Raw genomic sequence first — 72,089 nt, 5'->3', positions numbered from 1 at the left:
TCTGAATGTGTATGTGGAATATGTTTGTGTATATGCGTGTATGTGGCTGTGTATGTGGCTGTGCATGTGTATGAGTAAGAAAATTTGTATATGTACAGTTATGTATTTCATGCACCCGACGTTTTTCGTTTTTCAAATTTTTATTTTTTAATTATTATTCTCCACTACAAAAACGTGGTTTTTAAAAATATTTTTTATTTTGATTTTTTTTAATCACTTCCAAAGTCTCTTTTCACTCACTGTACACAAAACTTTTCAACTGACATGTGACACTCATTTGAAATAATCGAATCGACAACAAAAGACAATCACGAAAATATTAATTTTTCTTTAATTTTATTTTACTTTGTATGCCTTTTTTCTATTCATTTTCATGCATTGTCATCCAAATTTGAAGTCTGTAGCTAGTCGGGAAGTTAGTTTAAAATCTATTACAAAATTTCATCCGAACAGACATGCACGAAGGCAAGTTAATGTAAACGTGGTAAAAACTATAGAAAATTGACTAAAAATAATCAGTAAACGACGTCGAATTATTATTGAGTGCCTCAAATTAAATATGTCAGAATGATAATTCGAAGTTCAAGCGTCGCAATCTCATATAAAATATTATTGGAATTTCAAAATCCGTGAGGAAATGATCAGTAAACGACATGGGTTAGTCGCTATTCAGCGTGTTAGATCAAAAATTTCTAGACAAAAGGTCTCGGCATGGATCAATTTAGTTCTCAGACATAAAGAACATAAACTGCGCAGTGGATGAAAAGTAGGAACGATGTCACTACGTTCGGGTTACTAACAAGGGAGACTAGGGAGGTGTGACTCGACAATTTTGTAATAAACTAGTGGGATGTATGCCTTGGTCTGGACAGACATATCGACCTTCATATGTTCGATGGAAGTACAGGTCAACGATGCATGGACGCTATCCTTGCCCCCCCCCCCCATATGAGACTTTTCCGCACAGTATATGAACCAAATTTCAACTTTATCTACGATAACGATCCTACACATAGGGCTCAGTTCGGAGCGAATACCTCTAACCGGATGACATACCACGATTGACGTGGCCTGCGATGTCCCCCGATCTGGATCCCATCGAACACATATGCGACGCAAATCAAAGTTCAATTGCTATGAGCTCAAGGCTGCCTTGGTGCATGAGTGGGTGTGGTTGCCACAGTGATTAATAAGGACCCAGGTAAGAAGTATGCAAAACCGATGAGAGAGTGGTGTAACTGTTAAAGGTGATCATGCACGCTATTAGACATGTATTTCTCTAACAGGGTGTCGGTCTGCTTCTTTTCTGTACAAATGACCAGTTTCGTTATTTAGGGTGCAGATTTTGCTCATTTTTTCTCGTCTATTGATCTAATGTCGAATGATATTTTGGCCAGGTTTGGTTTCATTCCACTTTTCAGTTTTTTTTTATTGTTAAAAGAAACTAGGACACTATGTCTCATCAAGTCACCAGTTTATATCACAAAAATTAAAGTTCGAACAAAATGGGTCTAATACTTTCTGACAAATAGAATTCCAAGTAAGATTTTTTTCTTAAAATTCTATCTAGAGAAGAAGGCTAGCTTCCATAGACATAATCTAAATCACTTTCCCAAGGGTTGGGTGACGGGATCTGTGTATAAAGGAAAAGACAACATTTAGGGGCACAGGCGATGAAGATCTTCTTAAAACTGGTTTGCGCTCACCTCTCCCATCCGCAGCTGAGATCGGGATCAGGAGGAATGTTTTCGATTCACTTAAAAAATTCCCAAGATACAACGAAATACGCAAAAAGTTAAATTAACATAAAGGAATCCAAACTTTCGATTGCAAAGAATCCAAATTCGACGAAAAAAAATGTACGTTTTTGTGACTGATTTCGTAACTTAAATGGTTCTCTCGTAACTTAAAATATTGTCTAAACTAATTCTTCGAGGGATAATAATGAATCTAAAGGTGAAAGAAGCTAAACGTTTTTGAAATGTTCATCAGTCGGCTATGAACGATACGTGTTTTTAATACCGTTGATTAGCAATAGTCAAGCAACAAATATTCATAAACAAAAATTATGTAGGAAAAATTCATTACAAACGTTAAATAAAATTTTCTCCTTTCTTGACATTATTCAACGCTGTGCTGGAAAACAAGTATAAAGTCGAGCTGAATGTCACCGAAACACCGCTGTTATAGCTGAATATACAAATTTATTTTCTGCTCGCAAATATAGCGTCTAATTGCTTAACATGACAAGTTTATTCCATATGGATGGTTAACTGGATATAAACAATGAAAAGCTTCTTAAAACTTCCGGTGTATCCCTCCGCTTATGTTACGCTTACGAGGCGACGTGTGAGCAGGCTTAATATTCTAGGAAGCTTTATTGTTTCGATTTGTGTTTAAATTTACGCGTAAATTTTACCTCTCATAAGAGTTTTCTTTAATTTATAAATTCAAACAGGTCTTGAGCCAAAAATAAATTTTTAAAAATATGGTAGCATAAATAAAGGGCAAGGTTACTTTTATTTTATTTTATAACCGTCGCTGAGCAGCCGACCCAATTTTCCGGTTTTCGACTACTAATGTTCAACTCCGTAGCCTTGTAATTTTGAACCCAATCCAGAAGACAAGGGAACTTTCAAGTATTTAGGGAAATTTGCCTTCGTGGAGGACTTTTTGATGAAACTAACTAGCATTTGTTTTACATCACGAGAACCTCCTTTCTATTAATTTTGTATTATATTTATTATATCATGAGAACCTCCCACGGTTAGCCTGGTGGCAAAGTGACTCAAACCCATTATCGGTCTACCACTGAGGATATTTCACGTCAGTTCTGTGGTCGGTGCAAGCCGGATGCGGATTCGTATCGACCAGCCGTCGCTGGGGTTCGAACCCGGTTCACCTCATTGAAAGGCGAACGCTCTATCCCCAGAGCCATCACGGCTGTAAGTGTGAGGTTAGCCGTGCTGTGAATGTTATCCCTTATTTGGCTATATTTGTGTAAAATAGCACCGTTTGTTATTTTTTAGATAGTATTATAGCAGGCTTGAGTAGTTTCCCAAATTTGTCATTTGTTTCATTGACACTTAAGTTGAAAGAACGCGTTATACTTGAAAACACTACAAGTATGATAATAAGGGATGGTGCTTTTTTTTCAAGCTTGGACTTAAAAGGCGGAAGTTGTAAACCGGAAGTCTTACGATGAATTTTAACCCCCTAGCGCCCATCGCTCTTGCGAAATTGGCATAGTCATTGAAAAACAATTTGGAAAAAAGTTTTAGGTTTTAAAGGAATGAGTGAATCTCAAAAAATCAGAATATTATGCGGCTACAGTAAATAGCTATCTCAGGAATCCTGAAAGCTGTGGCAGTAAATAGTGTATTGAAGGGGGTTAAAATCAGCAAAGCAAGAAATTTGAATCTAGAAGCTTGCTAGTCTCGGTCGTCTGCACAAATTAAATGCAAATACCATGCAGAAGCCGCTCGGTTTAAGTAATAATCCAAACATTTAATTTAAAAATATCAAGGAAAACTCAGATTGCTAAATGACACGAAAATGCTCGTTTAGCATATTGCAAAGAAATACCTTTTGGAGTGAAGTGGTCATTTCTGATGAAAAAAAAAGTTTAGATATATCAGATGGCTGTCAATATTTTTGGCTAATGCGGTACTCTATACTCAACTTACTCTTACTTACTCTTACTTACTCGAGTAATGTGTAATGCAATTCACTTCATTCTGTTATATTGTTCTTATTATGTCATAACCTATGACTCCGCGTAGAAAGAACAGAATTTACGGTTGGCGTAGAATAGGTCTGTTAATAAACATCCAAAATACACAAAGCATGGTATAACTGCCTTTTCCACTTGACACTCAGGAATTTATATACAGTGTAATCAGGAGACAGAAATGACGTAAGAATGAGAATATTCTAAAGCATTCCATAAGTAATAACTAATAAATAATAACATGGAGAAACGAACTCGGGACCTCCGTGTTTCCAGGGTAGTGTTTTTAGACACATTCCGTGACAGTATTATAAAAAAATTATATAAGTCCTTTAGTCTTAAGTAGTATTACTTTCTGAGACTTTATACTTATTTTCCATCACTGTATCACGCAGAGGAATTCCTCTGCGTGATATTTGTCTCGCGTATTGTCCTTCGATGCGTTAATCCTTCAAGATTGAGTCCCGCAGTGAGCTGATCGTGAAGACACGGTTCCCAGTAGAACACCGAAGTCAGGCGTCACTGGCTAATGTCAGTGTGCGGGTGGGTGACCACTTGGATCAGTCTTCGTAGGGACAGAGGGTGTGCGGTATGGGTCCTCGTTAAACTGTTCTACCGTAAAGTGCTCGACTTCGTGTGCAGATCGTCGGGCTACCGATGCAAGGGTGCCATCTCCTCTGCAGAGGATCAAAATTGTGATGGCATGTCTTCGGATCATCCTCAGGGATGTTTCTCAGACAGTCGGCAATAGCCCATTGTACAGCTCTAGTGCGATGTAAAGGAACTACAACTACAAATCTACCGTAAAATGATCCACTTCGCGCGCAGGTCGTCGGGGGATCAAATCGGTGGAGCCATCCCCTATGCAGAGGATCAAAATTACGATGACATGTCTTAATCCTCAGGGATGTTTCTCAAACCGTCGCCAATAGCCCATTGTGCGGCTCTACTTCGACTTAAGTAAAGTGCCTACCTATTTATTTATTTTTGGTCTATACGGGAATGAGATCGCTGACTCGCTGGCAAAACTTGGCACAAATGAACCTCTGCCGGAAAGTTTGGCACTCACATCCTCGGAAATTCACTCCATTAGAAAGAAAGGTGTCCAGCTAGTCTGGAAGACTCCCCCGGTGCATATCTGGTACTCTGGGGATTAGATGGATTGTGTTTTGACCTTCAGAGGTAATAGAGGCGATCAGACCGCGCTCACTAGATTCATCAGTGGTCACATAAAGTGCATGAGGTATGAACAGCAGCGAAAGGTCTATCCCACCTGAAACAAATGTTTTTCCAGTGCAGCCAGCCCGGCCCACCTCCTTAGCTGTGTGGATTTTGAAAAGGAGGATTTTCTGCCCGACCCGGTCTTGTTTTTGATTTCTTGGGGGTGAATGGACTCATGGACCAGTGGGGATGAGAAATAGCAACAACACCTACCTATTTAGCAATTTTTTTTATAACATAATAAAATTTTATAGGGATTGACTTATTTTTGGGAGAGTTGTTGCTGTTTTTGTAATTTTTAATTAATTTATGATAGCCAGTATTATTGTGGAATAATATAATTATGAAGAAAGATACTTTTGAAGAAATTTTACTCAGCGTTAATTCTTTCACTTACGTTATCACGAGGGAGGGGCGTTAATTCTTTCACCTTTCACTAACGTTACTGGTAACAGTGCAGGAATTGTTAATATATATCATGTTATTAGAGAAATATGAGTATTTGAAAATGCACCACTTTACTGGATTCTGTTATGGTGTTGTAGCTTTTTTTTCCCATAAAAATCCTATGTTAGAAAAGTTTTCAAGATTTAACTACCATATGAATAAACAAAAGTTTAAATTATCTTGGTACCAAGGACTTTTTTTTTCATGTTCTGGTATTTATGAAATAAATGAATAAATAAGAAAGAAGTTATAACTCAAACCAAATTTAGAGAATTTATAACCAAAAAAAAACAGATATTTGAATTCCGTCTCCATTTATTAAATCGTTCTGGGAAATCATTCACCCATCAAAAAATTGTGTTAGCTACCCCGCTTAAAAAATTCGTGGTTTGGAGAAATTTTAGCTAATTTCTGAGCTACAAACCAAAATCCTTAATTTTTTCACAAGCATTAATCCATATTACGACACCATTAGCCTAATGAGCAACGTTGAATTTTTTTCTAATCACAACAAGTTTGAATTTTACTTTAAAATGTATGTTTTCTTCTCAACCAAAAGCTTTTAACTTCAACAGCAAATAAAAAGTAATGGATGAAACAAGCTATAAATAATTTTTGACTATAAATGCACAAGTTTTAAATTAGCCTTCAAATGGTATAGAAAATCGTTGGAACAGCATAGTCGGTTTTTTGCTTATTTTCAAACATTAGAGTGAGTAATTTGGAAAAAAGTCATAACTTTTTTTGATAATAGTTTTGATTTAAATAGCTGTAGTAATATTTTAAGAAAAGTTATTCAAAATATACTTTTTGTTACAGGGTCTGTCACAAAGGGAGTTAAATCTGTGGAGAAGTTTGATACGTTGCCAACACAAATTAAAATTTAATAAGAAGTGATCGGAAGAAATTGTAGTATCTAATGCGAAATTGATGGATTTGAGGTGAAAGTTGACATCTTCGATAACATCTTCCTCAACATGGGTGACCCACACGTGATATGATCAAGCCTACTTCGATGAACGGTCCGCATTGAAAAGTTGACTTGCTATTTGCGACTGCGTCATCGTCCTCCTCACGCTGTTGCTTATTGGTCTCATGTACACACAACGGGATTCTACAGACACTCGACTGCTTACAGCAATACAGAAGTGACCACTCGCAACCAAAAACTTAATACAGCTCTCACGACAAACGCACTAAGCTTGGTGAACTTAATACCGCTCTCCCCATAAGTACTAAAAATTCTGTGAACTTAAACACAGCTTTCCCGGTCTTTCGCAAATACTGCAACTAGTTGTATGTGTTCATCGAATTCTATCCCTGAAATAATTCTGGTGGGGGACTATTCTGGCCTAACTGCCACTACAATTATTCAATATCAATTCACTAGTATATAAGACGTGTTAACTCGATTCTATCTAGGGTACCTTTTGATAGATTAAGTTGCCATCGTCGATAACATTTCCCTCCGCAGATTAATGCATGATATCACTAATTTTTACCTATGCAATCAGAAAATAACTTAGTGTTTCCTGATTTTTATTCACGTACATCCCTGGTAAAGGAATGCCTAAGTCAGGTCCAGGACATCGCATCGCTCTAACAGCTCCACTAGTGCACAGCAGCCTGACCGAGGCACCCATACAATTCGTGATATTGGCAGAAGAAGCAAGACAGGCTGAAGAACAAAGTGAAAGGGCTTTTCCCCTGTTGACAAAATTCAAACATTTAATGTGGCATCATAACCTGGCAGTTCGGGAAAGTGATCATATTGGTTTCATGTTCGCTAAAATTTAGTTTGTATGGCTCGGCCCAGGCTGAAAGTTCATTGAGAATGAGCGTCATCAATTGATCAAAGTGATATAAAATCGTGCTTAATTAAAAGATCCTTCCGCGATGAATAAAACTCTGAGAAGCGATGAATAAAACTCTGAGCATTAAAATCACTCGAAGTAAAGTTGATGGATAAAAGGTGATGAAAAACTGTGTTTACCATGTCCAACCAGAGTATTGGCTCAAGCGACGAACCTTGCGGCATTCCCCATATTAAAATTCTTATAGGTGATGCAATAATTTTTGTTTCCATAGCGTCTCTCAGTCTTCCACAAAGTTAAAAACAACAAAGGCAAATTGTGTGGAGGTTCAATCTTATTCAGTTCGTTTCTAAGAGTTGCCCAGTCAGAGCGTAGTTAAGGACATTCTTAATATCCACCCCAATTGTGTGCTTATTTTCCTGTTCAGCTGCTGTAACGAAAGTCTACTAAAACATCCGTCCTCTACCGAATCAATTAATTTGAAGATACTAGATAATAGACTAGTCTCTTGGTAATCATCTAGAATCTTGCCCCAGACCAAGACAAGGGAGATGAGCCTATAGGATTCAGGCAATCTTAGATATCTCTTTAGTTTACCAATAAGGGCGACCATGTTATATAATTTTCCATTATTTTTGGAAAAGTTTCCGTTTTCAGACATTTATTGAAGAACTCCAGTAGCCAATGACGATTGATACAGAAGATATCTCCGAAAATTTCCGCCCTGCGCCTGATTTTAGAGTTAATCCATTGTGAATGGAGGACCATTATTTGCCAAGTTACCTCACTGGTGCATGTTCAAAATCAACCTCCGGAAAATGATGTGACGTAATATTTTCAACAGTGCCCACTAAACCTATTAGTAGTTGAATCATCCTGCTTAGTTTGGACTTGGTATCAAGCACTCGCATTTGGTAATAGAGAAGATTAGTCGATTGTAAACCATGTTTAAAGACATCTTCTGAACCATACTTTTAGGAAATTTTCTTTTACTGTCTTATACTCTATATGTTTGTAATACGATGCACACAAAAAATAAGCTGCTTCAATGTATAATAGTAATCTTATTATTGACAAAAGGCTCAACGGTAAATCAACATGCCTCTTTAGGTTAAGTCTCCTGATTACTATAACAGATCTTATACTTTATTACTATGAATATGCTAAGCCACTGATGTAATTAAAAAATTATTTTGTGTGTGTTTCATTTTTACAACAGAAGAAAAACATTTTAGCTGAATAGGGAAGTAATTGGGTTCTTTTTAGACATATTTATTGAAGTTAGACTCTACTGTAAAATTTAATTCATAAAAAATTGGTAAAGGGGACAGCTTATTGTGGAAATATATCTTCGCTAAAAAGAGGTGAGTGCTTAGGAGTAAGATATGTAATGTCAGCAAGCTAATGCTGAAAACAACAGTTAAAATTAGAAATGGTGAATCTATTAACTAAATTAAAAGGAAAAATGCGATCTAAAATAAGTTATCGCAGACTAAATTTGCTTTAATTCAAAATATTGGAAGAATAAGCTGAGACATCAGTGTTTTGCAAACTGGAGTCTATATAGCCTGGTTATATTCTGTTAAAAAAAGTTAGATTAATTTTAAATCGCCGTTTTTAGTAAATTTTAGAAACAGATTAGTACTAAAATTTATTATTACAAATTCTGTAACAATTCTAATGCTTAAAACAACTGAGGTAAAGGTCTTAGGTAGGTACAAAACATAATTAATTTCACCAATGTCTCATTTATTTTAATGTGAACAATATTGTATTATACACTGTTACCATTCTCAAAGACTAATTAGTTCCTCCCTGGTAACAAATATTAAATGAATTCCAGCAATAATAATGAAATTAATAAAAGATGATAAAAACCGTGATGTAGACTGAAAAACCCTGAGTGAGGAATCCGGTATGAATATAAAGTATTAATGAAATCAAGTACTAATACTAATTGTGCCTTCGAGTACTTATAATTCGATCCTGGTGCGTAGCGTTTTTATTGGTGCTTTTTATTGGGTGGCATTATAAAGTGCTTATTTTTCCCTTTTCGAAAATGAGAATTTTTCTTTACCATGTCTACTTTCGCGAGGTAATTTGCAAAAGCGTGGTTTTCATATTTTTTCTATTCAATTTTTTTGTACATTTCACACAACCAAAATTCATTCCGGCGTACCGTGGGTCCATAGCTTATGAAAGAGCCAATCATTTTACACGTTTGATGAAATACTTGCGTGTGCGTCTACTGAGCTGAGATCGGTGAAATTTTTGCACTTTCATGTGCAACTCTTTTGCATTTCGCATGATAATCTCCATTTCAGGCTTCATTTCCACCCTCTGATTTGAACCGAAAAACCTCTTGATCTTTCTATAATGGCTAATAGTATAATCAAGAAAAGAGTTCTTTGTTAGAAACTAATTATTTTTGTCATGAACATGTAAAGTCTTTGAAAACTATTTGGATAATGCATATAGTCCTTGAAATATTCTTTTAGTGCTTAAAATTTACTCTAAAGGTGCTTATTTTTTGTTGAAAGTTTTGGCTACGCACCCTGATGGTCGTAGGTTAGATAACTATTAGAATTATTTTGGTTTCATTAATTGTGGGATATAATACTAATCAAATAACACTAGCTGCAAGAATTTATTAAATGTTTGTACAGATCAAATATATAGTGTATTAATCATCTTCGAGTAAGACTAATAGTAAACGATCTACCCCTGAAGGAGTTGTGGATAAGGGTTTCAAACTTCACGTGAACTAAGCACAACAAAACTACAAAAAAGTAAAATCAAAACTGAAAATAGATTGATACACATAGGAAAAATCCTAAAATCGAAAAGATGATAAAAGAAAACAATTATAATTTAAAGTGATTAAAACATCTAAGTGAATAAAATTAACCAACAGTAAAAGTGTCAAAAATATATAAAATAAGTAAAGTTAGGTAAAACATCAAATAGCAAAAATATGAAAAATCACATTAAATGCAAATAAGAATAGAATAATTAAAATAGTCGACTAAAAGTTAAAGTGTCCCCCATTCAAGGCTAAGTGCCTCTAAGATTAAAAATGTTCTAAGGTAAACCAAAGTATCTCTTAACAGGATAAACAGTCAAAGATGACACCAAGTAAGACAGAGGGTGTTCACCAAGATCAAAATTTCATTTCGAATGTCCTACGTGTAAAAATAGGTCAAGGGGAGAACATAGTCAAGGAAACGGTAAGTGACGAGGTAAAATACCAAAAGCAAATATTGAAATTAAAACCAGTAAACCAAAAGTTTAAAAAATAAAACCAGATAAAATTAGTCAGGTGTACTCTCAGGGACAAGCAAATCATCCAGGTTATATTTAAAAATTTCAATGATTTTCTCCCTGCAGTCAATATCAGCATAAAGTTAATGTTAAGTATATTGGTCCCATTTTCTACAACGGATCGTCCGGAATTTGGGGCAAAATTTTATGATATCGTCAATGTCTTGTACTCTCCTACATAATTTAGAAGTTGCTAGTTTATTGAAGAATTTCTGTTGATATATTCCGAAAATCCCGTGGCCAGTTAAGAATTGATTTAAATAGAAGTTTGACTGCAGGCGCGTTAGTGTGGGATCATTAAAGAAATTATATGTCTGCCTGCCTTTGCTGATTCACTCCAATCTACTTTCCATTTATTCATTGTGGCTTGCTTTATATATCTAATAATGAAAGTTCTTTCCATTGGGAGAACCGTTCCCACCCGGCTGAAGCTCGTGGCCTTTTTGGCTTGCTGATCCGCCTCCTCGTTACCTTCAATCCCAATGTTGTGCATCTTCGAGTAAGACTAGAAAATATTAGGTTCGAGTCGAGATTGGATTCAAAAACTATTCAAATTAAAGGAAGGTCAGGTATCTATTAAAACAATAGTAAATTCCATTTTTAAAAAGTCTGGCTGTTGAAAATTAATCAAGTTACAACAGGCTCTAGTGCCGATATATATGTGATTAATACTAGTGAATTTAAATCGTCACAAAGGTGGGCAAAGTTATAAAAATTATAGCAGATTGATTATCGATAGAAAGATAAATGATTTAATTTTTAGAAAAAGGTTCAAAAACTGTTTTAATATTAGTGGATTAACCAACAGACAAAAAGATAGTTCCAGTATTGGTCAAGCCAGATTGATTTTTAGTAATTTATCAAATTATAGCAAACTGGTATATCGAGAGAAAAATATTGGTTAATCATAAGAGTAATTTTTATCTTTTATTTTAATCAATTCTCGAACAAGAGAATTGTTTTCGTGCCCGCTATCTTTCTATAGTAGCCTAATTCTGCTATAATTTAATCTATTCCATTTCGAATGCCTGAACCTGCAACCGATATTTCAAAACCGGTTTCTTTAGTCCAATGCTCGAACCTATTAACTTTTCGTCGGTACCAAATCCCTCCACTATTTGACCAAATTTTGAACCTTTTTTTTTAAAAATCTCCAACCTATTCTCTAGGACCCCCTGTAATTTGATCAGTTTTTAAAACTAGTTTCTGAACCAATGCTCAAACTCGTTATCTTTTTTCGGTACTCGAATCCATTCTCGTTTGATTGAAACTTGTAGCTGCCAACTTTCTGCGGATCCTCGAACTTGCAATTATTTGATCAGTCTCTAATTCAGTACTCGAACTATCGGTATTCGAGACTTTCAAATCCAATATCTTTTTATCGGTTTGCGAAACTACTATAATAATTTCATCAATTTCAAAATAAATAATTTTCTAACCCACTTTTTATTGTCACTCAAACCCCCTAGCGTTAGACGATTTTTGATTCTATTTTTTTTAACCCGATATTTGTAGAGTTTTCGTACCTATTTCTTTTTATCCCGACATGCTTGCTATTCGATGAGTTTTTATAACAGGTTCTCCTTTTATACTAGTTTCTTTTTAAATCGGTATTCGACCTATTTATTGGAACAGTACTCAGAACAACTCTATTTTGATGAATACTTGCGCCCACTTCCTTTTGGAACGCAAAACTTCAGTAATTTATCAGCATTCAAAAAATCAATCTCTTTTGATCAACTCGAACTCAATTTTTATCGATACTGAAAACCGCTAGCATTTGAGCCCATTGTTATTTGATCAAGACTCGTACCTACTACCTTTCTCTTGGTGCTTTAAACTGCTATATTTTTTTGTCAAATTGCAGAACCAATCTTTTTTTTACAAATACTTGGACGAACAAAATTTTTATCGGTACTCGAATTGACTATCATTAAAAAGTTTCGAACACACTCCCAATCATCAATTCTCGAACCTACTTCTTTTGATTGATACCTGTTGAACCCTCTAGCATTTGAATAGTTTCCGAACCCATTTTTTAATTGAATTCGCTGTCTGTAGAATTGTTTTCGAACCTTTATTTTGATCAAGTGAACCCTTCTGCTTCATCGGTACTCTAATCTGCTATAATTTGATAAGTTTTATAACCCGTCTTTTTTGATCAGTGTGCGAATCCTCAATTTTTTTTAAAATCTATACTCAAACCTGCTATTATTGGACCAGCTCATATAACCAGCCTTTTAATAAACCATTCGAACTCACTATGTTTCTATCGGCATTCGAAGATGCTATTATTTTTATCAGTTTCCAAAAACAGGGTTTTTCAATCAACATTCACACCCAATTTTCATATTATTACACGAAACCGCTACCTATCTGGTAAGAATTTGCTATAATTCGAACAGTATTTTTACGCACTCACTTTTTTTTGTAAAAAATCAATTACTCGAACCCACTACCTTTCTCTCGGTACTTGATCCTGCTAAAAATAATATGGTCGTTTTTCAAAGCAACTTTCTTGAATCAAAACCCGAACCTGCGATAATTTAAGAAACAACACAAAATAAGCAATGTGAACGAAAACTGTTCCAATGCTAGCAAATTCCCATATCAAATTTTGAAAAAATGGTAGGTTCTAGTATATCGATTAAAAGGGGCAGTGGTGGACTGCCTTCAGTAATTGCCCCAATTGTACCCCCTCCCCTCCTCACAGTATGCAGATTGAGCTTCTAGGTAGGTCTCTCTTCTCATTGCAATTAGAAACATCAAGCACTATATTGACGATAATCTACCTGACCGAAAAATCAGTGCCAGATTAAGCAGGGCCCTAGAGCATTTAAATTTTTGGGGCCCTTAGATTCAATTTTTTTTTCTCGTATATTTTTTATGTATTCAAATATTAAAGTATTTATATTTCATTTAAGAAAGCATATTTAAAATAAATTAAATTTTTTCTTTATTTTGTTAAATTAAAACTAAAAAATAATCATAACATTTTGAATTTCATTAACACTTTACAAAATCAACGCTACTATAAAATTGGAATTCAAAAATATTTTCTTTTTCTGCTCTTGCGATCAATAAACTCATCTATACTGTTATCAAAATTAATTTCACAGAGAACATCTGATTCGATCAACATCAAACTTACCATGTCTAATCGTTTTTGAAACATGACGCTTCTTTGCTCACTCTTGATTCGTTTCATTTTTGAAAACGAGCACTCCGTAGAGCAATTTGTTATCATAAGAGTTAGAAAAATACGAAGAACAGTCAAAATTTGAAATTAAAAAGCATTTATAAATCTTATAATACATTAACTATAATAATACTTATAAATAATAACTAAAATAAGTAATAAATAAATATGATTAACAATAGGTAAAAAAATTATCGTATCCTTTTAATATTTATTTGAAATTTTTTATTTTTTTTTTTAAATCATTGTTTTTCGTAACTTTTTAAAATTTATTTTCAAAAAATCCATTTTAAGGGGGCCATTGCCTAATGGGTGATCGGGCACTGCGAAAAATTTATCGAAATGTAATATGCCAGGACTAAATTTGAGTTTGCAGTCAAGATTAGATTTAAAACTAGAAAATAATGCATTTTGAATATAATCATGATTTAAATCATTTGATTTTTTAAAAGAAATGACTGATTTAAATCGGCTGCGATTTTTTTTTAAAAAAAACATTAACTTAAACAAACTTAATTTTCTTTTCTTAACATTTAATATGAACATACTTAGTAAAAAAAAATTCATTTAAGTTTAAAATATTTTCATTTAATGTAATTAATAAATACATTCTTAAAGGTGTGATTTTTTGAAAAGTCTGATTTCATTGATTATGAATATTCGTTGATTATTGATAATCATTGATTTTTAAGGAGCTAATTTTTACTACGAAATGATGAAAGGCATATGCATTGAAATTAAAAAATGTACTGATTTAAATCATTATTTTAAAACAAATAAATCAATAATTTAAGCAAATTAAAAAAGATATCGATTGAAAAAAAATTTAATCATAAAATATTTTTTTCTTCTATAAAATTAATAAATACATTATTAAGGGAGCGATTCTTTTAAACCTGATTTTAATGATAATGAGGATTTTTAACAAAGAAATATCAAAATGGATATGCCTGTAAATTATGATTACAGTGAATGCGAATAAGAGGGATATCAAACTTTTAAATTGTAATTCTCCATTTAATGTATTTAAAATAACTTTCTGACTAGAAACATATTTCAATTATACCCATTTAGTTTTTTGTTATTTAAAATGCAGTGCTTTTATAGCTTATTAAATCTGAAGTTAGCGTGTATTAGGACTTGCTCAATCCAAAGTGACAATTTTTTTCCAGTTATGTTTTCTGATCTAAACTAATTTACTCTTCATTTGGGTATCTAGTTGACGAATTGTCTTCCAATTTTTAGCAGTCGTCAGCAAGTTGAGCTTGAAAAATACAACTGCGATTTTTCTCAACTCGGTGATTAGTATATAATAATAACTTCCTCCATTTTTGCAAGAAATAATAACTATTTTAGTTACATTATTTTTAAACAATATTAAGTCTCATTAAAATCTTTTGTCAGATGCTATAGATGGTAACTTTAAAAAAAATCTGATTTAAATCAAATAGGTATGATTTTGTGATTAAAACATAATCATGATTTTTGCAAACCGCAGCTTCTGGTGAGCGTTGTAATTATTAACTTTTCAGTAGAAGAACGGTGAAAGTTCAAGCATTTTCTGCGCATATGTTTTTGTAAAAATAATATGCAGAAGTTCGGTTCATATAGATTGGTTTAAAATTCCTTTAAATGTTACCACTTTAAAGTAAGGTTCTTGCAATTTAATGAAAATTTAATATTGCACCCAGAACTTGCACTTTCAAACAAACTTAAGGCGACAAGAGATGCAAAGATGTTTTTTTTTATTCGTTTTTTAACTTTTTATCCAAAAAGAGACAAGAGGGCATCAAATGCTTTTTTTTTTTTTTTGCTTTTTTTAAACCAATATTCTCGAAAAAAATCGCATTGTGCTAATTGAAATTTAGACCTTTTTTCAAAACTTCAAAAATCCCTTGTCAACTTAAAATTGACAAAAAGTTTTTTTCAGTGTTGAAATATAGTTTGTATTTTAAAATTGCTGAAGTAAAAGCAATTTAAAACATAAAAAATTACTATTAAATGAAAATTGCATAATTGACCAAAAATGGAGGAGCAATATCCTCCCACCTCATACTTGCTTCTGACGATTATTATAGGCGAAACCACTATTTTATCAGAAATTGTTTTACTGCATGATTGAAGTAAGAGGGATGGTCACAAGGGTTGTTTTGAGCTCACCACTCCAACCCTTCTCAAGGGGCTTAATAAGTTAGCAACGCAGTCCACCAGGTTTTAGAAAACCATTAGAGTCCGCTATCACCGGATTAAAAGAGACTAGTTTTGAAATTTGATCAAATTACAGCTGGTTCACTTACGGATTGAAAGATAGTGGGTCTGGGCATTTAAAAAAAAAAAAGGTTCGAAATTAGTTTAATGACAGAAAGATTGGAAAGTTAATGGGTTCGAATATTGGTCAAAAGAGACTGGTATAGTAAGTTTAAGCACCAGGAAAAAGTTAGTGGGTTCGAGTACATATCGGAAAAGAATGTGATCGGAAATTTTTCAAATGATAACGGTTTCGAGTAGAGATATAGATAGTGGGTTCGAGCTAGATAGACTGGTTGTTAAAGATTGCTCAAATAATAACAGATCAGGGGGAAAATAGAAAGTTATCGGTATTTTCCACCAAACACTGAGCAAAGCGTGAAGGTAGCGGGTTCGAATCCCGCTTTTACACTGGATGTATCTTCGTGCTGTCCTTCATTTTGACAAAGGTTTATAAGCCTAAATTGATCACACAAGCTTGCAAATGTATGAAAATCCAATAAACTGTTATCCATTATACTTCTATGAAACACTAAGCTGAGGTAATAAAAACCTCTAATTTGCAAGAAAAATTTAGCATGAGAGTAAAACACATGCATCGTAATTTTCGATAGTTATCTTTTAATTTTATTCATTATCAACTTTAAATAAATATCAATGCAATTCCCTATTTTTATTTAGTTAATATTCACATTATTTTAAGTATTGGACTTCTGGATCTGCATGTTCTTCTAAGCGGATCTCTTAAGCAAATATGCTTTCCAAAGGGTACCACTTTACTGAAGTTTCCGTGAATTAAAATTCTGCATTAAAGTGAAATAAGACCAGTTATTTCAGCTTTGACCACTTAGAAAGTGGGAGAATATTTTCAAAATTACAAATTATCTTCAGGAATAGTATTAAGAATACTATAGTTTTGAATATGCTTGCATAAATGAGTGCTACCATGTACTGAATACTCTCTAAAATTGGTCAACTCAGAGGACGAGACTAGAAATCAAGTATTAAAATACTTTTATCTGAAAATCTTGCCTGGCAACAAATAATTACCAGGTACTAGGTACATCTTCAGGTCCCTCGCTAAGGATTTTAAATATTTAGCCAGTAAATTTGCCAAATATCAACAGTATTCGCTCATTTTCGAAAGTCTTCGCCAAATGCAAGTCTTAACAATTTTTTATTATTAATTTTTTTCCTCATAGCAAACTATTTTACGATAGTTTGTATCAAGATTTTGGACTCAGTTCTAATTGGTTATGAGTCCTAATTGGTTATGCAGCGTTTCTAACAAATATGTGACTGCAATCAAATAAAAATACTGATTTTTTTTTTTTAGAAAAATTCATTTTGACGTAGTTTTGAGGATAGAGTAAAATATATATTTGTCTTTCTAGTGGAAAAAATCCTTCGTCAATACTTTTGCCGAAACACAATTTTATTCGCCAAATTTACGATTTCATTGCATTTTGCAAAGTGCCGAATGCTTACCCAAGTCGAAATTCTTGATGGTTCCATCAAAACATTTTGATGGTTTATGTTGGTTTCAGTACGATTTATGATGATCCAACATCATTTGATGGACACCATCATCCAACATGTTTCGTGTTGCGTTCATGGTTTTTGATATGCCAACAAATTTCCATCATTCCCTGATGGAAAGTGCTACTTTAATACTATGATGGTTTACCATCGAGAGAAGTTTGATTCTTATGAACCATCAATATTATGATGTTATATTGGGAATTCTTGATGGATCTCTAGAAACCATCAAAACAATTTGTTTGTTTTTTATATTAGACCATCATAAATCAATCCGAATTCAGATGATGGTTTTTCATGATCGTCTCAACATTTGATTTCTAGGAAACTATTATGGAAATTTCTGATGGTTCAACTTGAACGAAATATCAAAACAAGTTGCTATTCTTATGCAGGACATCATAAATCAGACCAAATTCTTACATTGGGGTGATGGTTACTTATGTTCGTTACCATCAAAAATGTAATGGTTTATGATGGAATTATTGATTGTTACCATCAAGATTTTTGACTCGAGTAGCGCGGGCACTGCATCTATGATAATCACACAGAAAAAAATTGAAGTATACCCAACGAACAGAATTCTAGGGTTGGATAAAAATTCTGAATTGTTCACTTTTGACCGTATTTCATACGAAATTCACTAATGGTAATCTTTAAAGTGTTTTATTTTTAAAAAAATCATTTATTTTACAATTCAAAAGAATTCTCAGTAATTAAGCACTTTAACTGTTTTGAAACATTTCAATTTTACAAAGATTAGTTTAAGCCCAAATATTCTTTTAAACAAAAGTACAGTGTGTAAATAAAAAAAGCAAACACCCTGAATAACTTTTGATCTACTGATCGGATTTACACGTACTATGTATCAACGTTAATGACCTGAAAGCCGAATCTTAAATATGCTAATGAATTAATACAGGCGATTTATTAAGTTACGTACTTCGTACGTAACTTGACACTCAGAATAGGAGGGCCGGGATATCCTGGTTGGCAGAGCACTGGGCCCATGACCAAGCGGTCGTGGGTTCGATCCCTGTCTGCCAAAGACTAATGCACGCTACATCTGTCGGGTGACACAGTCCTCCATGTTCCCATAACGAATCATTCCTCTGGGGGCATTGACCCAGGGGGCTCCTTGTCTTCTGGATTGGTTGAAAATTACAAGGCTGCGGAGTTGAACGTTAGTAGTCGTAAACGCAAAATTGGGTCGGCTGTTCAACAACGGTTGTTGTTGTTGGCATATGCCTGTTAAGGCAGAGGGGCGCGATTGTTCTTGTTTTCCAGTGGCGCCATCTATGGCCAAGAATTCGACTTCTGCCACACCCATACGTGGGTGTGACTCATTCATACATCCACGGATCGTAATTTTGACCTGAATCAGAGAACGATCAATCTCCAATTCAGTACCCCCAGAGGTATGATTTGCTATGGGAACCTGAAACAGGTTCCAAGAGACTCGAGATATTTAACTTGCATCAGTCACAATCATTTACACGGGGAGTCTTCGGCCGGTGGGGGTCTAACCCACGAACATGGCCCCAGCGCCCTACCGACAGGCTATCCCGGCCCTGAACGACGGTTATAATATATGGGCCGCATTCATTTCATCAACAATCACATCATCGACTTGGTCATTTCGACGACAGGGCGTTTCCTCGACAGGGTCAATTCATCGACAAGGTCATATATTTCGTCGACAGGGTCATTTCATCGGCAAGGTCATTTCGTCGACTGGATCATTTCATTGACAAGACCATTTCGTTGACAAAGAAAAGGTTATTTCGTAGGCAAAGTCATGCGTAATTTTAAAACTAGTTTTATGATTTTTTTTTTTTACGTTAAGCGTTATGCCCCTTGCACTCCTTTGTTAAGCAGCTAAGCCTCTTCTTTACAGAGCATGGCCCCTTTAAAGCGTATCTAAAGCGATTCTGCCTGGCAACTCACAATACATGTGCCTGTGGAGGAGTAGGAACAGTGTGGCATTATGCAATAGAATGTCCGTTTACCACATCCTACCACTTTAAACAACCAAAGCTAGAATTCCTCATAGCCTGGAAGAGATCTATCCATAAGAATCCAAAGTTGAAACAGAAGGCAACCAACCTCATTAATGTTCTAGAAGAATACGAGGAAATCCTGAAATAGTTTTCATGAAAAAATGACAAAATTATGCAATGGTAAGTAACAACCACAACTAAACTTGGCCAATTAGCTCTGGATACTTAACCTAACCTAATAGAATATTAGGAATAGAATATAGCTAATAGAATATAGCTCTGGATACCTAACAAATAGAATAATCGTTTCTTTTTTTTCCTCTTCATATTTCTTTTTATCTTCTTCTCTTTTTTGTTTCTATTTGCTATTTTTTCCTTTCTTTTTCTATCTGTCTCGTCTTCCAACCTTAACCGATAAATGCCCTTTTAGGGGCATAGGCGCGGGTTTAAATGTTGGTGTGTGGGCACTTTGTAATTTAGTATATTTGTGATGAATTTTTTTAAGCCTAGCCTGATGCAAAATCTTAATAGTATGTTGAAGTTACCAGAAAAGAAACCTTTTATTTGAAAATTGCCTACTCCTCTATTCACATCACGTTGCAGAAACGAAACATTAATTGTATTTTACACATTTAAGTTGTATGTTACACAATTTTTTTCTAGTCATAAATTAACACATTTATTTCTAAGATTAATTCATGTGAATGATTCTTGATGTAGGGAGTGAATGACGGATGAAATTAGCAAGGAATAAAAGACAGTATATAATGAATCTATGAGATAATGAAACCACGTGGTAGATAGGTAATTTCAATGACAAGGTCTTTTCGTTAATAGGCCATTTCAGCTGTAAATATTCTTTGTCGATAAAAAGAAAATTATATTTATATAATATTCCCCCACATGGAGTAATACGCATTAATACAGTTTAAAATCTTGTCAAAAAAAAAGAAAAGGAGCAAGCTTTTACGATGATGACAATGGTGGTGATTACAAAGAATTTAAACCGAAGAACACAAATCTTTTAGATAGTTAGCTTGTAAAGTTACTTCTTGTTTTATCAGGAATTTATATATGTCCTGTATTTATATATTTATTTTTTCAAGCTCAGTTGATTTTTTTTCATACGCAAGTAATCATTAATTTTGTTACTATTCACATATTAACAAAATTTTCGTACATAAAATTACAATATTAATATATTTTCTCTTTAAAAAAAATATTGGTATAGGAAAAAACAAACTAAGTTGTATGAGTGGTTATTACAAAGGTTGGTGAGCGAAGTGAGCAGGGGCAAAACTTCCTAGTATTATAAAAATCTTGAAAAAAATGCATGTGGATTCATGCAAAAATAAAATGAAAATCCAACTTGGAAAACATATTGGGAAATATTGTTGATAAAATAAATTTTTCTAACCCTCTTCCTCATGTCTTTGTCAGCTATGCTGCTGAAGAGGGAAGTTTCTGACAATTCTTGTGAAATTTAAATGAAATATTTGAAACAAAAATCTTGTTCTCGCATTTCCAGTTTATTTTATTTCTTATTTAATAAATTATTTATAATGTTTTAATGCTTAATATGTATTTTATCCTATGTGTTCTCCAAACATTTATAAGTTCTTCTACCTCATAAAATAAACTTCCTTATGCAAAAAAAAAAAAAAAAAAAAAAAAAAAAAAAAAAAAAAAAAAAACTCAAAATAACTACACATCCTCGGTATGCGATGCAATCGAAATGATAGGGTAAAAAATGGTTCCAAATCAGAGGAGGGGAGGAAGCCTGTCTAATTGGTTTTTATGATATAAAACATTTGGGGAAAAAATGCAACTTATTAAGATATAACAAATAAATTGACTTTTAAGTTTATAATTGAGGAGAGTTATCCATATGCATCTGACTTTATTCTCATTAAAGTTTAATTAAAATAAGTTTAGCAAGCTTATTTTTTTACTCAAATATTAAAATGTTTTTCTTTTCGATTTTCCTGAGAATAAAAATTTATTTAAATTTATAAAATTTGCAGTGAGAGTATATGTTTTAAGGGCGAGCACTCAGGAAAGTTCTTTGAAAAGTGTAATCGGAAATGTTTTTAAACATCATGTTTGATAAGTGTACTGAAAAAGAAATTTTAATTTTTGTCACCAAAACGAAAAAAGGGGAATTTTGAATATTGATACAAGTTTATTGTGAAATTTTGTCCTTGTGGTTTTTGCAATGCGAGAAATTTTTTTCTCATTTTTAGTCTACTGAAAAAAACATAATATTTTAAATATATATACATTTTTGATTTTCATTTTTTCTACATTTTAGTTTTGAGTCTCCTGGCTTGTTCAGGCAAAAAATAATCAAAATTTTTATTGGCGATAAGTTCTGCTAATAGAGATCAGAAAGCATTTGAAAATTGTGTTTTCACCCTGCACAGAAAATCAGTTATAAATTTGAGCAACTGAATTAGTCAAAAATTAATCAAATTTTAATTGCAAGATTTTTCTTTTCTTTTTTGTAGAGTTATTTATTCTTACGTTTAAATTCCAGGTTTGATTATTTGTTCATTTTCTTTTAAACAAAATGTGTCTAATTTATATCCAGCAAATAAAAAGGCATTAATTCATCATTTATTTACTACTATTGTTTTTCTTATTAAATTATACTTAATTATAATTATAATGGTATAATTTAATAATATTATATTAGAATTTAATAATTAATACTATTATAAATTCACTATCCATAGAAAAAAAATATTTTGTGAAGAGGAAACACTAACACGCTTGCAACTTTGCACCTGTGTTTCTAAATATTGTAGGAGTCTACAACCGCCTCGGTAAATATCTAACATCATGTTTGCGCTCCTGTAGTTCTTCGAAAACTCTAATAGTGGTAACGAAACTAAGACTGAGTTCGATTGTTCGAATAAGCATTTCTGTCCTAATGTTAAAGATTCTGAATAAAGAGCTTAAATTGCTATTAAAGTGAACATTAAGAAATTACTTTTCCACCATAAAAAAACTAGATTTTTTTCATTTTTTAATGCAGATATAATTATTAGGTCTATGATTATGTTCATTTCTGGGGGAATTTGACTGAAGTCTATGTTTTTGTTAAAATGCATGTAAAAATATTGCAAATTTTAACAGCAATGAATTTAGCTTTTCCCTCCTTGAAATAGTGTCTAAATTTTCATTGTAATATACTTTTATTACTTTTAATTCTAAGAATATCTTATTTTATTCATTTGATTTGATATTAAAAATAATTTGATTGCTAACATCACACTACATTAACTGTTGACCACGGTCCGGATATCATGCTTGGTAATGTTCTGAAGTTATACCGATCCGGATTAAAAATAAAAATATTTAATTGATGATTAATAATTAACCTTACCTATCCGGAAAATAAGTTTCGAGCTATTACGACTTAGATATAGAAAAGTAGATTTTGATACATCAACCGTTTTCGATTAAACGCTTCTCAATCACTTATCAATTAATTTACAAGGCGAACTTCTTTTAGTGCAATTAGAACAATACACTGCAATAAAGAATTTTACTTTAGTATAAAAATTAAATAATAGCATTTTTCTAATTAATAATAAAAATATTTAGATTAAATCTCTAAAATAGTTTTAGAATTACGCATGACACTATCAACGAAATGACCCTGTCGACAAAATGACTCTTTCGACGAAATGACCCTGTTGATGAAATGACCCTGTCGACGAAATGATATTATCCATGAAATGACCCTGTCTATGAAATGAACCTGTCGAGGAAATGACCTCGACGAATGTCATTGTCCATGAAATGACCCTGTCGACGAAATGACCCCGTTGACAAAATGACCCTTTCGACGAAATGACGTCGATGAAATGACCATGTCTACTGAAAAATATTTTTCCCCTTTGGCACTATATATCCACCTAATGTTAATTTGTATCCCTACGTCGAAGAGTTTCTTCTTAAAACCTTGTTTTGTCCAATTTTTTTCAAAACAGAAATTGAATTTTTTCAAAAAAATCGCTATGTAAGTTTATTGTAAACCAATTCTTTTCTACTTGATGCATAATTACTTTTGTCTTATTTTTAAAAATAAAATTATCACTGTCGCATTTAGACTCATTGTCAACTATCATTACATACTTATTCATAGCTATTCTTATATTTCACGTCTCTACTTTTTAGAGTAATATTTTTTGGAACATTATTTTTCTGCTTTTTAGAACATATTTAGTCCTGAATTCGTTATCTCGAAAACTTGCTGTCTCGAAATTCTTTTAGCGTCCTTTCAACTTGATTATATCGAGAGTGCATTCTATTTCCTATTTTGATTTTTTAAACTGAAAAATGTATAGTTTTATATTTTGAATTCATAAAGTCTTCAATAAAATATTTGTTTTTTAATTTTTTAGCATGAAAAATGTTTTATTTTATTTAAAAAAAATAATTCTTTTTTTTAAATTTAAATATAATAATTCCGATAATCAGTGGCACTGCCCGACCTACATTTGCCCAGTATAGACTACGCTGATGATTTCTAATGTAAAATACTACTGCCCAGTATGCAGTTAACCAGTACTCCGAACACTGATCTTTCTCCTAATCTATTCTCAGCAGATATTAAAATATCGAATAAATATAATAATATCAACGAACAAATTATATCAAATACAAAATAACAAATATTTCGGACATTCACCAAAGAAACTGTGAGACCGTTGACATTCACCAGTGAAAGTCAACATTCCCTTGATTTCTGTCCTTCAGGGTAACATATAGTATATATTATTTCGGCCGGAAAAAACACAATAACTTATTGTAGGGGTGCCCAAGCTTTTTAAGTAAGTGCCATTTGCATGACAGGTAGATTAACACAGGGTTGCAGGCATATTTAGTCATGTTAGTTGCAAATATAATGATTTTAATCCAAACATTATGAGGCACTAAATAGTTTTATCAGTAAACTTAATAACACATTTGCAGAAAATTAAATACTTTTAACAATTTTAATTTATTTAAAACTAAAAAAAACTAATACTTTTTTTTAAAAAACTTTTTCCATTTTAATATATATGCATACATAAATATTGGAATTGGAAATATAAATTCTAACCAAACAGAAGCTTAAAGAATGATAGATCAAAAAATATATGCATTTTATAGAGTAATATAAATTTGAATTAAATATTTTAATTAAAGAAAATTCATAATGAAAATCATAATGAAAATATAATTAAATTTCTTTTTATTTTTAACTAAAACAAGTATTACCACAGAGTTTAAATTAATCTGAACTTCAACTGGAGACAACATAGAAGCAACGGAGTTTCCAATTATACAAGGAAAAAAGTTAAAAATCTTTAACATTCCAATTTATTGTCAACAATTTAAGATTAAAAGAAAGATATCTTTAATTGAAAAAATTACAACCAGGGCTCAAAACTAATGAGTGCCCGCGATTGCTAAATTTTAAATCAGACCATCATAGAATAAATAATCCATGGCCTCCCTGACCAGCAATCATTGTTAACGAATGGTTAACTGCTAACTGTTTCAGTTATATGATTTTATATAATAAAAAATAGCATATAGCACAAAATAAAATATTTCTTCATAATTAGGAATGAAGTTCCATTTGGCAATTTCATATTCTATTATAGCCCATATCCTACATTATATTATTATCCAAATTGTCCATAATCTATTCTCCATTAATTTTTCTAATCTCCATATTCTATGCTATTATATTCTCTGTACTTGTATTTCATTTAACATTCACTCTATTAACTTAAAATGAAAATTCAAATAGAGACAAGCAAATAGACCATTGAAACTGTGTATGAATTAGGTAGTAATATATTTTAGTTACTTGTTCATTGTACAAGTGATTATATTTTCTTAATTTCTAACCATGATTACAATAAAGTATCAATCAGGACAAATTGGAACTGGAGCCAACTCAAGAAAAATGGATTTTTCAATTATAAAGTAAATAAAAGTAAAAATTATTATTCTAAAAGAAAATAAAGCTTCAGGGTTAAAAAAAAAGATTTAACGAAACTAAAATCATGCGTCTTTTTTAAAAGAAAACTAATTATTATTTGCCTTTCAGTTAATATTATTTTTCCAGCAACACCATTTTCATTCTTTAGTAATAAAACATACCAAAGATGCAGAAAAGAAGTATGTATACATATTTCACAAAAAAATATCTCAATAAATTTTTAGCAAGCTGAGATGGCTCAGAGGATAGAGCCTTCACCTTCCAATGAAGTAAACCGGGATCAAATCCTGGCAATGGCTGGTTGATATAAATTCCGAATTTGGCTTGTACCGAGCACAATGCTGACGCAAAATATATGAGTGGTAGATGGATCATGGGATAGAGTCCCCTTGCCGTCAGGTTAAACGTGGGAGGTTTTACTCTTCATGTAACGCATATACGGGTTAGTATGCTTAATTAATATGGGTAATACCTTTTATATGAATTTAAAAAAATTTTTATTTGCAAAAATTTCAAGTTAATGGTAAATTTCAATATTATGTCTAGTGATGCTGAATACAGTTAATTTCCATTTGAATGGGATGAACTGCAAAAAAAAAGGGTTTTGTTATGATTTTGTTTATTAATTTTGTCAGTATATACTGCTCAGTTTTGTTCACAATTTCATTGTATTGATCAGTATACCGAGCTATTGCTTTTTCACTTTATTAATCCTGTTCAAAGAGAGGATATTCAGCAAGTTGAAAATAAAAAGATGTCGAATTACTGTTATCAAAATTAGTTCATTAAAAAATTAGTAAACTAACGTTTTTCGTTTCCCGAAACTCTGGCTTTTCCTTAAGTCAAAAGCAGGCTTTTGTTCAATACTAATCAAATAGCTTCTACTAACCTACTATTGGATGTATTTTCTAACTTTTATGAAGTTTTTAATTAAATATATTAGCATTAAATTCTAACTTGAGATTCATTTAAACTAAAATGGTTGTAGCGATATAGTAGTAATAGCTTGTATATTAAGTGAATTGAGTACCTTGGATATATAATACTATAAAATAGTTGCTTTCTCTATCATCTTCAAGAAAGGATAAATAAATGAGATACATTTTCTTTTGAATATATTTTTCTTTTTATTTATTTATTTTTCAGTGGTAAGTAAGAGTACAGCATATGTAAAAAGTATAAAATAGGAAGAAGAGCATGAAGAATAGGAGCATGTCTACTTCTTTTCGTTCTTACACAATAGACAAAGAGTATTTGTAGCCAGTTTGACTCTATGATGGTGCAATCACATAAGGTCCATGACCGTTACTAGTGGCAACATCCTGAGAAAAGGAGCAGCTAAAAATCTTGTTTGCTTAGTCAGCTGTAAAATAGAAGCATTTTTCTTGATAGAAAAATAGAAATCATGTTACCTTAAAATTCTGCAGTGGGTCAGAATCCAATCTAAGACTTCAATTATATTAATAACTGAGAACTGTGCCAGAAAATAAAGAGTCTAATTAATTTTACGAATTTAAAAAGTATACAATTATATTTAATACATATTGCAAAATCAATGACTGAAATGTTAAGGCACAGAGATATTCTTCAAAGTAAACCATTGTAGATACATCAGTCCTGGTAAACATATCTCACAGAAAAGCTTTTAGCAGACAATGCTGTGAGACTGTTCCCCGGGACAAATATGAAATAGAACAAACTACATTGTGAATACTAATTACATTTTTAGATTAAAAACAAACTACATTTATTATAGAAAACTCCATATATGATCCAGGCAAAAGCTAGAAGAGAACAAGTTGCTTCAAATTACTATTGCAATTACGATAACTTGTCAAAATTTCAACCAATGGTTAAGTATATAATTAAAAGCACAAGTCTTCAAATTGTGAATCTAATAAAAGATTGCTTACAGTAGTTTGAATCATCTTGAATTACAGAGTGAAAAAGGGACATTTAACACAGATCATCGAAAAAAGATGGTTTTTCTAAAACTAGTCTATTAAGATGTTTATTGAATTTGTTATTTAATTAACACATTAATTTACTATTCAGTCTCAACATTAGTTTTATACAAATTAATTACAGCTTTAAACACAGGAGAATGATCTCTTTGTGTAAACAACAATCTTTAAACACAATTTTTTTTTTAAATTTATAAGATAGTTTTATAATATATAAAATAGTTTCAGTTTTAAATACATAAAACAGTTTAATATCTAAAATAACTTTTTTTGTACTTAGAATATTCTTAAAATAATAAAAACAGCAAGCATTCCGAGCTTATTTAGCAGAAAAACTTAACTTTAACTTACACATTTTAAATTTAAGCAGTGACTAGATTACGGAAACAAAATGAATGATGAATGACCACAGCTAATCCATAAACAAATCGAATAATAATCAAATCAATAGAATAGATTAACATAATAGATAAATATGTCAAATCTAGGAACTTTTTTTTATACCATAAAATTAGAAATATTGTAATACTAGCAAAACACATACTAATAGTCAAAATCAAACAAAAACAAATATAAGTGGTTTACTCATCTAAATCAATAATATAGTTTAAAATAAAAACAATTACAATAATTAGACTGAATAATAGTATAACAATAAGATAAATAAAATATAAAATTACTAACAGTACTAATCAGTAATTTTATAGTAATAGTAATTTTACTATAGTAATAGTCAAATTACTATTACTAGAAAAATTACAGATATAACACTAAGATAAATAAAATATTAAAAAAAAGAACTGAAGATTAAGAGTATAAATTGGAATTTCTCTGAATGAAGAATCTAAAAAAAATATGTGTGTCAGAGTGTGTAGCCAGATTTGTCAACCAAAAATAATCATCTTTTAAGCACTCACAAAAATATTTTAATCACTTTCCAATCATAATTAGGTTCTATGCAGAAATAAAATGTTTTTTTTTCTCTACTGTTTAAAGTTCTAAATTTATAAACATGAAATCAATAAAACTCAGAAACTTTTTCAAAAACTGTACATAATCATCACAAAATAATTAGTTTCTGATAAATGTTGCAAAGAAAATTGTGAAAATCATGCATTTTTTGTAATTTAGAACGACTATCCACACGGCAAAGAAAAAAATCTCGATTTAAAAGATAGAAAATTAAGCACTTTTTACAAACTACGAATAAAAAAGCACCTTTAAGAGCTTTTAAAAAATGTAAATAAAAAATAAGCACCTTTAAGCAATCTTTAAAAACGCAACGCACCCTGTGTGTAAAACATCAACTTTGGAAAGTGGAGCAAAAGACAGAAGAATCTGCAAGCAAAATATGTTTTCCAACAACAAACTATTTTTTTAATACCTTAGCAGAGGAAAAATAATGTTCTTTATTTACTACTAATCACAGCACATTATTAAAATATATAATTTTAAGCATTTATTTTCAAATTGTCCCTTATTCCATTAAGTTCTTCAACTCATAATAAGTTATTAAAAAATGTAACAAGGGTAGTTAAAAGTTTATTTGCCCTTGAATCACAATAACAGCATTGCCACTGAGAAGGACTCAACAAGCTTCATTTATAAGTCACCATCCTGAGCAGAACATTGTGGAGCTATAAGAAAGAAAAGAAAAAAACATTTGAGTGAATTTATTCTATAAATCTCATCTTTTTATGCCAATTTTTTTTTCCTCCTTAACATTGTCAGGGAGAAATTTCAGTAGATTTTACAAAATAATATAAATTTCATGATAATTGTTGCACTAAATATTTTACACTTGGGGAATTTTAGGGATTTTTAAAGTCATTAAAATAGAAAAACTGCAATAGTTTCCAGTTATGATTGACATTAAACATACTTGAAATCTAATGTATTACGTTTACTCACAATTTCAAATAGTAATAGGCATTTAATTCATCAAAGATAGTTAAAAGATTTAATTTAAAAGAGAGTTCTGAATAAAAATAAACCAAACATTTTAGAACAAAAAAGGCTTTTAACTGATTTCTATGAATGAGATTCATTTCCTTATGTATTGGTAATACTTATTTAAATATTTAAGCGATAATCTGTTCAAAAATTCTATTTCAGTAGGGATTTTTTTAGGAAACTTACTCGATTTCAGGGATTTTTCTAAAATGTACAAAAACCAAGACAATTTTAATTAAACCAGTAGACCAGGAGAAACTGGCAAAATCCAGTAGAGTTGGCAGCTACGCATTAGATATCCATCTAATATTAATTTGAATTCTTATGTCAAAGAGTTTTTTCTAAAACCTTGTTATCTTTAACTTTTTTTAAATAAAAAATGAATTTTTTCGTACAAATCACAAGATAAGTTTATAGTAAACCAATTATTGTCTATTTAGTGCATAATTATTTTTATCTTACATTTAAAAATAAAATTATCATTGTTGTATTTTTACTTATAATCAACTATCATTACATATTTATTATCATTACATTAGACAATACATTATCATTACATATTTAATAATATTCTTATGTTTCATGATTCTACCTTTTAGAGTCAGATTTTAGAATATATTTTTCTACTTTTTAGAACACATATTTAGTTCTGAACTTGTTATCGGGTAAACTCGTAAGTGTCCTTTCAACTTGGAGATATCTAGAGTATACTGTATATAAATTTTAAGCTACTATTTCTTATAAAAAAAAACAATCTGAATTGCAGTTAAAAAAATAATGTAAGTGCTTGCGAACAACAACTGCTAATGTTTGATAACACGATAAGAAGTGTACCAGTTCCAGGAAAAAAAAATTTGCTTACATTTTTTTTAATAGATATTATTCAATATGTAAATGTTATGCATAGTATTTTACATTCATGTGATTATTAAAATATAAAAAGCATCAGAAATGTTTCGATTTATTGGATAAAATGTTTGTGCATGCTTTTCTGAAGCATTACATATAGAATAATATTGAGTTTAAAAAAAATTATACAAGTATTGTTATTTTTCTATTCTGCACAGGGATAATTTGGTGGTAAAAATTCAACTTAGTCCAAAAATAGATTTACAGGGTTAGTCACTCAAATCTGGAGAAAAAAAATTACTGTACTTTCCCTGTATATATTATACACAATAGATTAAGAAAAATCACACAATTATTTTGCTCTTGAGTGACCTAAATTAGGCTAACTATACTAGTTTTAAATGCTCAAAAAACTTAAAGAAATAAGGAAGAGCTTAACATACTTCAAACATATAATGCTATAGTAAATGAAATAAGTTAGTGTAGATGAAATATCATCTTTAAATATCTCATAGATTATGCATTGAGTGGTCACCACTTGTTTAAAAGACTTAAATAAGAAATATAATTCCTTGCATTTCCCCAGTTTGTGACAAAAAACTTAAAATTCTCAGCATTTTTCCCTGTGGTTTTAGGTGATTTCCAGGTTTCCCCTGTAGAGTGGAAACCCTGATTTAGAATATTATGTGAGAGTTTTGAATTATAGAAAAAAAAGCCATTCTCATAATAAAAATGTCATGCAAAGACAAGTAAAGAAACATTACTTTAGAATAATTTCTTCTAAAAGAAAAAAAAAATTTGAGCGAATTTAGGGAATTATTATGAATAATTCCCTAATGTAATAAATGTAATTTGTGTTTCGCCTTTCCTAAAAATTGACAATTGTGGCACTCAAGCTAGGATTTTGTTGTGATTTAGGTTATAAAAATGGATTAATTTAGGAAAAGTCTTGTAGCAAATAAAGAGCTATTTAATAATGACAGGGGTGATTGCAAGCCCAACTCAAAAGTCATGAAAATTTCTTGAGTAAAATCACAAATGACGCATTTCAAAAAATTAATGTCTTTATAAATTTATATTGATATTTTCTAACATGAAATTTTAAATAAATTATTTGCAGCATAATTTAAATGAATAATTATGTATAGGTTTACTTTTATCTCTGATCATATTTATCATTCTGCCAGAAAAAATATATTTACAAATGAAAGAGATGCAAAGTATAAATTCTAGTTCTAATATTTGTAAATAAAATGTACAAGAATTTTTATACACAAATTTGATCGATGATTTATTGAAACTTCTTGACCTTGAATTTCCGGATTACGGTTAACGAAAAATCCAGAATTTTTCCGAAGCACAACATCTTGGTAATTATATCTTTTCACTGCAACCAAAGTGTAGCTTTCTTCCTTTGACAAATTTAAAATAGTACAAAAAGGTCTCCTTCAATCATGGGAGATAAAAGAAAAAAACAAAATACAATAATTCATGGAAAAAAACAAAAAACCATTTTCAGTAAAATTTGAAAAATTACTCATTTGCTCAAAATATCAGGGCATGCATTGAATTGAATATTCAAATATAAAATAAATTGAAAAACCATATGAAAAATTACTTATTGTAGGGGTGCCCAAGCTTTTAAAGTAAGTGCCATTTGCATGGCAGGTAGATTAACACAGGGTTGCACGCATATTTAGTCAAGTTAATTGCAAACATAATGATTTTAATCTAAACATTATGAAGCACTAAATAGTTTTATCAATAAACTTAATAACATATTTGCAGAAAATTAAATACTTTTAACTATTTTAATTTATTTAAAACTAAAAAAAACTAATACTTTTTTTAAAAAACTTTTTCCATTTTTCACAAAAATTTATTTGTTAAATATATATGCATACATAAATATTGGAAGGGGAAATATAACCAAACAGAAGCTTAAAGAATGATAGATCAAAAAATATATGCATTTTTATAGAGTAATATAAATTTGAATTAAATATTTTAATTAAAGAAAATTCATAAAGTTTCAGCAAAAAACAAATCAAAAGAATTTTTTTTATTGCGTTCGGAAGCTCCTGCGGGCCGCACATCAACAGTCAGCGGACCACAGGTGGTGCACCCCAATAATTAGAATAAAGAAAAAGAATTATATGAATACACATTTTACATACCACAATAAGAATTCTGCTGTAGAGTTTTAGACCAATATGGAGCAAGCACTGAATGAGCAGAGCCTGAAAAGTAATTTAATTTTAATAAAAGGCTAAAACATTTGATAAAAACTTGAAAATATGATTAAAATTTTTATTTATTTTTAACTAAAACAAGTATTACCACATTTAAATTAATCTGAACTTGAACTGGAGACAACATATAAGCAACGGAGTTTTCAATTATAGAAGGAAAAAATTTAAAAATCTTTAACATTTCAATTTATTGTCAACAATTTAAGATTAAAAGAAAGATATCTTTAATTGAAAAAATTACAACCAGGGCTCAAAACTAATGAGTGCCCGCGATTGCTAAATTTTTAATCAGACCATCATAGAATAAATAATCCATGGCCTCCCTGACCAGCAATCATTGTTAACAAATGGTTAACTGTTAACTAAAACGTTATATGATTTTAAATAATAAAAAATAGCATATAGCACAAAATAGAATATTTCTTCATAATTAGGAATGAAGTTTCATTTGACAATTTCATATTCTATTATAGCCCATATTCTACATTATATTATTATCCAAATTGTCCATAATCTATTCTCCATTAATTTTTCTATTCTCCATATTCTATGCTTTTATATTCTCTGTACTTATATTTCATTTAACATTCACACTATTAACTTAAAATAAAAATTCAAATAGAGACAAGCAAATAGACCATTGAAACTGTGTATGAATTAGGTAGTAATATATTTCAGTTATTTGTTCATTGTACAAGTGATTATATTTTCTTTATTTCTAACCATGATTACAATAAAGTATCAATCAGAACAAGTTGGAACTGCAGCCAACTCTAGAAAAATGGATTTTTCAATTATAAAGTGAATAAAAGTAAAAATTATTATTCTAAAAGAAAATAAAGCTTCAGGGTTAAAAAAAAAAGATTTAACGAAACTAAAATCATGCGTCTTTTTTAAAAGAAAACTAATTACTATTTGCCTTTCAGTTAATATTATTTTTCCAGCAACACCATTTTCATTCTTTAGTGATAAAACATACCAAATATGCAGAAAAGAAGTATGTATACATATTTCACAACAAAATATCTCAATAAATTTTTAGCAAGCTGAGATGGCTTAGGGGATAGAGCGTTCGCCTTCCAATGAAGTAAACCGGGATCAAATCCTGGCAATGGCTGGTCGATATAAATTCCGCATTTGGCTTGCACCGAGCACAATGCTAACGCAAAATATATGAGTGGTAGATGGATCATGGGATAGAGTCCCCTTGCCGTCAGGTTAAACGTGGGAGGTTTTACTCTCCATGTAACGCATATAAGGGTGAGTCCCATCAAAAAGTCTTCCAGAAAGGCACATTTGTCGCAATATTTGATTCAGGAGTTCCCTTGTTTTCTGGGTTGGGTTCAAAATTACAAAGCTACGGAGTTGAACATTAGTAGTCATAAACCCAAAATTGGAAAGGCTGTTCAACAAGGGTTATAAAAAAAATTTCAGAAAAAAAATTATTACTCTTAAATTTATGATGAAAAGATAAATTCTCATATAAAAGATCAAGCAAATAAATAAAATATTAAAAATTCTTATCCTTTAAATAACCAGAGCTCAGATCCTTCACTTCAAAAAGAATTCTTTTTAATACTTGTCATCTGCATATTTTTAACATTTACACTTGTATTATTTCAAAAAAGGAATTTGGAAAAATCAACTACACTGGGTTAAGCTTAAACAGCATTGCATACTCATAGAAAAACGAAACAATCAAAGCACTTAAAAAAAGGAAATGAAAAAACATTTTAATAGCTTCTGTGACTACTCATTTTATAGTAAGTCGTAATAGAAGCAATAATATATATTACACAATTAAAAATAACAATAACCTGAAAATGAAAACAACGGGCCTTGGCAGCAAAAATTAACGAAAAATTTAATAATTTACGCTATTAGAGAAAAAACCAACCTTATATGATGGCCTCTCATCAAGTCTCTTACTTTCTCAAACATTTAATTCAGTGTGTTGTGACTAACTCATTACACAATTAAAAATTGTTAAAGTATTAAAGGTGACATGTTTTGAGCACTCAAAACATAGTCACCCATTCTCAAGACCTACCAGACTAAATAAGGAAACCAAAAAAAATTTTTAAAGGAATAAATGCTAAGTGTCCACAAAAAATTCAAAAATAAAAGTGAAAGACAAAAAAAAAAAAAAAAAATTACGATTGACAAGAGACATAACAGAGATGGGACTTTACCTGATTTATCTAAAGGCTGGTGACAAGAGTACTAAAACGATTTAAATTTTTCTTATTTCATATTTAAAGGTCATAATTTTTTTTGTTTTTCATTATGAAATATATTTTTTAGCTTCTGTCTCTTGCGATTATTTATTTTAAAAGAAAAATAGATCAACTGAGGCCTGGCTATATACCATCGAAAAAGCAAAAATTTCAAAATATCAACTTTTTATTTCATTTTACACAATTATAAATTTAACATCAAATAATTAAGATAAGATAAATACCAGTAACTGGGTCCTCAGCTACTCCCAACCAGTAGTGCAAAGTAACGGGATATAAAGTCACACTGATTTCCAGCATCATCTTTGCAATCGAATTTGTCTCTTGCTAGTCACTATCACGCCAACTACCTCTGAAGATGTAGATAATAATTCATTTTCATTTTTGTTTGAATGATTCAAACTCTTGCCTGAAAATTTAAGTAGAACAGTAAATTATAACAGAATCATAAAAACTTACAGAAAATATCAAAATAAGTATTTTCAGAATGTTTTTTTCTGAATTTGTAGAACATTAGTAAATTGTAATTTTTCTTAAGATTCTATGAAAATTGCTTAAATAGAACTACTTTTTAAAAATATTGATATCAAAATTTTTACTTCAATAATTTGATCCCTATTTTATTTTTCTTGAAAAAATAGATTAATATGGTACAAAAAAATTCATACCACATAATTAAAAAAATTTTCATCTACAATTAAATAAGAAAAAATAATAGATTAAAAATATTTTTTTGCATGGAATTATGTTTGAGTAAACAGGTTTTAGGAGTAGGTGCAATTTTTTTTAAAAATTTTCCTAAGTATTTTTGAAAATATGATTAAAAACACAAAAAGTGAAATTAACATTAAAGAGTCGAAACTTTGGAACGCTCTCCTGATCAAATTATGGGGACCATATTTTCCAGAGAGGGTTGCCACTCAAATCAGGAAATAAAAATTTCCTGTGTTTTCCCTGTACATATACACAATATATTAAGAGGAAACACAATTACTGTGCTCTTGTGTGAGCTATATTAGGCGAACCACATTTATCAGTTTTAATGGCTGGAAAAACAGCTGAGCATACTTAAATAATGCTTTAGTAAATGAAATAGTTTAGTATAGCTGAAATATCATGGTTAAATATCCCACACATTACGCTTTGAGTGGTCACTATTTTTTAATAGATAAAAATAAGAAACAAAATTCCTCATATTTTCCCAGTTTGTAAAGAAAAAAGAAAAATCCCCTGTTATTTTAGGTGATTCTTAAATTTCCTGTATTTTCCAGGTTTTCCCTGTTCTTACTGTGGAGTGGCAACCCTGCCAGATTGCAGCTACCCCCCTATATTTGGAAGGTTAAGAATGAAAAGATGCACAAAAACATATATGTTAATGCAGAGAAAATACATATTTCTGTTTAATTTCTCAACTTAATTAATGATTAGCACTTAATAATTAGCATATTTGAGGTCACCATTTAGATAGACACTTAAAAAATGAAAATTTGATCATTAGAACGAAAGTTATTTAGCGTGATATCTTTTTTTGCGCACTGTACACAGAAGATATTTAAAAGATGGTAATTTTAATGCACAAAAGTAACATTCACAAAATTTAAAGAGATATAAAAATTTTTATACAATATTTTTTTCTTATGAACACAGAAAAGAATATAGATATTGAAAAAATTATATAATTACTTCCTTTTCATATTTCATGAGTCGCCACGGCATTAAAAGAAAGAGAGAAAGAAAAAAAGGATTTTAAAAGCTGTGAAATGAACCGATTCCCTTTAAGAAGGGGTTAATTAAATGTATGTTGTGTGATTCAAGTATTGCAATAAATAATATTCATGGATGCCACTCTGAAAAACTTTCAAGACTGAACTTATTTTTTGACCAATTAACACAGTCTGTTATTGAACAGAATATTTAAAAACGCCTTCACTTATCATGAGAGTGGTCGATTTATTATATCATTGAGTTGATTATTTTTCCTTCTCTATTTTATTGATTTAATTTTTAAAGCAAACATACCAAAAATAACAGCTACACTTTTTATATCTCTTCACGCCAAGTGCTAAATTTCTGACTCTTTCCTGGAGCCATTCATACCTCTATTTTTCACTGCATCATTAAAGTTGCTCCCAGATAATGTATTAAAAAATCATTTTAATTTAACTAAGCATCTCAAAATATCGAGAAAAACAATTTAAACTCAAGCAGATCCTGATTTAACAATGCAAATTTTATTTACACAAGTTCAGTCAATAACACTCAATATAAAAATAACACTATTCTACAAAAAAAAAAGTAATTTTTTAAAATATATTTTAACTGAAAATAGTTTTCAAATTTTCGTTAAAAAAAAATTTTTTTTTTGAAAACTTTAATTCAAGAAAAAAACAAAATGGAAATATATATTAAATGGGGGACTGAATTCAATCCTCATTACGAGAATAAGAGTTTTAACAAAATTTAAATTTCAGATTAGCAGAATCCCGATAAATTTTAGACAGAATATTAATTATTGATTTGCGGAAGTTCGTGATTAAACGGAAAATCACATGCATCATTAAATATAAAACTGTACAAGCAAAATAAACTGTTTACAAAACCAATTAAAAAAATAACAGCAATAAAGGCAATACTTTAAAATAAATATAATTAATAACATAATGGAGTAGTAATTAAACAATACTTATTAATTTCATTACACATTCTAATCAATAGTTTTTAAGATTCCAATAAAACAACATCTTCAACTGGTAATGAGCCGACAACAGCCTGAAAATGAAATAAAATTAATATAAATAATTCAATACAATTCATAGAGCAATTCATGACCAAATTAAATAAATGTTTGAATTACATTAACTAATTTATCAAACTTCCCTTTCACCTAAAATAAACAATAATAAAAATTTATAACATTAAAAAATGTCAAAACCATTTAAAGAAAATATTTTGACATAATAATATGTAATTTCATACCTGCTAACATTGGAGAAATAAAATAACGGAGATTTTACTAGAGACATTTTTTAGGCTACGCATAAAGTTTTGATACATCATGCATAATTTGGTAAGTCAGAAAGAGAAATTTAAAATTGGAAATAAGATAAGCACTTATATTTAGCGAAGTAAAAAATATGTAAATCTTGATCAAATTCTAAAGGAGATCTCTAAAGAAAGCAATCTAAATCTAAAGAATATAAATTAAGAAGAATCTCTTAATCTAAATACTTTTTTTAAACTACTATTTACAATTACTTAAAACTATTTTATAACCATTGTTAATGAGCCAATCCAATTTTGGGTTTACAGCTACTAATGTTCAACTCTGTAGCCTTGTAAATTTGAACTTATTTCAGAAGACAAGGGAATTCCTGGATCAATCAAGTATAGGGAGAAATTAGCCTTCATTGAGTATTTTCTGTTGGAACTAGCCTGCATTTGCATTACATGGAGAGAAAAAATATGAAAACTACCCACCGTTAGTCTGATTGCAAGGGGTACTTAAATTATTAACTCATAACATAGCGCATGACTGGCAATAGCACTATCTGTTAAGGAAGAAGAGAAGTATCTTTGCCATCAGTGGATATTTCATTGCCAATTTTTTTTTAATTTCTTCAACCAATACGGAGAAATTTGAGAATATAGATGTAAACAGGAGATAGTCGAAAAATACAGGAGTCTTCGTAAAAAAAAAACACAGGATACTTGGCAGGTATGTAATTTTATATTCCTTTTTAAATCCATTCTTTTAATTTATACAAAAAAAGTAATGTTAATATTCATATAAAAAGATTAAAACTACAACAAAATATCCTGCAGTTTTAGTAGAAATCATATTAAATCTATACACAATATAGAATTGAGAATAGAATTGAAAAAATGTACTGTAGTGCTTTTTTTTGTAGCCAGAGGAAACATTTCTATGCGTTTCACATTCCAATCAAAGTAAAATTTACAGTAATGCAACATTTTCAAAAATTACTACACAATAATTTTTTGAAAATTTTGCATTTTTTTTAATTTGATTATACAAGTATCAAAATTAACAAAACAATTGAAAATTATTTTTAAAATTTTAACCAAAGTCATTAGACTTAAAAATAATTATTAATGAAATCTAACAGGCTTACCTGGAATAAAAATTAGAATAAATATAATAAATAAAACAAATAAGATATTTCCCTAAATATTTCAGTAACTATTTTTAGACTATGTGATATTTTAAATTTCCACCTGGTTACATTAAAAATTACATTACAAGAAAAAAATTACACATAAGCAATTTTTTCACATTGAGTAAGTATTTTTCACAATAATTTTTAGCATTAAAAATTTATGATATTTATATGGTTAAAAACAAAAAAAAGTTTTACTTATATGACTTATAACTTTGTACTTACAGGAAAGATATTTTCCCCATTAACTTTAATAGAAATATATTTCAATTCTTATAGTTATTTAAACTTTAAAAAAAAAGGAAAAAAAAATTTATGTTTTATTTTTAAACATAAAAATCTTATAAAGCACTTTAGGAAATGGAAAAGTTATACAAAACATATTTCAATTTTAAATTTAATAAAATTAAAATATTTTTTACAAATTAAAATAATATATTTTTACAAATTAAAATAACACATTTAACTTCCTTCATTTAAAGCCTGCACATTTATATATAAAACATGTACAAAATATTTATTATATATGCTCTTCCCTTAAAAAAATTTTTATAGAAATTTGCACAATTTTGCTAAAGACAGAAAGGTACGCATGACACACACTAAAATGGCACTTAAAATCAAGAAGACTCTCTAAAAATAGAGGAAAAGTGGTTTAATTTATTTTCATCCATGATATGAAAATAAATGAAAACTAGTCAGTAGACTAGTTTAAAAAGAATAACTTATTGACGTAAAATTATATGTAGGCAAATCAATTCATATCTTGTTATTATTTAGGCATTTAGCTTTCAAAATACCACTAAGAGTTTCAAATTATATAATTTCTGATTTGTCATCTATGGGAATAAAATATAAAACTAAAAATCGCAAAATAAATGAATACACTATTAACAGCAACAAACAAAAAAACACTTTACATTTTTAACCTATGACAAAAGTTTAAACTTTATTATAAATTTTAGTCAAATTAAATACAAAACCAAATTTCAATTTGATATATTAATGAAATGGAATCTTGGTTGTCTGAGTCCTAATTATCCACAAAGAAGGTAAGTGGCAAGGCATAATACCCAACATTTCTAAATAAATAATGTGCAAGATTTTCATACAACAAAAAGAAAACTATTTAAAAAAAAAAATCTAAACATATTTTAATATTAAGCATAGATAACTTTTATTCAGGCAATAAAAACATTTTTAGTAAGTTGTTCATTCTTAGATATAAAAAGTTTTCTTTCAATTAAAAAAGACTTTTTAACAAATATTCCTTTTTTAGAGATTTTTTTTTTAAAAATAGGGAGACATCTAAACTTTTCAATAGTTCAGGAGAGAATAAAAAATAGGGTAAGCCTGCACCAATAGGAGCTCATTCCCCTTTGTAGATTGACTTTACGTATCATCATAATTATATTGTATCAACATAATTATAATTTTGATTCCCAATTAAGCTTTCTCACTCAATAGTGTAATATATAAATAAAATAAAATAAGTAAAATGAAAAATAATAATCAGTAATGGATAAATAGATTTATAAATAAATAAATGATAATAACCTAATACTTTTAATCCTTAGCTATAAAATAAAAGAGCAATTTTTCAATTAAGTCATCAAAAAAAATTGTAAAAAATATTAAATTGCTAAAAACATTGAACAAATAATCAGTATTTAATTGAAATTAAAACATATTCAGTCAAGAAACTTTCTTAAAAATAGAAGGAAGGGAAAAAAATGAAAATGCAATATGTAAAGATCTTTTATTTATAAAAAAAAGAAAGAAAAATAATCATAAACAAGATGGATAAATAGAAAAATATTAATTAAGATGATAAAATTTTGAAATTAATAAAAAAATTTTATAAGTTAATTGAAATTAAACAAAAATTATAATGAGCTAAATTTTAAAAAAAATTATAATAAAAGAAAGATTTATTAATGTCATCAAATTAACTGATATAAAACAAAATTGATGACTATAACAAAGGAAAGAAAATAAGAAAATAAAAGATCAATTTATAAATCAAATTAAATAAAAACGACACTTATAAATTGCCAAACAGAATTGTTTGTTAAAAGAAGCGCTTTCCTAAATATTAAAACCTGGGACAAAGCAAGATATGATGAGATCAATTCTTAATCTTAAAATTCACGAATAAATAGAACTAATTTATTGATTGCGAAGGGAAAAACATTGGGGTAAAGTATTACCACAAAAAAGAGAAAGCTGCCATCTGCTTCATGTCTCTTCTAAACAATAAATAATGCTCTTCTCTTCTTAATAATAAAGTATGCTGATGCATAAACAATATTCTGCTTTCATTTTTTTATAAAAGCAAATGAATTTTAAAGAAAGCAAATGCAATAAAATAAGCATACATTGCCAACATTGGAGAAATAAAGTAATGGAGATTTTACTAGCAACATTATTCAGACTATGTGCATAGTTTTGATACATCAATCATAAACATGTAAGTGAAAAAGAGAATTGGAAATGATATAATCACCTACATTTAATGCAATAAAAATATGTACATAAATCTCAGACTAAAGAAGATTTTTTAAACCATTATTTCTTATACAATAAGAGCTCAATATCAAAATAGTTTTCATAATTTTTAATAAGCATTATTTTACAGAATTTTTACATGTTTATATTTCGAACATAAGTAGCTAATTTGCTCGGACTAGGAAATTTTAATTAAAGTTCTGTTCATAACAGTTACCAGAAAAATTAGTTTTTATAAAAAGCAAGCTTACAAGCTTTTTATCAGAAAGTGATAAGTGAAACAGGGAAAATGTCCCTAACATAACATCCCTAACATAATATCTGTAATATTTTGGAACTGTTTTCATACAGTTCGTTTCCTAGTTGCCTAATTTTCATACACAATTAATAATTCTGAAAACCGAAATATCAATTTTTTGTTGACGATCAGTAACAATACAATGCAAACACAAACAAAGTTGTAACAAGATTCCCATAAGTAAATAACACATTCGTTATCAGATAAAAAACAATTCACTGAATAAACAACTCGCATCAGCATTCTCCCAACATACGGTTTAACGAGTGAAGCAGTGCAAGAACTGAAAAACTGGCTATAGCGCCATTTGCTGAGGAGTAAGAGAAGTGATTTTACGATTGGTGGATATTAATTGCTAAATTTTTTTAAAAATTTCTTCAAAAAATACAGAGAAATTTTACTATATACGGGTGAACGTGAAATAGTCATAAAATACAGGGAGTTTTCATTAAAAAAAAACAGGAGACTTGACAGGTATGAATAAGCATTAAAGATGCTAAAAACCTTTTTTTTTGTAATAATAATGTATTGTCTAAAATAATAAAACAATAATTTGTTACAATGAATAAAGGAAATTAAGAAACAAAAGTGGAATGAAAAAAAATACTTTTAAGACAAAAATTTTAAGTTCCCTAACTCAGACATCCATTCGACAACATTCCAGAAACGCTTAAGAATAATAGAATCTCAAGCACACATCTAATGAAGATGGGACCATAAAAATCAACAACAATTTTTCTAATCAACAGAAGAGTGAAATTCTGTAATTTGATAAAGTGTCAAATTCTCTGAGAATTCCTAGATTTAGGGTAAAATTAAATTTTTCAAATTGCGTTTTCCCGATATTCTCAGTACGTACGAACACTGATATTTCTATAAGAAAAAACGCATTTTAAAAAAACAAATATATATACATATATATAAATAAATATACATACATATATATTTGCAATTACATAAACTATATATAAATTTAAACATGAATAATTTAATAATTTGTCTTAAAATTTGACCAATATAAATACATTCAGCAATCCACAGCTGATGGTTAGTAACTGATAGCAGGATATAATCAAGTTAAACTATCACATTATATAAAAAAAAGAAATAATTAAACAAATAAATAAAAATAAGATAGAAATTGACATACTTAAAGCAAAGAATAAGACAGCTGAAGATGCATGCCCACAAAGGTTAACTTCACAGGTTGGAGTAAACCATTCCAGACCCAACTTATCTCCTAAAGAGAAAAAAATTAATTAATTAAAGAATAAATAATATGAATTTAGCATTTTTTAAAATTTAAATATCATTATAAATTACCATTTAGCATAGGCACTTCTATTAATATGTCTAAAAATAAAATCTATTTATGCAAGGAATAATGTGCACTACAGTGATTTAGATGATTTATAACCCAGCATTGAACAGCCAACCCAATTTTTTGGGTTTATGACTACTAATGTTCAACTCTGAAGCCTTGTAATTTTGAACTCAATCCAGAAGACAAGGAAACTCCTGGATCAAGTATTGGAAATAATTTGCCTTTGTGGAGGACTTTTTGGTGGAACTAACCCGTATTTGTGTTAGAAGGAGAGGAAAACAACGAAAACCACCCACGGTTAGCCTAACGGCAAGGGAACTCTTAACCCTTTGCTGTCTACCACAGAGGATATTTTACATCAGTACTGTGGTTGGTGCGCAGAATTTGTATCAACCAGCCGATGCTGGAAGGCAAACATTCCATCCCCTGAGCCATCACGGCTCACACTACATTTATTAAACATGCATATAAAATTGTTTTAACGAGTTAATCAGTACTATTAAACCTTCATATTTATTTTAACAGTTTATTATATGTTATTTTATTTTGACTTTATTCTGTAATCAGGGTTTAAAATTTAAAGAAGTTGATTACTCTAGTATTATACTCACTAGTTTAACTCAGACCCTTGAAAGCCCGAGTCTGGCTCCGGATGGTTAATCATTAATATTAAAATTCAGGTAATTTCTATATTTTGTTGGAATGTTAAATATAAGCTTCATACACAGAAAATTGCATTATTGTGATTATTGCATAGCTTATAGAAAGCTAATTTGGCAAACAAAATAATAAAACTGTAACTGAAATATCCAAAAATGAACAGCATCAGTTTTAAAATTAAATTCTTATAAAATGATAATTATTTAAATTGGTTTGGGTTAAATAATTTATCAAAGATACACATAATATATATTATAATAAAATATAAAAATTAAAGAAAAAAAACATAAAATTATAAGTGATGTTGAAGATTTCTATTATATTCAAAAAGGATATTTATGCAAAATTACACTAAAGATTTCTGCAATATTAGATACTTAAGTTACTTTAGAAATATGGGCATATCCCATGCAGAAATTATTTATTTTGTACTCAAATTATTTGAATCACTAAAATTATTAGTTCAGTTTTGATAATGTATAAGTAGAGTGGGATGTATACATTCAATTATTTTTGATAAAGATGTAAAACATTTCAATTGTATAAAATCTTGCTCTATAGAAGATATTTTTCAAACTTTTGAGTAAATTCCGTATCAAAAACAAAGTTTTCTTAAATATGGAATTATGAATACAGTAAAAGCTTTAACGAGTATGGCATATTAAGAGAAATCTGCTACTGCGACAATTTTCAAGTGATCCTCAAAATAGTGATATTAAAAGTACAAAAATTATATATTTATAAGGAGTTAAAAATGTCTAGCATTCAATTATTGTGAAGAAGTTTTATTAATAAAAAGTAGTGAAATATTCATATCAATTCACCTTACTTAATTCCCACAGCCTTAAACTTCCACTTTAGGAAACAATAAGTTTTCTACGTATAGGAAAATCTACTGCACAATATACACAATATATATATATATATATACTTCAAAAAAAAATCATTAAATCTAAAAAATCTATTTTCCCTATTTGTCTAATATTTATGCAACCATCTACTAAAAACTTCATAAAATAATAATAATATATAAAAAATACCAATGACACGCTTTGATTACATAAATGTGGGTAACAGTAAAGGTTAGCATAAGGACAGAAAAAAAAAGAGCCTAAAACTGAGGAGCTATTTTCTCTTGCATGTTATGTGTTCATTCATTTGATCATTTCTCATCAAATTTATTTGTAGAGATAAACACAGAATTTATGAATTTAGTCATAGAATTTATTACTTATACTCGCATAAGTTCAAGTTTAAGACCAATTCTTTACATTAAGTAAAACTCCGAAAATAATAAAATTCAAACCATCAATCAAATTAGTTTAAGGCAATAAGCTAAATGAATTTCCTTTAATAAATCAGCATTAATTCCAAAAATATTTTAGCATAACATTATATAATTAACCCTATATAATTTTCCTCAAATTAATAGTATTTCCATAAATATTTAAAAAGAAATTTTTTTATATAACTTTAATTAACACTGATTATAAAAATTCATTTTATTTATATTACTTTGTAATCAATGAAAACTTAAGGTATCAGAATGTAACAGCTGTAAAAAAAATTCTAGTAGAAAGAGTTGTACTTAATGATACTAATGGGTAAAATAATGGACAATTTAATAATGGATAAAATATGTTAGTAAGAGCAAAATGAAAAGTTCATGAAATAAGCCCATATATTATTACAATCTGTTTAGGAATAATAGGAAATAAATTAGGTAAGAATATTTCTAGGTTCATTATTTATTTTTTTTTTACTTGTTATGATGATCATCTTTACTGCTGTTTTTCCTCAGATCTCAGTAATCAACTTCGTTTTCTTCTGAAATGAATATAAACTTCCTTTCACTGTTTCTGTCAGCAAGTACTGACGATCCGAATTATAAACCACTGGTTTATTGGTTCTGGCTCCAGCCCCCGTCTATAATATTTCAAAACATAAAACACAATTCAATTTAAAAACAAACCAACATTATTTCTACGTTTCTCATTTGCATGCTATGGTTACAACCATTGAAATGAAAACTTGGAGGCCTTGATTTGTAAAGGAAAGGAGGAAAATAGAGACAGTGATTAACTAAACAATTAAACTTAACAAATTTATTAAAGAAAGAAAATAAGTATAACAGCGACATTAATAGCACAGAGCTGCCTACATGCAGCGTTGCAGACCAAAGACTGACTGAAATAGATAGTTCTAAAAAAATAGACAGTTAGTTAAGAATTTAGGGACTTTTCCCTTAATATGAAAAAAGTACGCTTACTTGTTTTACCCTTATCACATCCCCCACCCCACTTTGCATCGCTGTCAGAGAATCAAGAGTCCTTCAAGTTCAACTTTGGAAGTTCTCCCATGAACTACTTTTCATTGTTTCTGCAGCGCCACTAATATTCTACATGTATATAGTTCATTTCATTTATTAATTTTATTTAATAAATGTATAATAAAAACAAAACAGTTTGCTTCATATTATATACAACGCACATAATTTTTAAATTAATTTGCTAACAGAAATGAAATGGAGAATATCGGCTAGAAAATAAAACTGGGAAAGTTTGGTACCATTAAAACTCACTCAGTATTAGAAACTCTAGTACAACTGGTTCCAACGCAATTCAAACAATCACACAATTAACTTATTATTTTAACTGTGTCAACATTGGAATGGATAAAACAAAACTGAATGAGTTTCTCATATACATAATAAATTTTTTTTATAACTTTCATTAATTTAAAAATATGTTACTAGATAATACTACTTTTTTAATACATATCTTATCGTGTTTAAACCATTTTTTTTTCATAAATAAATATTTCTGATAGATATTTTTTTTTAAACAATAGTACAACTTTTTAAATAATGTATAAATTTTAACACTTAAAAAAATACAAAATGCAGTAAGAATATTTCATTACACATGCTTTTAATCCATAACTAATTAACAACATGCTATTTACATACATATGCATTTTTAAAAAAAAAAGTTAATCAATTGTATTTCAGAAAAGTTCATTAGTTTTCTTTTTTTATTATTATTTTATCATTGAAAAGTGACTGATGCAGACTGAGTACTGTGAAACACTTTGAAAATATATTTTGGAAATTACAAAATATTTACAATTGTGAATCTAGATATTTTTTTGCCAATAGTGATATCTCTAAACATCTTCAATGAAATTGAAGATATATAGAGATCATGATATACAGATTTGTGTAAAAAGATTTCTTGTGTCTTGAAGAATCATTATATATTTTTTCACACAAAATACCTATATATAAGTATAACTCAAGGAGTTTACTTTTGCAGCTTTTATCTTTTTTTCTGTTTTTCACAAAATCAAAGCCAAAAAAAATTTTATACGGCACAATACATGACATAATAGGAAACATTTTGGAGTAGTTAGGGGCTTTTCCTTGTTATTCAAAGTAAACCAAAAATGAGTTTAATATTCTGACAATATTAAAATTCTAACAGCATTAAGATTTTATATACACTACATACACGCAGATAATTTTCTCTTAGATAGAAAAACCAAAAAATTTACTTTGTCTAATAAAGTGGTATTTTAAATCTTTTACTTCAAAAATTTACCCGAATGCTTGATAAAATAAAAATCACAGTTAAAACATTTACTAAAACTCAACTGAATGAAAATGTAACATAGTATTTGTAGTAATATTTTTAAAAAAATTGCAAAAATGCAAACTTTTTTGATATTGTTAAAAAAAAATTCAAAAATTTGTAAGACTTGAATATATTCTATGAGCATAGAAGATTTTCTCAAAAGTTGGGAATCCACCAATCTCTTCATGAAAGCTGACAGCTATGCATTTTAATTCTTTATTTTTTTTTTATCTAAAGCTATTACGAAACATACAATGACTATTACTTTACCTTCATAGATATCAGAATAGGATTTTTGTTTTTTTTTTCATTCAGCCATTCTTTAGCTGTAAGTGATGGAGTATGTGCAATAGTGTCAGGAACAAATCTTCTTGAAATTGTTCAGACTAATTAAAAATAAGTTTTGAATATAATATATAAGTAAAAATATAAAACCAGTTACAATATATTTTTGATAATACTTGATGAATAAAATCAAGAAATACCATCAAGACAAGCGACAATTACCTGATATAAGACATCATGACACGAATACATTGCCAGGCAGAAGGTAAAACAGTAACTAGAATCAAAAAAAGAATTCTCTGTTCTAAAGTAGAACTTAAAAGAATTTCCAAGGGCAGTCACAAAGTTAGATGTAAATATGTTGATAAAAATATATTTTATTCCTTTGTGTTTATCATTTCTCACATGAATGAAAAAGGTAAAAATATCAGTTTCTTCATATGAAAAAAAAAAAATACAGTCAAACCTCATTAATGCGAAATCACTTAGCGTGAACTATCGTTTTACATGAAATATATGTTCGGTCCCGGGAGTCAGCAATCAATTATTACTGTATTTTACATATTTAAAATGAAAATTTCGAGCTGACATGAAAGTTCACAACATAGATAAGAAGCATGTGCATAATGTGTCAATTACTCAGAATGTATCGGATAAGATGAAATCTGGTTAACATAAATAATTATGATACTCCCGCCAATTTTGAGTGAAAGAGGTTCGACTGTATTAAAAAAAAGATTTGGTAGCAATTCTTAAAACCATTAAATGTTTTCTTTTAAGAAACAAAAGCATCCTTAGTAGTTAATGTGATATTTTACTAAAGGTATTTCAGCACTTCTACCTTCTGAGCGCTACTGCCTGTTGTACATCAAGCCATTCACTTTCTTCACTTGACATTAATCGAACACGATGAATCTCCATCTGTTTCAGATATGGCTATCTTGTGGGTAACCTTCGTTTCTTTCCTTCCCCACTAAGTAGATAGGGAACTTTGTTTTGGCAAAGTGCTAAACCCCCAATCAAAGTTACTCTGCCTAAGCTACCCTAAAATAACGCCTCAGTAACCCCAAACATAATTTATAGTGAAATTAAGACCAGGAAACATTCGAAATTTCAGTGATTTTATAATATGCAGTAAATTAGACATCATATGCAGATTTTGTAGTACAAATCTATTTTTAGATTAATGAATTTTCTTTTCCAAAAAGAGTAATAAGATAATAGGGGGAAGGCGATTTCATAATGTTAATAACTTTGAGTGAGGACAGCAAAATAAAAAGGAGGAAAATATGGATGAAGATATTGAAGATTTTTTTCATCTCCCTCTTTGACGTGTTGGCTATGTTTCAAAGGTTAAATTTTCTACAAAATTTTGAAACATTCCTTGTGAATGATTATAACCAAATGCGACAATTTAGTGCCATAGATTTCTAATATCATACAATAAATGATAAATTTTATTAAACGTTGAATTAATACCATTATTGTTAACATTTTAAAATGATTTGATACATCTAAACATTTACATGTTACTTAACGTTTGAGAGTGAATGATTTAAAAAATTATATGTGATTAAAAATGTATGCTAAGCTTCAAAAACCCTTTTCCTGGCATGTCCCCAGCGATCTTTTCAATAATTGCTTCCTTAAAAGTCTGATTTTTTATTTCTTAACTGAAAAAGACCTTTCTGAGCAAGGAATGATTTCCAAAATATTTTTTTAAAAAAAAAGGTTTTTCAGACAATTATTTGTCTACCAATGAAAAACTTTTGCCCTGCAAGATTAAGAGTGTTTTTGGAAACTCTTTTACAAAGGAAAATTAAAAAAAGTCTTAGCTTGGGGTCCTCAAACATGAGAGTTATAATTTCAAACACAATAAAATTTAAAAATCCATAGAAAATTACCTAATGTACCATGTGCAAAATTAAAAACAGAGCACCCTGAATAACTTTTGATCTAATGATCGGATCTTCACATTCTAGGACTCAATGATTTGAGTGGGTGACACAAATATGTTAATTAGTTTGTGCAGATGATATTTTAAATCAAGAAATCAGACACAAAACTTACTTTCTCTGAACAAACACACCCTTTTTTCTACGAATTCAAATTACTGACCCCAAAATAAAGGGGAATATTTCTCGCTATCTGGGAAATATGGACATAAAAGTTTGGTCAGGAAAGCAGTCCAAAGATTTTAATTTGACCAGATTTTTCTACCTACAAGAAAATTATAAAAAATCAAAGAATAATTCTTAATTTTTGCAAAGTTCTGCAAAACTTTAATGCAGTCTTATAGTAATTTTTTAAATATTAAAAAATTAGATTACAAATGCTTTTTATTTTTATTAACTGTGACTCTTCTTCGCATAGACATTTCCATTTTCATAATTAGCATAAAGAGTGCAGGCTAAGAATAGTCAAATCGTGAACTAACAGTTGTTCTGTTTTAGTGATAGCCAAAGAAAAAAATTCAAAACATTTCTTTTGCGAAGTATTTATATACCAGACTGTCATTTTTTTTTGTTTTTTTTAAGACAAATTTAAAAAAAATAATAATTTGCTTCCCTTAAGTACATTAAAAGTGAATTTTATCACAAAAGAATTACAAAATATAATATTTTTAGTTTCAAAACTTCTTTTAGTCAGATAGTTTAACGGTATCCAGTACAGTTCTATTAATGGAGTACTGAACAATTAATAATACATATAAAGAGATCAATACACATAAATTTTAAATCAATACATATAAAATTTTACAGTGCTGTTACATTGAAATAAAAAAAAATAATCAGTATCAATCAGTTAACATTTCCTCATACCAATATTTAATTAAATTTTGTAATCGAGTTCAAGACTTCCTTAACACATTGACTGCCACATGCATTTGCAGTGAAATCTCCTTCAGGCCAAGAGTATGAAGTGTATTCTGCTAAGCCTCAACGATATTTTAATAATATGAGTCCATGGCAGTCACAAGAACAATATCTCGGTTCGTTTTGTTTTCACGATATCATGCCTGTTTAATTGAGTCTGTTTCTTCTCATCTCACAACTTCACATGATCAGTTTGAATCTTTGCTGAGTAAAGAGGAATATAACTTAAAGTTTTTACTCTAATTAGTTGAAATTTCAAAAAAAAAAAAGAAATGGAAAACTTACTTTTTAGTGAGTCAGATAGAAGTGAACAAGAAAGCTTTTATGAGGCTCACAATAATTTCCTTAATAAATCATTTCTGAATTACTTTTATAAAAATTCAATAGTTTTGTTATGTCCTGTGAAATATCTTTTAAAATACATACGAATATCCTTCGCAAGGAGTCATTGCAAATAAGCATCATCCCAATACGGGTGACGTGGCCTGATCAGAAACCATGCTGTTATCTGAATATGGGTGAAGCGGCAGTCAATGTGTTTATCAAATAAGTATAAAGTAGGGTTTCAATAATCTTGAAACAAAAGCAGAGTGATTGTGTTTCTTAACACTTTTGTACAAAATTAATTTAGTGGATAATACCTCAATTTCCCATTCGAAATTGTTATGACATGATTAGAATCAAATATTTTTAAAATCAGATGAAAGAGATAAATCAATATGACTTTTAAAACTACAGAATTCAACGCTGCAATGTTTGTTATTGCATTTGCATAAATAAGCGTATGAACCTTGAATTCTTCACCATAAAAATTTTATATTACATAAGATTTATTGAGTATCTTTTTCCTAAAGTGACTGCATTCCTAAATAATTTGAAACAAAGTATCCTGCAGGTAAGGTTGTATGACTTAACCGTGCATATAAATGAGCAGTCCATAAATTTGAATCATCAAATATTGTGAATTTTAAAAGCACAATTACATAAAATAAAACGATGCTGGGTTGAAAATACAAATTTTTCAAAATTAATTTAACCTTTCCCAAAATAATGGAAAATTCAAACTTATGGGCAGTTCAGTAATTATATACATGATTTTTATTTGTAGAAAATGGAATATTCTGAACACACACAAAAATCAGGAACATTATGACAAAAAAGATAAAAAATTGGACAAAATATGATCAGAAATATCAAGAATATCAGGATAACTAAGAGCCCCGTGATGTTCCAAACTCTTAATAGTTATAAAAATAGCATATTATTCAATAAAACATTACTTTTTTTGAGGCTCTAAACGAAATAAAAACAAACAAATATTTGACCTTTCCAGCAACATATACCATTTTAGTATCATGATCATAAAGAGAACGCCAGAAGAAATATCAATGTTCTCAATTCTCAGATGAGTGTCCAAATTGTGCTGAAAACATATTTTTGAGTTTACAATTCAAACATTATTAAAGAAAGGTGAAATATTTTAAAGGAGGGTAAAGCTGAGGGTTCGGTTATATGAAGTAAAGTTCTCTTCTGGAGGTTCATTTTGGAGAGATACATTTCTTACAAATTTGTCAAAAAATCTTATTAAATATATTTTTCTAACTAGTCAAGAATTTTTTTTCACTAATAATCTGAATGATTACCTGTATTCTGGTTTATATCTAGAATTACAAAGTTGTTTAGTTATTCTGTAATATTTTTTATAGATATAAAAAGGCTGTTTTTATCCTCAGTAGCTCTACTACACAGGACTAATGTGGACAAACTAAGGTGCTAGTGACAAATTTGATCATTTATTAAGTAGTCATTTATCATAACTCAGAAAGGTATATCTAAAGATAAAATTAAATCAATTACAATCTAAGCCTTATGGAGGGCATTTCACTTAACTAAAAATGACATTTTAAACAAAATCAATACATTAAAAATTAGTATTCAATTTTATTTTATTTGATAGCATGAATAAATTTAAAATTGAATCAGTTGCAATAACCATAGTTTTAACTTGATGATGAAATGGTTCAAATGAGGAGCGTATGGTTTAGTAATATTTCCCTCAATGAAAACAACTGTCAAAAGAGAACCATTTGCTGTTTTAATTTAATGTATGGCAAAAATTCTTTCATTTATCTATATTGAATGGTATTCTTTTATCAAACTTGATAAAACATCACCTTTAAATTTTCTTAAAACCTTTAAGGGATGAATTAATCTTAAGGTTTTGTGCTAAATATTGAAATCATTAACTCTAAAGGTATATTATTCTACAAAATCATTTTGATTTAAGAAATGCATAGCATCAATTGAGTTATATATTTAACCAATAGACATTTATTCCATTGGAAGTTGAACAGAGTCATTGTCCACACTACCCATACCACCATTTTCTTAACTAGTTTCATGAAGACATGCTGTATTTGTTTAAGCCTAATATTGGTTAATTGAAAATATACAGAGCAAAAGGTAATATCAAAAAAGGCAAAAATGTATAATTTTTAACTTATTGGCACCTCTTTTGAAATAATGAATATAAAATATGTTATAAAAGAGAAATTTTAAAAGTCATTTTTGCACCGTAAAAACCCTCTTTCACGAATTTAAACAAAAATATTCAGTCTAATTTTGATATTGCATTTTTGAAGTGTACATCAATGCACACTTCACTTTGACATTTTGCATTTTAAATTTTTATTTTTACATTTTGATCATTCAAAAATCAAATTTTGATGTCTAAAAATATTTTGTTTGATCAGGCAAATCAAATCAAATAAACAACAAACAAAAATATTTTCTTGCGAGCTTTAAAAAAAATCTAAATCGATGAGGCGAATTTTACATTTATTTGAATCTATTTTGAAAAAAAAATGGGTTTTCGAAGTTTCTTCTTAATTCTGAGAAAACATAAACTATCTGTTAAGTTTTCCTGTTCTGTCATACAAATTAACAAGATTAGTAATTAAGATTTTTCTGCACTTATGTTTTAGCAAAAAATAATTACAAAAAAAAAAAAAAAAAAAAAAAAAAAAAAACAGATTTAAGAGTGTAATTTTTTATTTCAATTGAGAATTTTTTCCCGCATTTAATGATTAAAATTCTACTAAGATTTATAAATACTCAATACCATTTAACAATAAAACTGTACTAAAATTCTTAATACCAGTAATAATAAAAAGTTTAATATTATTTAATTAATGCAAGCTAATAAACCAAAATTAACCCGACTTATTAAGTATGATATATAAATTCTATATAAAAAAAACTTTAATTTTTAATTAACAAATTTATTAGTTAAGGTCTTTTTGCCAAAGTAGTTTTAGTAAACAAATAATTAACTTGCTATACAAAAAACCATGCCAGGTAATTTCGTGTTTAGGGTTGTAGCAGCCCTGAACGAAGCATCGGAGAATTTTATCAGGGTACATAAAAATCATATTTGTTTAAAAGATATATATTACATATTATAAATTTTATTTCAATAAGATTTTTTATTTTAAAATTCTTTTCACGTTGAAGGATCTGAACTCTAAAATGTACAAATAATATTTAATATTACTTAACAATACTGCAATAAAAATTCTTAATACCATTAAAAACAGCTTAATATGATTTAATTACTACAAACTAATTACAAAACAAATTATAGAAGCTATTATTTTTTAATCAAACTCAAAACTTAAAATAAATTGAAAAAACAGAGTACCAATTTTGCCAAATGAAAAATAAATTAATTTAGATAAGAAATTATTTTTTGAAAAAAAAGTATAATTAATTATAAATTGAAAAAAAAAGAAATTAAATTCCTTTTCAATATTCACACTGCAGACAACAGCCATTAAACTTAAGGGGTTTTGAATCCACGCCGGATTCTTTAAAAAACAATTAGAAAAAATGCATATGATAAGAAAAAAAGAGTTCGACGTTTAGAAATGTAAAAAAATAGGTTACATATATGAAGTGTTCAGAGCAAAAGTAGATCTAGCTTTAATAAAAGTAGTTTAAGTTTGATTTATCTAAGTAATTAAAATTTAAGTAATTTATGGAATTAAATGTATTTCTTCTTTCAGCACACTAATAATCAGAATTGAAAACATAAATTACTTGAGCTATTGGGAATTTTTTAAAAAAAATAATAACTAAAAATCAAAAAAATCACCCGTTTTGGGGGGCAGGGCGGGCGGAGTCTTGTTTTTCGGTGGGCATCTAAATCTAGAAGACACTGGACGTGCACCATCCTTTTGACCTTGAGACAGTTTGATGAAAAAAGAGAATCTTAAGTTATTTCTTAAATATATAAATACTTTGCAATGTAAATGCCTTTAACTATCTACTGTAAATTCCTGTGAGAGATTTTTCCTAAGCATTCTCCTCACGTAGGAAAAAAAATGTAGTAAAATTTGAAAAATGACTTCAGAAAAATCAGAAGAAAAACAAGAATCTGGCAAGAATATTTCACATTTTTTTTAAAATAACTTCACAGAAAAATACCTAAAAATTATGTTATTTTATGCTGAATAACAAAAAATGTAACATTGTTCCTCTATGTCTAGACATAAGAGTATAGTCCTTTAATGTATTTCATTCTATTGAAATAAGAAAATTTTACAAAATTTCAAAGTCAAGTTAATAATGTCAGTAGAATAGTTAACTTGCCTTCAGTTACTATCTATGTTGTCTCATAACAAAAAAAAATTATTATTACTAAGTTATATCAAAAACTGAATAAATAAAAATAAAATGTTAAACCTTAAGGTGCATTTTTTCTTATACTAATCATAAATGCTACACTGTAAAGTAGAAAGTAAAAAGTCCTGCTTGATATTTCCTTTAAAATTTGTTTAAAACATTTCTAAAATTTATAAATTTAGAATAGAGTTCTACTTTTAAAAATAACATACATTGCATCTTAACAGCAATAAGACACTATTTTTGCACATTTACAACATACACTTTTATGCATTTTTGTACACCTTCACTCTAGCTTGGATCTTACTTATTTAGCTTACCCTAATAAAAAAAAACTTGATATGATGAAATTTTCCATGACAAAAAGAATTTTTTAACATGAAAATAAGGATTTAAAAAAAGTATTCTTACACACAATTAAAAGTCGTATCACAAAAATTTAGCAAGATTAACCATACATTTTTTCTTAATTAGACATTTTATAAGACTTGTCAAATATAATGTGAAAAAGTACACATTAGGAATTTCAAATTAATATTTAAGGAAAAAGGAAACAAAAAACACTCTTAAAATGCACTTAAGATGTACAAAAAGATCCGTTTGATTGCTCTCAGAAATAATAATCGAATAGTTTTTTTTATAATGTTAAATCTTTTTTTTTTTTCTCCAGCAATTGAATGTGTTTTAATGATTTTCTTTTGCAGTGATTCTTTTGACTGCAATAATGTTTTTGATTTTTCTTTGCTTAGAATTTCAAACTTTAATGATAGGACTGTAACTAAATTTTAACTAAAGTAATGGGTGTTCAGGGACCTAATATTTAAAAATAAAGGCCTAAAAAATATGCAAATATTTATACAAAATCAAATAATGCATCAACTAAATTTAATAATGAAAGAAAACGCCAAACATTTTTTCCGTCTTGTTTCATTAAAAAAATTACATTATTTCTTTCAAATTAACTGTTTTCCAGTTCATAAAAAAATTTCAATAAATGATTTTTCTTAAATTTATAAAAAAAATGTAAATAATATAAAATATTATTTAAATTTTATAATATTTTAATGTTTATAAGAAAAAATAATTTTGAAATAAAAAATTTGAAAGAAAAATCTTTAAAAAAACTTTTATAGTTGAGATGAGGTTTGATTTAGTGAGGTTGCAACTATAGATGTGAGACAGGTAAATACCCAGGGGGTAGGTTATTTACCCAAGCATTTACTCTTGCATTGGATAAATATCCAAAATTGGGGCTTTTAGAATTTTTTGTTCTTTTTAAGGCATGTAAACAAGATTTGTTTTGTTTATAGTTCTGAGAATAATATAATTTTATATTTAATTTTCACAAATAAACTTGAAACTTATATGTCAGTTTCAGAGTAAATAGTTTAAAAGACTATAAATATTTAGTTTATGATACAATGTCTCATTAAAATGATAAACAATGCATAAAATCAATGTTGATTAAAATGAGACATAATTGAATTAAAAAAGTAATGTATAAAGGTTAGCAATGTGTAATGTAATAAAATAGACATTATATTAAATCATTTAAATTAAAATTGGTGCATTTTGAAGAAAAAATAATTCTATTCAATGTATTAATATACATTGTATTAAATGGAAGAGATCGTCAATTATCGCAGAAAATTAAATTAAAATTTATGAAATTTGCTGAAACTAAGTTTTTAAACAGGTTTTGTTTATTTGTAGTGAGTTTGTAAATTTAATATAAGTGATATAACTAAAACTATAAATTTTACTCTAAATTTATTCATAAAATTATTTCACTTAAAACAAATTTGCCTTTTTTTTTTAATTTCTTTTTTCTTTAAGAAAAAAAATTCAAGATTATATTTAGCTTTCATCTGTATTAATTCTATTTTTTTTAAAATAATAAGAATAATTATATTATTAAAAATCAGCCATATTTGAGAAATTTTAAAATTTCATTTTAGTCAAAAGAAATATTGAGCTATTAAATATAACTTTAATATATTACAGAGTTATTGGTCAAACTTTAAAATACAAAGCAATTCAGAAAATTAAACAAAAGGTAGTCATCTGTACACATAAAAATTATTGTCCGTGTGTGTGTCCTTTATAGACCCCTAAACCATCTGACCGAAAGCTATGAAACTTGGGATACAGATAGTTCAAAGAATAAGGAAGGTCACTGTCGACATTAAAACATTTTACGGCAAATTGTTCTAATAGGATGAGCGAAAAACGAAATGGAATTTTGTGATTGGATAAGCAATAACCATTGTTATAAATTTAACAACTCAATTTTTCACATATTTAAAAGATAACATTAATGATAAGTGTCAGCTTATAGCTCTATTTAATCAAAAAAAAATAGTTTAGTGCACATATTTAAATATTTAATTATTCAATATTCACTATGTCAGATAAATTCAATGAACATTGTATGGTAGCATGCTTGGTTTATGTCGTCAAATGTATACTTTGTCTGATACTATGCAGTATCATTTTGTTTATTTTAATTCTTTTAAACATGTTTCTAAAAAATTACTTATTTAAAACCAACAGTAATAAAATAGAAAAAAATAATTTATGTATTCAAAAGCAAAATTAATGGGAAAGTGGTACTATTCATTTAGGAGAAATGTTAAAAATTGATGCCAATGATGCTAAATTAGTTAAGGTAATTTATGCATATTGAAATAAAAGATATAAGCCTTGTACTAGAAAGCAAAACTAATGGAGTAAAAGCATTTACTTTTCCAGAAGAAACGTAAGAAATCGTCATACAATCATTGATTACAATAATTGCTTAATTAATGTTGGTAATTTGTTTTACCTAAAAAAGCAACTTATGAACTAAAAAGCAAAAATGAAGAGAAAATATATTTATTCATGTTTTGAGCAACCCCAAAAAAATCAGCATGTTATTATTGACACCAATGCTCAATTAATATTGATGTGTATTAATTATAATAAAATAAGCTATGTGCTCAATTAATAATAATGTGTATTAATTAAAATAAAATCAAATAAGCTATGTGCTAAAAAGCCAAGCTCATGGAGGGAAGATTAAAGGGAAATTAGTTTAAGAAAATCCTAAAAAATATCCTTTCACAACTGAGGCTTAATTCATATTTATCACTGACAGTAATATGTACTGCTGTTATTATGGTGATTGGTGAATTGGTTTTGATAAAAATTCTACAGCTGGTTTTCCGTAGTTTCGGAAAATATTTTTTTCCACTGGTAGCTAAGATAGTGTATGCCAAGTGATGCTAAATACATTTAATTTTTATTTCAATGGTACGAATTACTAACAAGGAGCGTTGCTTGCTTTAACATAATGCCACCAGTGATTACAACATGTAATATTAAATTTTTAAAAAACTTAAATTATTTTAGCTACATTAATTGAAAAACTAGTGGAAGAACCAGGTAAGTGACATTTTTAGAATGAAAAAAGAAATTGCACCCAAATTATTTCATTATTAATTTATTAGAATATGGGACAAATAATTCCTTGCTTCATTTTATTTGCCACTGCCAAGCATTTGAAATAAAAATCATGCAAGCATATTAAAAACTAATATGTATTAGTTAAGATAAAAGCAAAAACAGTTCTGTTACATTAAACATACCCATATTGACACAAATACTTTGTAATTTTTTCTAATTTATTAATTCCCTTAAAATTGTCATTCACCTGGTTCTTCCATTAAGCTCTTTAATTGTGTTGTATATGCCTTTTGATTTTTTGATTTTGATTGCGTTGAGTTCTCAGTACTGATTTATTGATTCTTTTCTTTTTTTATTCACCCTATCCGAAGAACGGGTATTCAGCTAGTATATCTCTTATAATCTCATTTACTATTTTCAATTTAATATTTATAACTGACAACATTGATGGGACAAAAATCCAGTAGATTTCACAAAATTTAAATTTTATGATAACCGTTGCATAAGATACTAAATATTTTACATACAAAGAATTTTAGGAATTTTTTGACATCAAAGTACAAAAATTTTATTATACTTATAGCTATGAATGGTCTACAATATTTTCCAGTTATGATTAATATTAAATGAACTTGAAATGATTTTTAGTAGAATTTCAAATAGTAATAGACAAGTAATTTATTATTAATATTTAAAAGATTTTTTAATTAATTTAAAAGGAGAGTTCTGAATGAATACAATTGAAATACTTTAAATGAGATTCCATTGATTATGTGTTTGTAATACTTATTTAAATATTCAAGCAAGCAATAAATTGTGCAAAAATTCTATTTCCATCAGGATTTTTTTACGGAAATTTACTCAATTTTAGAGAATTTTCATTATATTCAAAAAGGAGAATTTTTATTAAACCAATAGAGCAGGAGGAATTGACAAGATTCAGAAATGTACTGGTAAATCCAATAAAGTTAGCGGCAATAATAATCTATAATTATTATTCTACACTTATACTTCATTCTAAACAAAAGAGTAAAAGATATTAATGCAAATAAAATTAATTCCAGTTAATTATTATTGATTTCAATGCTTTTGTTATATGCCATTTCACTTTTATGTCCTAATCACACTTAAGTTTGTAGAATTTAACCTATGACTTAAAATGAAATTTCAAGCGAAAAGCAATAAATGAAATGTATTTAAATAAAAAAAATTAAATACACTTTCTTCATTCCTATAAGAATTATTAAATTTTCTCTCTCTCTTAAAGATTAGGAATAAAATGATAAAACTAAACACAAAAAACTATTTATTATGTTATTTACAGATTAAAGTATATAAATCCTTGCTTAGAATTACTCAATAAGCTAAACATACAATTTTAACAGGGGGGGAAGTTTTTGCCCCCGATTAGTTTTTTTTCAATGGGGGTAGAAACTTCATGATCTCTTTTAAACTTCGTATACAGAAATATTTTAACATATAGCACATATTTTATATTCCTTTGAAAAACATACAAATATTAAGCTGTATTTCCTTTAATTTACTAGTAATAAAGATGTAGAAACTCAAAAACTTTTAGAACCACAGACATTTATTATTCAGAAAGGTATCACAACAGAATATGAATCAAAAAAGGTATTTTGGATTATTCATATTCCGAAACAGATTTGCATGATTAACTTTTTTAAAACAAATTACTTGTATATATTATACAGACAAAATTGTACAGATTAATACAATAAGTCAAAAATATAACACTAATTATCAGCAAAAATTTTACTTACCAGATGAAACAGTGAAGACAGAATTGTAGTCAGACATGGTAGCCTACCTGGTAGATGTCTGCCTTTTTCCAAAGCTCATGTCATATCTTCTTTTTGTTGCATCATTATGAGTAGAAATTTCTTTTAACCAAAAGATTCAACTTTTGTTTCAGGCTCCTATTGAATCAATGTAATTTTACTTAACACAATTATTTATATATTTGCAGAGGTACACTAGTTATTATTTATACACTGGCTATTAGTATTCAGAAGCACTGAATCATACAATTAAAGTTTATGGAAATTAAAAATTAATACAATTTTAAGACTAAAGTTTATAAAAGTACATAAAGGGTACATGAATTATGAAATTGTTATTTACGATTAAATGAAAAAATATCGCTTTTGTAAAGGTTTCAAATTAAAAAATATATATCACAGAAATTTTTAGAAATGAAAATAACTAATAACACGTCTCATGTGATACCTGAAGCACTTTTATTTTTTACTTTGATGAGTCAAAAAAAAAAATGGTGAAAGGGTGATTAGGTATTCTGCTTTTTTGCTTTTATTAATTTTTGTTTTCTTGTTTCTAGATATCTTTTTACAATTTCTTGCTTTTAGCAATAGTTTCAAGAGGCAGGGGTAATTTATCGTAGAATATCTATTTTTACACTAAAATTTCTTATCTCTTAATATTTAAGAAAAAAATGACATTTTAAGCAGATTACTTTTTCTAAAAACAATAATTTTCATTACTCGAATATAAGATTATAGATAATAAATTAATGATTAAAAATAAATCTTAATGGTTGGCATCTCTACACACTAAAGCAAGTTAGAATGAAAATATCCTCATAAGTATTTTCTGATAGAACAGCATAAAGAGAAAGTGACAAAAGAAAAAATTCAGGCTAAACAACATAACTTTTTGCGCTGAACAATCTTAAAAGTTTAAAGGAAACATTTTTTTAATGGTTAAAGGCTTGGTTTCTTAGGACAGGACGCCGTCAGCTGGAAATCAGCGTTAACCTCTGATTGGTCCATTTGTGAGTTTGATAGTATACGTCATCGAACGCTCATCTTGAACTACAATTGCCGTCCAACTCAACTGCAGTTGGATTACAACGTGACGTTAACCACAGAAGCAATGGCGGACAACATCCAACAGCGCATTGAAATCAGCCAAGATTTTGATTTTGACATTAAACATAGCTTCTTCATTAAACATAGCACTCTTCATTTAGCTCAGCTATAATGTGTTTTTTCTTGGACAAAGTCATTATTTGCTCTCTAAAACACTGGTCGACAATAACAAAATCAATGCAAATTCAAAATAAATATTTGTTTACGTTATTAACGCATGCGCAATGAGAGATAATGTCTGCGTTAGACCGACTGCTCACGCTGAGCTAACAAAAAAGTATTTTTTTGGCGTCAGATCTACGTCAACTTTCCGCTGACGCCCAGATAAGGCGCTAGTTCTAAGAAACCAGGTCTTGAGCTAGCAAACCAGTATTTTGTTGGCGTCAGCGTGACGTTGACGTCACGCCGACGCCCAGATAAGGCGCTTGTCCTAAGAAACCAGACCTTAAGAATAGCACTATAATTTTCTTTAAATACTCTAATTTATGAGCATTAAAAATGTTATAATGAGATTAATAAAACACTTAATGAACATCCATTGTAAACTAACTTACCATCTTCTCTTTTAACAAGGTAATAAATTTGAGCAAGAGCGACGAACATACATTTTTTTAGAATTTTAGTAGTTTCTATTCATACAAGTCAGAGTTTGCCAAGTGGGCCCAATTTGAGAAAACCTGCCTGTGTTTTATTGGATGGGGCTCCCTTGAAAAAACCTTCTTGGAACACTAAGTGGGTTTCTTAAATTTAGTTGAAAAAGAAGTATCTTCTAATAGTGTCATTGAACACATTATGGAAGTTCATCAAGCAGATGGATGGGCAAATGAAGAAAAAAAAAACTGCTTTAATTACCAAATAATACAAGGTAGAGTTCATATTGTGACTTCGTAAAACCTTTTGCCAATAATTACCGTAAAAATCATTAGATTGCTCTTGAACATCAAAATAAATTCAATAAAAATATGTCAAAAATATTGAATAATTTTGAGGTTTATCAAGAAGCTATTAATTTGGAAAAACGGTTATCAATTGTTTCTGAAGCTTTAAATAAGCTTCAATTAGAAAATACTACAATTTCAGAGCTGATGAATCACAACATCATAATAAATGTTTTGCAAAAAGATTCCATTAGACTGTTCAGCCATCTCATTTATTAGCATACATCACAAATGTCAAAAAAAAGAGGACAACTTACGAATGATGAACAAAAGCAATTAGCAGAAAACTAGCTTTCTAAGCATCATTCAGAATTTCTGCCAGGTGTTATGAAATTCAAAACTTTCGATATGAATACTTTCCAAAATCAACACAGTAATTCAACAGTTTTCATCAGAAAAATAGTGGAAAATTATGGTAAAAAAAAAGAAGGAAAAGCTACCAAAAGGGAAAAGCTTTCAAACTTACACAAAATTTATGACAATTCTTTCTTGCTTTAAACTGAGCACTAACATCCTCTGCCCCTGACGAAAAACACTTTTCAACTTTCAGTTTGGTGTGGAGTAATCAACGAAATAAATTAGGAATAGATAGAGCTACAAAGATAGATAGTACTACTTAGATAATATTGCCATCTAAGAGAGAAATATGGACACTTTGAATCTGGTGTATGACAATAATAATAAATAAAAAATGAAGCATTAAAAAATTAATCTGTTTGCTGCTCTCTGAAAATTAATCTTTAAGTTAACTCTTAACATTTACTGACAATTTTTAAGTATTTGGAGAAAGCTTATTCCCATTAAAAAATAGCAAAAGAATAAAATATTATTTTTAAGATGTCTACTAAGTGATACATTAACAAATTTAAAGTTTCATTCTCTGGTTTTAAAAAGACAAGCCAAAACTATTTATCTATGCTTTTTTTATAATTTTATACATTAATTGGTTTTTTTGAAATTAAAAATATTAAGTTAAAATTATTTATCTGAAAATGAAGTCTTTTTTCTAAGGTTAAATCTTTGAAAAATAGGATAAGTGACTGATACTCTTTAAAATTATACATAATTTTAAGTTCACCTTCTATTAATCTTATTATATAAATATAGAAGACCATTAAATATTTAGTTCTGTTTAATTTTATTAAAGATAAAAGTCAAATAAAATGGAAGTTTTTACTGATTATAAATTTGTAATATATATATATATATATCAGGGGTCTGTCCAGACATTTTGTGAAAGGTCCGTTTTTGCAAAATTGTGAAAAAATTACTCATAATTTGTGAATATAAAATAAACATGAAATCACATTCTTTCAACCAGGGTCCGCTTTTGTGAATTTCTGCAAATAGGGTCCGTTATTACAAAAAAAAAATTTTTTTCAAGGAGTTTTTAAATTGTAAAGACATACAAGATTATGCTCAACACTTTAAAATTATATTTAAAAAAATCAAATTTTAAAAAATAAGCAGCAATTGCAGCTACTAAATTAGCAATGCAACATACAAATATTTGGTATTTAGCCTAATACTGCTGAACGCAGAATATTCATTTCGGACGAATAAAGGAAGAAGCGTCTGCGGAAGACAAAATTTAGTTCGTTTGCATCTGTCTTTCTCCCCAGCCCCTTCCTGGGAAGGGTTTATTCGATTAATAAAACAATAATGAAGATAAACAAATTTGTGAAGGGTCCGATTAAAAGATAAATTATTTTGTAAAGGGTCCGTTTTTATGAATAGATATTTTGTGAAGGGTCCGTTAACGGACCCAAATTTCTTCTAAACAGACCCCTGTATATATATATATATATATATATATATATATATATATATTTAATAAAATAGTAAATATATGAGTGTGAAAACAAAAAGATTAATAAACTTGTTCCTTTTATATTACTGTTGCATTTATATTTTATAATGTTTGAGTCAAAAATTGTGAAACGTTATGTGATAGTGTGTTATTAAAACTTATTTTAATTTTATTATATGTATTTTACATTTTACACTTTTTAAGCTTATACAGAACTATTTAATAAATAAAAATATTTACACAATAAAACTTTAAAGTTTATGAGTACTAAATGAAAAAACCCAATTATCCCTGGGTTTTCTCATATAAAACCCATTTTCCCCTGCGTTTTTTCAAACCCTGACACTAGTTAATCCAAATCCCTCACAAGAGAATTAGATTGAAAAAAAAAATTAAATATAATATTAGCTATAGTATATTAGATACAATATATTTTAGTTAGAAAAAGTAATAAAAAAATTAATGTATATTTTATTTGTTCTGAATGGCAAGAGCATGAATCAAACATACTCCACTAAAATAGAAGGGTAGCTAAATTGCTAACTAACCATTAGATCAGCTGATAGCTTCTTGTTTCAGACTAACAATGATAAATGACATCAATTGACACCATCAATACATGTTTGCAATCTTCAGCTTCCAAAAAGATATCAAGGATCATTTTCATCTTCTAGATAAGAAAGGAAAAATATTTAAAATTAAGTGCATAAATAAGCATAGTTATCAACATAAAAAGAAAAACAATCGGAGGATTTTAAAAAAAAATGTAAATTTCCCACCAACTCTCAAACCATATAGATATTTAGTCATGTGCTTCAAAATTTGATAATTATGCTAATTTTAAAACTAATTTATAGAATGTACCAATTTAACTGAGAAATTATTTTTGAATTTAAACTAATTTTCTCAAAAAAAATTTAAGTGATTAAATTAAAAAAATTTTATATTTTGAGTGTCGTAAAAGCCAAGCAAATATCTGTAAATTATGCTCTCTTCTGCAATGGGTGCCCTATTTTAGGGGCTCTTTCTAGTGTCCTACCCTTCCTTTTTTAGAATGAATACTGCAAACTTAGTATCTTAATATAAAAGTTACAAAACAAAGAAATAAAGATAATATTTCAATTAAAAATAGCAATTGGAATTCTGAGAAATAATAATGTTTAAAAACATTAGAACATTTCAGATTAACAAAGCTAAGTATTACACAAAACACAAATTTATCAAGAAAATAAATAAACAAATAGACTGGTTCCTTGAATGTTAAGCACTGTTTCAAACTAGCAAATGAAATATTTCAGTTTTGTCATCTTTTCCGAATGAGAAAATTTCTTCGTTACTTCGTTGCAGAACAACATAATAAACTTACCAAACCAAATAGGTTTACACCAGAGCCGGATTATACTTTTCGTAGGCCCTAGGCATAGACGTTTTTGGGCCCTCCCCTCCTTCCCCCACTCCTCCCTTCTTTTCAAAAAGAAGATATAATATAAGAGGATATTTAAATATATTTGTCGATTCTTGGATCAAATGCAGAAGGAGAAAGATCTTTCTCCAGATTAAAATTGAAAAAAAAAATTATTTGCGTTCAACAATGAATCAAGATCGTTACACATCGCTCGCACTTATGTCTATTGAATACGACATTTTGCGTAGTTGGGAATTCGACAGCATAATACAAGATTTCGTTGAATCCAAAAATCGCAAAAAAGTAATATATTAGATCATAAAATTCTGCAAAATAATTTATTACCGAAAAATGTTATATTTTTATTTGTATCTTCATAATTTTGTGCAAAATACACTTGTTGTTTTTAAAGCTAAATTATTTTTGTCAACAAATTTTTTTCTCCCAAGTTTTTCGTAGACCACTGAATTTCATAGGCCCTAAGCACGTGCCTAGTGTGCCTATAGGTTAATCCGGCCCTGGTTTACACTTACTGGTTGGTTTACACCATTTATAATATCCTACACAATTTGGTAATTTTTCTCTAAACAAAACTTCAAAATAAAAGAAAGCACTTATAATAAATTTGAAACTAGCTCAAAATAACAAGTGGGCTATCGACCTAAATAAAGTAAAAATTAAAGTACTATTTCAATCTGATGATATCCACATACGCCCCCCCCCCCCTATCCCTGCAGATAATTTTGTTTCTCGATGTTTTTCCTGGATCAATGAATCAAGATCGTTACACATCGCTCGCACTTATGTCTATTGAATACGACATTTTGCGTAGTTTGGAATTCGACAGCATAATACAAGATTTCGTTGAAATCCAAAATCTGTATAATTTAAAATGCTACTTGAAAGGACCGAAATAATAATATATAATTTCATTATATAATATTTATTATATACTTCATTATATAATATTTAAATTCATTGGGGATGTGCACCCCGAAATTTGTAGTTTAAAAAAACTTTCTTATTTTAGTGGAATTTTTTTAATTTAAAATACTCTCGTTGATATTACAAAAAAAAAAAAATAATGTTGGCCTTAAATCAGTTTTGTAGGATTGCGTAAAAATATTTTTTCCGCTTTCAGCTTACTAGTTCTCTACGACGTTTTTTCAGTTTTTTGTTTTTTTTTAAATTCAAACAACAAGATAACAGTGTGCGGCAGACTAAACATCTAAAAAAAAAAGAGCAGAAATTAGAATAAATAATCTAATTCTAAGAGTAGAGTTAGCCGGTTTGAATCCCGCTTTTACCCTGGATTTATCTTCGCACTGTCCTTCTCAGTATTTTATTTTGTTACCGTCGTTGAACAGCCGACCCAATTTTAGGGTTTACGACTATTAATGTTCAACTCCGTAGCATTGTAATTTTGAACCACATCCAGAAGATAAGGGAACTCCTAGTTCAGGAATCGGGGAGAATTTTGCCGTCGTGGAGGATTTTTTTTTTGAAGCAAATAATCCGTATTTGCGTTACAAGGAAAGTAAAACCTTCCACGGTTAGCCTAACATCTAGCGATTATTCTAACTCAAGGCCCGTCTACCACTGAGGATATTTTTCGTTTGTACTGTGGTCGGTATGAGCTGGGTGCTGAGTTCGAATCGACCAGATAATTATTGGAATCGAACCCAGGTCAACTCATTGAGAGACAAGTGCCCTATACCCTCAGCCACTCTTCTCTGTATTAAAGCAGTCGACCCAATTCTTTTCGTGATATTTACGACTGTGAATGTTCAACACCGTAACCTTGTAATTTTGAATCCAATTCAGATGACAAGGGAACCCCTGGAACATATATTTGGAGAAAGCCTCCGTTGCTGACTTTTTTGATGAAACTAACCCGCATTGTAGTTGCATGGAGAGGAAAACCGCAAAAACCTCTCACGGTTAGCCTGATTGCAAGGGGACTCTAACCCATGATGCGTTTACCACAGAAGACTTTCTACGTATTTGACTTTATTTAATTTAACAGCCGATCCGATTTTTTTTGTGTGTTCACGACTACTACTGTCCAACTCAGTTGTTTTGCGATTTTTAACCAAATCCAGAAGACAAGGGAACTCCTGGATCAAGTTTTGGGAGAAATTTGCCTACGTGGAGGACTTTATGATGGAACTAACCTGCATTTGAGTTACATGGAAAGGAAATCCGTGAAAACCTCCCAAGGTTAACCTGACGACAAGGGAACTCTAACCCATGATCCGTCGAACGGGCTTGAGTAGTGCGTAGTTGATTTGTTAACAGTCTCCTTTCCCGTTGCTCAGATGTTCCCGCGTCGAGTAGTCTGGTGGTCAAGAGACCGGAGTAGTAACTCACAGCTGGGCCGAGGAGGCGCAGTTTCGAATCCCAGCTGCGGCAGCTTTTCAAAAAATCTTCTTTTCTTTTTCTTTCGCTTATATTGCATTATATTATTTTTTTAAATATTATTTTCCATATTTTAGGGACATGAAGGAAATAATTTTTTTAAATTCGAAAAATAGCGAAAAATGGGTAAAAACTGGAAAAATCAAGGAAAATTGGTTTATTTACATTGTTTTAAATTATTTTTACAATATATTCGACAGTTTATCTTGCATAAGGTGTTCTATGTGTAAAATCGAGCATCTTTCTTTGTTAAAGAACTCATAATGGAATAATAATAACAAACAAAATAAAATGGCAGGGTGGGGTTCGAATTTCGAAGCCGTCAAACTGCCTTTAATATTAAGTTATAATTTTTGAACTCGGAGCCTATGTTGGGGTCCGTGGTTCAAACATGCCTGCCGGAGGAATCTTTTATAGGTGAATTAGGGGGAGGGCATTGTGGGCCCCAAAGGTTTATTGCATAGCTGACCATGAGAGGGGTTTTGAAGCGAAATTGTGGGAGGCTGCACGTGTTCGGGTGGTCGGGTGGTCGAAACACCGGACAGGTCGACCGGATGGTCGAAACAGGTTCGAATCCCAGTTGTGGCAACTTTGCAAAAAAATTTCTCCCTTCTTTTTCTTTCGCTTATTTTGCATTATATACTTTTTTAATGCGTTTTTCTATATTTTTGAGGGTCCTACATTATGTAGGAAATAATTTTTTTAGATTGGGAAAATGGCGAAAAAAGGGTGAAAACTGGAGAAATCCAGGAAAATTGGTTTTTTCCATAGTTTTATGTTATTTTTAAAATATATTCGACAGGGTATCATGCGTAAAGTGTTCTATGAGTAAAATCTTTGTTAAAGAAAGCGTAATAGAATAATAATAAAAAAAAATAAAAAGTAAAAAAAAGGCGGGGTGGGGTTAGAAATTCGAAGCCGTCTAACTCCCTATAATATTAAGTTATAATTTTCAAACTCGGACCCTAAGTAGGGGTCCATTGGCCAAACATGCATGATGAAGGAAATTTTCATAGGTGAATGAGGGGGGCAGGGTGGGACCCAAAAGGTCTATTGCATAGCTGATCGGGAGAAGGCTTTGGAAGCGGAATTGTGGCAGACGTCATGTATTCCGATGGACTGGTGGTCAAGGTACCGGACTAGTAACTCACGGTTGGAGTGAGGAGTCGTAGGTTCGAATCCCAGCTGCGGCAATTTTTCAAAAAATTTTCCTTTTTTTCTACCTTGATATTAAAAGGGAGCTAGGGGGTCTCGAAATTTGAACCTTTCTCGAGCCATTTCATTTTTTTATTCCTTTTTCTTTATTATTCCATTAAGCGTTCTTTGCTGGATTTCACACACAGAACACCCACTCATGCCGGAATATCCAAAATGTTGCAAAAGGAGTCGAAAAAGAGCAAATAAACTGATTTTCCTAGATTTTTCCAGTTTTTTTCCCATTTTCCCAATTAAAAGAAACTATTTCCTACATAAAGTAGTCTCCAGAATATCGAAAAACTTTTTTAAAAAATAATATAACTTTTTTTTTCCAATGACAGGCATTGAATTTTAATTTTTGCCTATGAAGATGACAGAATTGTTGCTCATTTGTCGTTACCCTGCGGGCTCCTATGAGCCAAAGTCACGAAGGCTATCAACATTGCCCACGCTACACTGCCACACACCCGTTTATAGGGTGGGACATATTCACACATCACACACACACAACAGAGGACAGCACAAAGAGAAGAGGAAAGATCCATGCACAGAGCGGGACTCCAGCCCGCAGCCAATGGCTTCGCAGTCAGGAATAATACAATGTAAAAAAAAACAAAAGGGAAAAAAAAGAAAAAAATTTGAAAAAGTGTCCGTCCCTGGGATTTGAACTCGAGCCCCCTCCCTCCAGCAGCAAACTTGCTTGTCCGGAGTCCTACCACCGAATCCACGGTGATACGTGAAGCCTGCCACAGTTTCGCTTCAAAAGCTCTCTCCTCTCATCTACACAATATACCTTTAGGGGCGCACTGAGACCCCCCTAATTGGTCTATAAAAATTTTCTTCGTCAGCCATGTTTGGAACATAGACCCCTACTTAGGGTCCGAGTTTGAAAATTATACCATGATATTAATGGGAGCTGGGGGGTTTCGAAAACTGAACCTTACTTGCGTCATTTTTCATTTTTTTTTTTTTTAATTTTTTTTTTATTATTCCATTACGCTTTCTTTGCAGGATTTCACACACAGAAAACACCCCAAGCATGCTAGAATATCCAAAATGTTACAAAAGAAGTCGAAAAAAAGCAATAGAACTGATTTTAAAGGATTTCTCCAGTTTTTTCTCATTTTCCCAATAAAAAAAAATTATTTCCTACATGCCGGACCCTCCAGAATATCGAAAAACACATAAAAAAAATAATATAATTTAAAATAAACAAAAAAAGAAAAATATATATAATTTTTCGAGAATTTGTCCGTTCCTGGGATTTTGAACCAAGGACTCCTCCGTCCAGCAGCGAACTTGCTGGTCTGGTGGCCAACCTTCCAGTCCACGCTGATACGGGAAGCCTGCCACAGTTTCCCTTCAAAAGCTCTCTCCTCTCATCTTCGCAATATACCTTTAGGGGTCCACTGAGACCCCCCTAATTGGCCTATAAAAATTCTCTTCAGCAGCCTTGTTTGGACCATAGACCCCTACTTAGGGCCCGAGTTTGAAAATTATACCTTGATATTAAAGGGAGCTAGGGGGTCTTGATATAACACTTTATTCACGTTGAAATATCGAAAAATGAATTTTAAAAAGTAAAATAAAGTAAATAGAAAAAAAAAATCAAAAATTAATCCGCGACCAGGACCGAACCCCTGATCACCGATTCAACAAACTTCTTTACCCATGGCGCTGACAACCACACCACGACTCACACGCTGCTTCCTCGAATATATAGCTTAAAGAACTTCCTTACCGTTAATTAACAAAATCTATTTTGGCCCACTATGTGCCCCCTAATTAGTGTATAAAAATTTCTTTTATTACGATTGTTTGGTATATAAAACTCTAATTTCTGGCAGAGTTTGAAAATTATAAGTTAATATTAAAGGGAGATACGTAGTGAGTCGTGTGCGTAACTCCGGAGTCGAAATTTATCCGTTTTTCAGCTATTATTCCCTCTTTCCCAAAGAAAAATAATTACTTTTATATGCATAACACTTTATTCTCGTTGAAATATCGAAAAATAAATTTTAAAAAGTAAAATAAAGTAAATAGTAAAAAATATTAAATATTAATCCGTGACCAGGTCCGCACCCCTGATCACCGATTCAACAAACTTCTTTACCCATTACGCTAACAACCACACCACGACTCACACGTTGCTTCCACGAATATATAGCTTAAAGAACTTCCTTCCCGTTAATTGACAAAATCTATTTTGGCCCACTCTGTGCCCCCAAATTAGTGTATAAAAATTTCCTTTATTACGATTGTTTGGTATATAAAACTCTAATTTCTGGCAGAGTTTGAAAATTATAAGTTAATATTAAAGGGAGTTACGTAGTGAGTCGTGTGCGTAACTCCGGAGTCGAAATTTATCCGTTTTTCAGCTATTATTCCCTCTTTCCCAAAGAAAAATAATTACTTTTATATATATAACACTTTATTCACGTTGAAATATCGAAAAATAAATTTAAAAAATTAAAATAAAGTAAATGGAAAAAAATATTAAATATTAATCCTTGACCAGAACCGAACCCCTGATCACCGATTCAACAAACTTCTTTACCCATGGCGCTAACAACTACACCACGACTCAAACGTTGCTTCCACGAATATATAGCTTAAAGAACTTCCTTCCCGTTAATTGACAAAATCTATTTTGGCCCACTCTGTGCCCCCAAATTAGTGTATAAAAATTTCCTTTATTACGATTGTTTGGTATATAAAACTCTAATTTCTGGCAGAGTTTGAAAATT

The 72,089-nt window shown here is 29.5% G+C and overlaps 1 protein-coding gene and 1 long non-coding RNA gene across 20 annotated transcripts in view; one reads left to right on the top strand and one right to left on the bottom strand.

The window, feature by feature from the left end:
* Nucleotides 1-6,667, top strand: part of LOC147802059 (uncharacterized) — a 93,753-nt gene extending 87,086 nt beyond the window's left edge. The window contains exon 11 of the long non-coding RNA XR_015430239.1: nt 6,218-6,667. This is a non-coding gene — a long non-coding RNA (uncharacterized LOC147802059). The remainder of the gene's footprint in view (nt 1-6,217) is intronic.
* Nucleotides 6,668-28,875: 22,208 nt separating this feature from the next.
* Nucleotides 28,876-66,847, bottom strand: LOC147802058 (phenazine biosynthesis-like domain-containing protein 1). 19 transcript variants are annotated; one of them, XR_015430486.1, is made up of 13 exons: nt 64,871-66,843; nt 62,979-63,106; nt 60,450-60,605; nt 54,692-54,778; nt 51,882-51,961; nt 49,733-49,882; nt 47,885-47,939; nt 45,509-47,763; nt 42,912-43,001; nt 37,477-37,546; nt 35,002-35,186; nt 32,466-32,528; nt 28,876-29,123 (listed from the first exon to the last, which is right to left on the bottom strand). XR_015430486.1 is itself a non-coding variant. In XM_087155204.1 (11 exons), exons 9-11 carry the CDS (start codon nt 35,078-35,080, stop codon nt 29,089-29,091), a joined length of 177 nt encoding a protein of 58 aa, XP_087011330.1. In that variant the 5' UTR covers nt 35,081-35,186; nt 37,461-37,546; nt 42,912-43,001; nt 45,509-47,763; nt 47,885-47,939; nt 49,733-49,882; nt 60,450-60,605; nt 62,979-63,106; nt 64,871-66,833; the 3' UTR covers nt 28,876-29,088. The 19 variants fall into 19 exon arrangements, 10 of the variants coding, with proteins under 10 accessions (XP_087011330.1, XP_087011329.1, XP_087011320.1 ...); XR_015430485.1 differs by lacking the exon at nt 51,882-51,961; XR_015430488.1 differs by lacking the exon at nt 54,692-54,778.
* Between the last annotated feature and the right edge of the window lie 5,242 nt (nt 66,848-72,089).

Source organism: Parasteatoda tepidariorum, chromosome 11 (assembly GCF_982258835.1).
Source record: "Parasteatoda tepidariorum strain Cologne lab strain chromosome 11, Ptep-v5.0, whole genome shotgun sequence".
In the NCBI taxonomy this organism is placed as follows: domain Eukaryota; kingdom Metazoa; phylum Arthropoda; class Arachnida; order Araneae; family Theridiidae; genus Parasteatoda; species Parasteatoda tepidariorum.
Note: the sequence above shows the minus strand (reverse complement) of the source record. Positions and strands in the feature narration are given on the sequence as shown.

Excerpts from the sequence above, each read along its gene's own strand:
- LOC147802058 (XM_087155194.1), bottom strand. The coding sequence starts at position 60,486 with ATGTCTGACTACAATTCTGTCTTCACTGTTTCATCTG. Across the intron at positions 43,002-60,449 it reads TGTCTTCACTGTTTCATCTG|GAGATAAGTTGGGTCTGGAA; the intron begins GTAAGTAAAATT and ends TTTTCTCTTTAG. Across the intron at positions 39,589-42,911 it reads TGTCTTATTCTTTGCTTTAA|AGAGTCTTCTTGATTTTAAG; the intron begins GTATGTCAATTT and ends CTCTATTTTTAG.